The sequence below is a fragment of the Erpetoichthys calabaricus genome, chromosome 5, assembly GCF_900747795.2.
Source record: "Erpetoichthys calabaricus chromosome 5, fErpCal1.3, whole genome shotgun sequence".
In the NCBI taxonomy this organism is placed as follows: Eukaryota; Metazoa; Chordata; class Cladistia; order Polypteriformes; family Polypteridae; genus Erpetoichthys; species Erpetoichthys calabaricus.
The window spans coordinates 33,748,893-33,820,981 of record NC_041398.2 but is presented as its reverse complement, the minus strand read 5'-3'; the positions used below and the strand labels follow the sequence as shown (position 1 = coordinate 33,820,981).

At 39.0% G+C, this 72,089-nt stretch overlaps 1 protein-coding gene across 1 annotated transcript; it reads right to left on the bottom strand.

Moving 5' to 3' along the window:
• Nucleotides 1-51,742: 51,742 nt before the first annotated feature.
• On the bottom strand, nt 51,743-58,769 carry LOC127527753 (uncharacterized). Its single transcript, XM_051927568.1, has 2 exons — nt 58,739-58,769; nt 51,743-53,220 (listed from the first exon to the last, which is right to left on the bottom strand). Exon 2 carries the CDS (start codon nt 53,218-53,220, stop codon nt 51,949-51,951), a length of 1,272 nt encoding a protein of 423 aa, XP_051783528.1. The 5' UTR covers nt 58,739-58,769; the 3' UTR covers nt 51,743-51,948.
• Nucleotides 58,770-72,089: the final 13,320 nt, after the last annotated feature.

The following is a 72,089-nucleotide window of genomic DNA, read 5'->3' as shown; positions in this document are numbered from 1 at the left end:
GTGAAGACTTTGGTTATACACACCGATTCCGTCAGACAAACGTAATCTCAGCACGTTGGAGTGTGCTGTCCTAAACCTGATAGGTGGCTTGCTCAATGAAGGACGTATTTTGTATATGGACAACTACTACAACAGTTCAAAACTGGCACAAATGTTGTATGAGCAGAAAACTCATGTTGTTGGTACACTCAGAATGAATCGTGTTGGTGTTCCCAAGGACTTGACCAAACTCAAATTGAAACCTGGCAAAGTAATGTACCGTACATGCTACCCCATAACAATATTTGTCTGACACTACAAACATGATGTAAATGTTATAAAAATGTTACATGACGCATCAACAGAAGTGGTTCCAGGAAAAACAAACCGTGAAACAGGGCAGCTAATCAGAAAACCAATATCAGTTCTGAACTACAGTACAATAAGCTCATGGGATCTGTGGACAAGTCAAATCAGATGGCTCTTGTCAACAGTTCCATCCAAAAAACTCTCATATGGATGAAAAAATGATTCTTTCACTTATTGGATCTGTCTGCAACAAATGCATATTTACTGCACTGCAAGCAGGTGAAGAAAATAAAACATACAGAGTTTGTGAAGCAGGTTATCGAACACCTGGGGCCTCATGTATAAATGGTGCGTACGCACAAATATGTTGCGTACGAACATTTCCACGTTCAAATCATGATGTATAAAACCTAAACTTGGCGTAAAGCCACGCACATTTTCACAGTAGCTCCAACCCTGGCATTTGTAAGTTCTCGGCTTGGTTTTGCAAACTGGCAGCACCCAGCATCAAAGCAGTGCTACTGTTCCACTGTGGTTTCCGTCCTCGCCAACTGAAATCGACGTAACATCAACCCCACGTTGATGCCACTCAAGTAAGCTTCACCCCGCGGCCTCGTAGGAGCAACGACGACACCGACGAGAACCTCGGCGTGTTTCAGCTATGCAGGTGGGGGTTCAAGGCTAGAACACCTCCATCGGCACAGATGAGCATCTCGACCCAGAACCGGTTCGACCCTCTCCACATCCCCAGTTTGCCTTCAACCCCAGGTGATGTAATAGTGGTAGGTGATTCGATTGTTAGAAACCTCAATATTGCATGCCCTAATTGGAAATCTTTTGTTTCTTATTTTCCCGGTGCTCGTGTCTGAGATGTGATAAGACATGTGCCGACAATCTACGAGAAGCAAAAGAAGAGGGCAGTTTGATCCGTTATATTACACTGCGGCGTGAACGATGTAAGGCACCGACAGTCGGAAATTCTCAAGGCTGACTTCGCAGCACTAATTAAAGACACGAAGGAGAGGACCCCATCGACAAAGATCTTCATTTCGGGTCCACTACGTCTCGTCAGACGATCAAATGAGTACTACAGTCGTCTGCTAGGATTAAACAACTGGCTGAAAGGCTTCTGCAAGAACCAAGACATTGGGTTCATTGACAACTGGGACCTCTTTTGGGAAAGGCCACGTTTCTTCAAGCGGGATGGCCTGCATCCGAATAGATTTGGTGCCGGGTCCTCTCCGAAAACATCGCTAAGGTAATTATCTTGACTATCTATTTCTACTCCTAACCCCTTCTGTAATGCTGTTGCTGTGCTAGGACATGATAATTGTTTAACAAAATCTTCCGTAAAGTGAACAACATTAATACTCTAGTAACCAGTCTCAATGCATGTAGAAAATCTAGGCAATATGGCATAAACACCAATAATTTAATTACAATTACCGCTTTAGAAGAACAATAATAATAAATAATAATAATAATTCATTACATTTATATAGCGCTTTTCTCAGTACTCAAAGCGCTATCCGCACAGGGAGGAACCGGGAAGCGAACCCACAATTTTCCATAGTCTCCTTACAGCAGCACTACCACTGCGCCACCTGTGAGAACAATATATTAAAACTATAAAAACAGACCATAGATTAAATCAAAAATACACACAGAGCGGCGCTAGCAAAAATAACTTAGTTCCTGTTCCAAATATCAGTAACGCACATAGTATTCATCTCTGCCCCTCCAAAACATTAAATATGGTACTATTAAATGTTAGAGCTTTAATTAACAAGACGTTTTTTATCAACGATCTTATTAGTGACAGAAAAATTGATTTTATTGCACTAAGTGGCTTGGCTCTGATGGAGCGGCAGTTTTAATCAAATCTGTGCCTCCGGATTACAGTTTTACTCATGCGGATCGCCAAGAAAAAAGAGGCGGCGGCTTGGCAAAAATTTACTTCAGCCGGTTAAAGTGTAAAGATGTCAGTTTTGGTAAATTCAAGTCCTTTGAGTATCTCGCCATTGTTTTTCATGGAGATTCTCACGTTCTAGTGTTATCCGTGTATAGACCTCCTAAATTTAATGCGTCTTTCTTTGATGAATTCTCTGACTTAATGTCAATTTTAATTACGAACTATGACACACTCTTAATAGTCGGTGACTTTAACTTTCATATAGATAATCAGTGTGACCAAAAAGTAAAAGAATTCATGAACCTCCTGGACTCTTTTGATTTGAGACAGCTCGTTAATCAGCCTACACATAAAGCTGGTCATACATTAGACTTAGTAATTACTAAAGGACTAAAAGTTGATGTAAGGCAGGTCAATGGTATTGGTCTATCAGACCATTTTCTTCTACTATTTAATGTAGAAATATTGATAGAAAACATTCATGAGAAGGACATTGTTGAAAAACGCTTCTTTGACTCATCAGCAGCTTTAAAAATTACAAACATTCTAAGCAATCAGTCTGTTTATAGTGCCAACTATAATAGCGAGGATAATGTAAATAGTAATGTGGAAAGATTTAATACTAAAGTGAGAGCTGCTGTTCACATAGTTGCACCTGTAAAGACAGTTAAAAATCTTCTAGCATTGTTGTACCATGGAAGACCCAAAGAGTGTCTTATCTAAAGAGAACATGCCATAGAGCTTAGCGTAAATGGAGGAAAACTAAACTAACTATCCACTATGAAATATTAAAAGTTAAAATAACAGAATACAATAACACAGTCTGTCTTGAGAGGCGCTGCTATTTCTATAAGATTATAAATAACAATGCTAGTAATCCCAGAGTCTTATTCTCGACGATTGATCGTCTGCTAAACCCAGGTAACTCAAAGGAATGCCTCCAAAGTACTTCCAGTAAAACCTGTGAGGCTATTGCTGTATTTTTCAATCAAAAAATTAATGATATTAGAAATAACATAGTATATCTCCCCAACACTGAGGGTCCTCCTAAACCCCAGTACTCCATTACAAACAAATTAAACTTTCACCAGGATAGATTTACCTGATTTACATAAAATAATTTCTCAACTGAAACCCTCCACCTGCGTCCTTGACCCAATACCAACAAGTTTTTTCAAAGAAGTATCGGGCGTGCTAATTGATAATATTCTTGACATAGTAAATTCGTCATTTGATACGGGGGTCTTCCCAGACCGTTTTAAGACTGCTGTAGTTAAACCCCTACTTAAGAAAAATAATCTTGACCCCTCTGCTCTTGAAAATTTTAGACACATCTCTAACCTGCCTTTCTTAAGTAAAATTCTAGAGAAGGCAGTCATTATGCAGTTAAATGACCACCTCAATTAACCTGCTATTCTTGATAAATTTCAGTCAGGTTTTAGAATAAATCACAGCACAGAAACTGCACTCGTTAAAGTAGTAAATGACTTGTTGGTAAATGCAGACAGAGACCATTTATCTGTTCTCATCCTCCTAGATCTGAGTGCCGCATTTGACACCATTGATCACAATATTCTTAGAAATCGTCTTAGTCAATGGGTGGGCCTCTCTGGCAGTATCTTAAATTGGTTTGAATCCTACCTGGCAGGGAGAAAATTCTTTGTTAGTTGTGGTAATTACAACTCAAAGACACATGATATCCTATATGGTGTTCCACAAGGCTCTATCCTGGGTCCGCTGCTCTTCTCAATCTACATGCTTCCATTAGGTCAGATTATCTCAGGGCACAACGTGAGCTACCACAGCTATGCTGATGACACACAGCTGTATTTATCAATAGCACCTGATGACCCCGATTCTCTTGATTCACTAACACAATGTCTTACTTGTATTTCTGAATGGATGAATAGTAATTTTATAAAGCTAAATAAAGAGAAAACTGAAATTTTAGTGAATGGCAATAATGGATACAATGAGGCTATTAGAAACAACTTGGATGCATTAGGATTAAAAGTCAAGACGGTGGTAAAAAGCTTAGGGGTAACTGTTGACTGTAATCTGAATTTTAAATCGCATATTCATCAGACCACTAGGACAGCATTTTTTCACTTAAGAAACATAGCAAAAGTTAGACCTCTTATATCATTGAAAGATGCTGAGAAATTAGTTCACGCGTTTGTTTTCAGTCGACTAGATTACTGTAATGCACTCCTCTCAGGACTACCCAAAAAAGACATTAATAGTTTGCAACTAGTGCAGAATGCAGCTGCTAGAATCCTAACTAGGAAAAGAAAATCCAAGCACATTTCTCCAGTTTTGATGTCACTACACTAGTTACCTGTGTAATTCAGGATTGACTTTAAAATTCTGCTTATGGTTTATAAAGCCTTAAATAATCTCACTCCTTCTTGTATTTCAGAATGTCTGACATCTTATATTCCAAATCGTTACCTCAAATCCTCAAATGAGTGTCTCCTTAGAATTCCAAGAGCAAAACTTAAAAGAAGTGGTGAGGCGGCCTTCTGCTGTTATGCACCTAAAATCTGGAATAGCCTGCCAATAGGATTTTGCCAGGCTAATACAGTGGAGCATTTTAAAAAACTGCTAAAAACACATTATTTTAACATGGCTTTCTCATAACTTCCCTTTAATTTAATCCTGATACTCTGTATATCCAATGCATTATAATAACTATTCATGGTGGCTCTAAAATCCGTACTAACCCCTACTCTCTCTTCTGTTTCTTTTTCCGGTTTCTTTGTGGTGGCGGCTTGCGCCACCATCTACTCAAAGCACTGTGATGTTCCAACATTGATGGATTAAAAGCCAGAAGTCTGCATGACCATTATCATCAAGTCCTTCCGTGAGAACCTTAAATACAAAGAGGACTATTTCATTTTTGTTAGGTAGAATGCCCAGAGGGGTCTAGGCGATTTCGTGTCCTGGAACCCCTGCAAATTTTATTTTTTTCTCCAGATGTCTGGAGTTTTTTTTTTGTTTTTTCTGTCCTCCCTGGCCATCGGACCTTACTCTTATTCTATGTTACCTAATGTTGTCGTATTTTAATTTCTTACTTTGTCTTTTATTTTTCTTTTCTTCATTATGTAAAGCAGTTTGGGCTATTTTTTTGTATGAAAATGTGCTATATAAATAAATGTTAATGTTGTTGTTCTTCTTCTTTTTTAGATCCACATCCCTGACGCGACTTTATAAATACACTGAAATTAACCGCATACTGTTTATTAGTTTAATGCATCTGATTGTAATTAACCTGTAACAATATAATGCTCCACAGAATGGTCAAACTTTTCTAAATACAATAGCTGCTTTAGCGTTGTTACTCCCCTTGCACATTTTTCTTTTTTTTTCAGCTGCAACCGTTAGGGTTTGCCACAGCGGATCATCTTTTTCTATATAACTCTCACTGCACCACTCAGAGTATTTATATCACTGTATCTGAGTGTGGAATCTATACTGTACAGCAGCTGACTGGAAAAAGAATTATCGGTATACAGCATCAAGCACATGCTGCCTCAGCCATGCTGTCTATTGAACTGCTCCCACACGGCAAACGCTTCAGAGCCTTTACTGTACTGACCTCGCGGTTCAGAAACAGTTTCATCCCAAGTACTATAAACACACTCAATCAGTCCATCAAGTACTCCTTTTAGAACTGTTTGTGCTTATAAGTATAATTGCCTCACTGTAAACTTGCGATACAGTTATAATAATGCACAACCTGAGCCACTTTATAAATCGTGTATTTACATATGATGACGATATCATTTTTAAGATGAAATGCAGCAAAATATTTCATTATATTATACAGATAAAACTTTAACTTCATTTAAATAATCTATATTGTTAATAATTAAACATGTGAGGACACAGAGCTGCAGTGCTGGTCGAGGAGCTGGTTCACAGATTGTTCCTGCCTCGTGCTGTATTCTTGCTGGGGCAGGCGCGACAAGGGAAGGATAGATGGATGGAATAATTAAACATGTACTACGAAGATATTTCAATGTTCCTTAAAAGTTTAGAAGAATCACCGTTCTAAACGTCTATTAATGTCTATTACAGAGCTGATTGTGTGGTGATTGGTTACTTGGAGAAAGAAAAGTAAGGACAGGAATTGGAGGTTAGTACGTTTGAAAGAGACAGTACTGCAGCAATAAATTATTTCATCGAAGGTCACGCATGGCAGAGCAAGCATCTTGCGTGAGGCAGGAATAATCACCGTGTTCCCATGTTTAATAACATGCTTTAAATCCTATCATCGTGAAAATAATATCAAGTGTATATCTCAGTATTTAAATTAATCAGAGAGCTGTAATATTACGAATGTAATGGATTCTGTGTCCTGTCGGAGGAAGAGAAAGCCTGTTTAAGAAGCACATAGTGATTCCCACACATAGAGCACATGGAAGATCAAATACAAAACAAAGCATTTAACATGCTACTTTAGTTATGATGGGATTTGAGAAACTAGTAAATTAAAATGACAAGAGACAGTACTGCTGTAATAAAGTATTTAATTGAAGGTCGCGCATGGCGCAGCAAGCCTGTTGCGTGAGATATGAACAATCACTGCGCCACCGTGTTCCCATGTTTAATAACATGCTTTCATTCCTATCATCATGAAAAAGATATCACGTATACATCTCAGTATTTTAATTATTCAGAGAGCTGTAATATCACGAATGTAATGGATTCTGTGTCCTGTTGGAGAAATAGAAAGAACAGAAGCACGTAGTGATTCACATACATAGAGCACATAGAAGATCAAACACAGAACAAAGCATTTAATGTCCTACTTTAGTTACAATGGGATTTGAGAAACTAGTAAAATAAACGACTTTAAGATGAAGGTTTATGATGTTCTACTTTAATGAGAAAATAAACTACGTGATTAAAGTTGCCATCCGCTCATATCACGAGCCCCTCTCTCCTAGCTGCAGGTGGAAGCTCCTGTCACAGTTTATGCAACTATAAATAAGTACTATTTTCCTAATAAAGTACATGTGCAATGCCATTCCAGTACATGTGCAATGCTACTCCTTATTCAGGAAAAGATCCCAGTCATCCCCCGGAAGAAAGACTTTTCCGAGACTAAGTTCATAAACCTTATGAAACCATTTCTGGGCAAAGGCAGAACTATAACAACAGGAGCCTCCACCTGCAGCTAAAGTCACTTCAGTACACATGTACTTTGTGAGCTTGCCCGTGTCGATCAAACACAGGAAGCTCTGCAGTCTACTTGTGACTTTATGCTGTAGGAAGATAAGTAAATAAATCAAGGTAAATAACATTCGATCTGGAACATTGAAATATCTCCATAGGTCTTTATATAAAGACCATCACAATACATAATCACAAACAGGACTTTGCATGATACCTTGGCAAGCTCTATAAGCCATGGTTTTTCTTTGAAGGACATATGTGGGACAGACTGACTGGCAGGATCATGCCTGACCTGTTGCTGCATTCAAATAGTGCCATCTTTTGCCTTTATACCTAGTGCAGCTGCGTTGTTCTTATGTGCATGGACGTTTCTTGTGGGGAGGTCTTCTGTTCTCTTTCTCCGATGTAGTACCCTCATCCTCATCTGATTTCACCTCTGTTATAGCACGTTTTATTTGAAAACAAGCAGTGTCATATCGGGAGGAGCGTGACCGTGAGTGAAAGAATAAAACTGAATAAAAAAAAAAAAACTTTTACAAGTAAATTTACACCGGCTGCTACAGACTCAAATCAAATGTATGTTTTTATTCTATAATAGTATGAATAAGAGCAGCTCACTACTCATAACGGAGGCACCCAGGATCAAAGCGAGAACGTTTTGATTACGAGTCAGCAGTTCTTACTGCTGCACCACCCAAGTGGTCGTATTAAGGGCGTGTCTATGTTGTACCCTAACACGAGTTCTTTTTCTGCAGTTATATTCTTGAATAAAAGCGCACTTGTTTTGTTATACTTTTACCTTTTGTGAAAATGTTTGTTTGATATTGGGACTTCAGTCTTCACACATTATACACTTCATGTCTACATTTTGTCAGTTATTACTAAAATATGAAAAATGTTTCCTTTTTAGTTATGTTTTCAATATTTCTTGCATTTCTCACATTTCCTGTCATCCTAAATTTACATAGATTGTCGTAGACACGGAACACACATGAAATGTATGTGTTTTAAATAACAATATATTATTTACCCTATACAGCTCCAGGTACTTCACTCCCAGATAAACAAGACTTAAGCTAGAAGAGCTTTTTGCCCTTTCTACGGCGAAGGATGGGGGGATGGGATAGCAGACATGCTTGTTGCTTGTGCTGATCAACACATTTACAACACAAAAGATGCTGACGGAGTGGTGCGAAGCAATTTAAGGTGGGCCGGAATTATGAGTTTTTTCATAGGCTTTAGTAATTCTACTGTTAAAGCCACCATCTTTGCTACATGTTGTCAGTTCTGTCTTGGACTTTGAACCTAACACAACTCATCAAAATTTAACCCTTTTGCAGCCACGGCATAATATATGGGTGGCTAGCCCAAACCTTTTTATGTCTCCTGTCCAGGCCTGTGACAGTGGCGTAGTCAGCAGTATGAAAGGATCCCAAAGGAGAAGGGGACAGGACCTGAAATATAACCAGGTGGGAAAGTACCATGGCCAAGTTTCCGAGTGGGTGGTTCGCCCCAGTGTTCAGAAAGACCAGGTACAGGCTCCGCTCCCAAAACACATAATCAGGCAAACTAAGAAGCATGGCGAGTGTATGAGATGGGCTTACAGGATTGGGCTAGTCCCTATAGAGGAAGTGAAGGGGGCTTATTATGCTCTCTCAAAGGACACAACTATTCCTCCCATGAGGCCAAGGCCTTAATTAAATATGGGGCATCCCCAGAACAGCAGGTAGTTAAGGTGGAGCACTGGCATTTTAACCCAGAGCGGTCGACCCATTCACAAGCTTTTGACTTGTCGAACGAAGTAGGGCTGTGGCTAAGGCTGTTTCAAAATACTTCATTTTACTCACCAGACTCTCAAAAAATTTCACCCAGCTGGTCTGGGGGCATTTAAAGATATTAATCAACACATAAAGCTCATTAAAACAACTAGGACAACCACACAGTCTGGGAGGGCAGAACAGCTCTTTAGCGGACACCAGAGGGAATATGTCCCAAAATCTTTTTCTCTCTTTTACAAGCCCGGAGCCTGTTCCGAAGTCCCTTTACTTGTGGGTATGCTGCTTACTCGGGAATGAGGTGAAATGTAGGTGAAGAGAGGGGAGGTTTGAGTGCAATTATTAATTCCTTGATGAGTCCTCATATGGGAGTGGTAGTGTTAAATGGTTTTAAAACAGAGGCCCTCTTTGATTCCGGCAGCAACATTTCCATTGTTGATCGACAATATGTACTACCACAACAATGGATAAAGGCTAAGACCAGTCTAACTTGTATCCACGGTGAAACCCATAGGTATAGGACCACCATGTTTCATCAGTCACAGAGGATCGCTAAAAAAATTAGCAATAACGGTCCTCCCGAATCCACCTTTTTCAGTGATACTGGGGCAGGACTGGTCTAAAAGTAATTGCAGTTTAGTACTGACTGCTCCTGAGGAGAATTTGGGCCTAATTATAGACGAGGAAAATACGTCTCAAATGCCTCCATGCCATGCAATCAGGCAGCGGAGAGAGATACGGAAGACTACGAAAGGGATGGGGTGGATCCTGAACCATAAACATCATCAACTAGTGCCACAATGGAACAGGGTAAAACCCTGGCCCTTGAGGTCAGACTGGACACTCTCTCCGAATTATAATTTCAATTTAAAGAAACTCCAGCTTCTTTTAAAGGGAGCAATGGAATGATGACTCCCTAAAATTTGTAAAATTCGTAAAAAATGCAGTTGTACTTGTCAATGGCAACGCACTCATCAGCCCATGCCACAGGCTCCTCACTTTGTGTTAGAGAATGACCTATCGTATCGGGTAGCGGAGCATGATGGGGAGGTGCGGAAGCTGCTGCTAATAACTCAAACCTACCGGCGGCAGGTCTGTGAATTAGCGCACGCCCATGTCCCAGGAGGCTATTTAGGCACCAAAAAAATTTTAGAGTGTATTAAGCTCCGATTTTATTGGCCAGGGATTAATGAAGAGGTTTGCTGCTTTTGCACATCTTCTCTGAAGTGTCAATTGCGGCATAATTCCTAGGAAGGACAGAGATCCTCTCATTCCACTTCCCCTAATTGATGTCCTATTTGAAAGAATTGGGGTCGATATAGTAGGACCCCTTGAGCCCTCAGCCCGAGGATATAAATATATATTAGTTCTCATGGATTATGCTACCCGATATCCCGAAGCTGTTCCATTGCACTCAGCCACATTGAAAGCTAATGCACAGGAATTGGTAGGGGTATTTGTGCGAGCTGGCATCCCTAAAGAAGTCCTTACGGACCAAGGGATGCCTTTTATCTCGGAGACGTTCAAGGAAACTGACAAGTTAGTTAAAATAAAGCACTTAAAGTCCGCTGTGTATCATCCTTAAACCAATGGTCTAGTAGAGAGGTTTAATTAAACTCCCAAACAGATGCTTTACAATGTGGTCAACGGGGAGGGGAAGAACTGGGATCAGCTCCTCTCCTTCGTCCTTTTTGCTTATAGGGAAGTCCCTCAAGCCTCTACGGGGTTCTCACCCTTTGAATTATTATATGGACGACAGCACCGGAGCATATTGGATATTTTGAAAGAAGGCTGGGAGGAAGAGGCTCTTCCCTCCACAAATATATTAGAATATATCACGGAATTACACAATTCATTTGGAAAAATTCGACCCAATCTTGGAGGAGGAGGCGCGAACAGCACAGGCCCGATTTATGATCGTGGTACATCTCTCTGAGAATTTCAACTGGGAGATCATGTCATGGTCCTAGTTCCTACATCCCATTTAAAATTACTAGCCCATTGGCAAGGTCCATAAAAAGTTAAGGAGAGGAAAGGACTCGTCGACTATTTGGTGAAACAATCCAATCGTAGACTGGAGTGAGCAGATATATCACGAAAATCTGCTGAAACCGTGAAAGGAAAGGGATCCTGAACTCTTTTCTGTTCAGACCCGCTCATTCTATGCTCATTTAAATGTCCTTAACTTTGGTCCTGAATTAAACTCCAAACAGAAACTTGAACTCAAAGAAGTTATCCTGTCTTTTCCAGAGGTAGTGAGCGAAAAACCTGGAAGGACCTCCCTGATTGCGCACAATATTGTGACTAAGTCTGGGGTTATATTCTGCAAATACCCTTACTGACTCCCTGAAGCAAAAAGAGCAAAGTGGAGCTTGAAATCAAGCATATGCTGGAACTAGGAGTGATAGAGGAAAGTTTTAGTCCCTGGTCCAGTCCAATAGTCTTTTGCAATGACTTCCGTCGACTTAATCAAGTCTCCCAATTCAAATCCTATCCGATGCCAAGAGTGGATGACCTCCATGAGCGGCTAGGACAGGCAAAATACTTGACCACACTTGACATGACAAAGGGGTACTGGCAGGTTCCTTTAACGGAGTCCGCTAAGACTGCATTTAGCACCCCTAGTGGCCACTGCCAGTATCGTGTACTTCCATTCAGGTTACACCGGGCACCTATGATATTCCAACGTCTTGTGGATAAAGTGCTCTGTCCTCATAACAGTGCTGCATACCTGGATGATGTAGTTATCTATTCCAGTACATGGAAGGAACACATACAGCAGGTTCAAACGGTATTGAGGACACTGGGTGAGGCTGGGCTTCAAATCAATACAAAAAAAATGTTTCTTTGGGATGAAAGAAGCGAAATATTTAGGCTACCTGGTGGGTCGGGATATCATGAAGCCACAGTGGTCTAAGGTAGACGCCATATTGAAATGGCACATTTTCATGGTAGATCAAACCCTGGTGTACGCATGTTCTCCACTTGGTTTTGCAAACTGGCGGCACCCAGCGTCAAAGCAGTGCTTTTGTTCCAGTGTGGTTTCCCTTTCTTTTTTAGATCCACGTCCCTGACGCGGCTTTATCAAATACACCGAAATTAACCGCATATTGTTTATTAGTTTAAGGAATCTGATTGTAATTAACCTGTAACAATATAATGGTCCACGGAATAGCCAAACTATTCCAAATACCATAGCTACTTTAGTGCTGTTACTCTCACTGTACCTTCTTCTTCTTCTTCTTTCAGCTGCTCCCGTTAGGGTTTGCCACAGCAGATCATCTTTTTCCATATTACTCTCACTGCACCACTTGGAGTACTTATATCACTGTATCTGAGTGTGGAATCACAGCTCTACAGCAGCTGACTGGAAAGAGAATTATCAAGCACACACTGCCTCAGCCATGTTGCCTATTTGAGCTGTTCTCATGTGACAAACGCTTCAGAGCCTTTCCTGTAAGGACCTCGTGGTTCAGAAACAGTTTCATCCCAAGAACTATAAATGCACTGAATCAGTCCATCAAGTGCTCCTTGTAGAACTGTTTGTACTTATAAGTACAATTACCTCACTGTAAACTTGCGATACAGTCATAATATTGCACAACGTGAGCCACTTTATAAAGCGCGTATTTACATATGATGATGATATCATTTTTAAGATGAAATGCAGCAAAATATGTTTATTATATTATACAGATAAAACTTTAACTTCATTTAAATAATCCATATCTTTAATAATTTAACATGTGAGGACACGGAGCTGCAGCACTAGCGAGGAGCTTGCGCTTCGTTCACGGATTGTTTCTGCCTTGGGCTGTATTCTTGCTGGGGATGGCACGACACTGGAAGGATAGATGGATAGAATAATTAAGCATGTACTACGAAGATATTTCAATGTTCCTTAAAAGTTTTGAAGAATCAGCGTTCTCAGCTTACAGATGGCTTAACGTCTATTACAGAGCTGATTGTGTGGTGATTGGATATTTGGAGAAAGAAAAGGAAGGACAGGAATTAGGGGTTAGTACGTTTGAAAGAGACTTCTGCAATAAATTATTGCATCAAAGGTCGTGCACGGTGCAGCAAGCATATATGCGTGAGGCATGAACAATCTCTTTGCCACCGTGTTTCCATGTTTAATACATGCTTTAATTCCTATCATCATGAAATCTCAGTATCTAAATGAACTGCGTAAAACGTAAGTTCCATCTGTTCTCTGCCCGTCGAGGGCACGTTTATATGTTGTGTGTCATGCTGCATGTACAGTGCAGGTTTTCTGGCCAACAATGTAGACAGCTTCACCTGCCAAAAGAGTTTAGTTAATTTATAGTTTCTCAGGAAAATGCGCAAATTGGAGGACCGCGTTAGGATCCTGATAGCAATTAGGCAAACCGAAAATTGGATTGACCCGGTTTGTTTAGACAATTCATCTATTTCTGATTCGGCTTCAGTCTCTCCAGGTCCCACTGTAGTCAGTGCGTGGATGAAATCAGCACTACTAATTCAGCCATAGGGCGAGTAGGTAACAGCAAGACAGGGGTCTAAGAAACAAAAATTTAGTCCCTTGGCACCCAAGTCACCAATTTGGACCCAGAACAGATTCTCAGCACTCTGTAGCACGCCTGTGGACCCTGAGAACAAGAAAGTGCTCACAATTGGCAATTACATAGTGCAGAATGTTAGAATTCCAAAATATATTAAACCAGCAGTTAAAATTAAATGCCTTCCAGGGGTGAGGATTTCTGACATAGAGGCCCAAATTGGATCATATCACCGACGAAGAAGTATCTACTTTATTGCTGCATGTTGGAACTAACAATATTTATTTACAGCAATCTGAGGTATTAAAGGGGAACTTCATTTCTCTATGCACCAAAGCTAAAAGAAAATGTAGGAATTTAGTTGTATCTGGCCCCTTACCAAGATTATATAGAGGGGATGTGATTTATAGCAGATTGTGTTCCCTTCACTGTTGGCTAGAAACCTGGTGTGCCAATAAAAGCATAGCCTTTGTGAACAATTGGGATGATTTTTGGGAAAGGCCTTAATTTTCAAAAGAGATGGTCTTCATCCTAACTAGAGGGGATTATCCCAAAATATGGCAGCAAAACTGTCTGGCTGGCTGATTCGAGCACCATCCAGGCCACAGTCATGTGATCTTAAATTACAGGTTGTTGTTTATCCCACCTGTTACTTTCCTGAAGCTGTTACCCAAAATATGTTGTGGGGCATCCAATAACTTAATAACCAAAAAAAAAGGTGTATTATTAGATCAAGAGGTAAAACCGGACCCTCCACCAGGGGCATCTGTAATAGTAACTTAGTCCACATTAAAAGCACTAGTTTAGAATGAAGTATGCAGTTTTAAATGCTGCTCATTGAACATTCACTTTCTTGGAAGTAAAGCTGTTTTGGTAAATGATATTAAATTAAGTATAAAATCTAATCTGTGTCTTCTCACTGAAACCTGGCTTTGTAAATCTGATACTGTTCCACTAGCTAAGGCGTGACCAGATGGATACTCGTTCCTTCATCAGTCTAGAGATTCTGGTTGAGGAGGAGACATTGGAATAATTCATTGTAACAAAATGCAAATTACTTCTAAAAATTAAGGCGACGTCACATTCTTTGAGGCATTCATTTTAAATATTAAAACAGATTACAACACAATTATAGTGCTAGTCTACAGACCACCAGGGCCATATTCATTGTTCATGACTGAATTTGGAAACCTCTTGTGTGTCATTTGGCTGATTATGATCACATATGTTGATGGGGGATTTTAATGTACACAATGATGTGGAAACTGACACTTTTAGCAAATGTTTTATTTATTTGTTAAATTCAGCAGGATTTTGTCAGAATTTCAAAGGTCCATCTCATAATCATAACCACACATTAGATTTAATTATAACTTACAGAGTTGAAATTCTAAATTTAAATGTTACTCCGTTAAATAAAGTTATTTTCAATCACTATTAATTACATTTGATTTGGATCTACCCTCAACAATACACTAACAGATTAAAACAAAGACAGTGCGATATCTAGATTGTAATTCTGCTTCTAAATTTATAGACACTTTGAGTAAGCCAAGTGTTATTGTGGAAAACCATTTAGATCAGTTAACATCAAATGCAAACATGGAAAACAATTGAGAACAACGAACATCACATTATATGACCTTGAGAGATGCTATGGATGCAGTGGCTCCCCTTAAAATAAAGTGATCAAAGCACAAAGAAACTCTCCATGGTTTAATGAAAACAGTCGAGCTCTTAAATTAGAGTGTCAAAAACTAGAGTGCAGATGAAGAACAACATAGCTGTAGGTCTTTCAAACTGCATGGACACAGAGTGTTAAAAAATATTAAAATATCTCTCTTTAAAGCTCACTCAGACTACTATTTTAAAATAATCGATAGCAATAATAATAATTCACATGTACTGTTTAGAACAGTGGATAATTTAACAAACGGGAATTCAGATCTACAGTGCAAGATACTAACAGAGAGTATCAGTACAGGTTTTATGAACTTCTTTAATGAGAAAATTAAAAATATAAGATCCCAGATCTCAGTGCAAACCATAGTACAGAAATTGCACTAACGTGTGTTGTAAATGACATTCTGATACCCTCTGATGAAGGGAACTCCACTGTAATTATGTTGTTAGACTTAAGTGCAGCGTTTGATACCATTGACCATTGTAATTTACTATACAGGCTGAGAAAATGACATTGGGCCTACAGCCAGTGTTCTTGCCTGGTTTAGGTCTCATTTATCAAATCAATTCCAGTATGTACAGAAATGTGCTGACAGTACTCCATCATTATACACTGAAGTTAAATATGTTTTCCCGCAGGGTTCAGTACTGGGACCTTTACTGTTTTCACTTTACATGCTTCCACTGATATCTATCATTAGAAAACATAATGTTAATTTTCACTCATAAGCAGATGACACCCAGTTATACCTTTCTTTTAGACCAAATGAAGTTTCGCCAATGTTGTTTTTAATTAATTGTGAAGAGTGGATGGATGAGAACTACTTGTCTTTGAACACCGATAAAACAGAGATGCTAATTATTGGAGGGAGTGATGCTGATCACAACAATATTTTGTCATCATTTAACTCAGTTGGAATCACCATTAATTTTACTGAATCAATCTAGGAGTTATCTTTGACTCTAGCATATCATTTAAAGCACACATTACAAAATTGTCTAAATCATGTTTCTTCCATTTTCAAAATATTGAGAAATTAAGGCATTTTCTAAATAAGCGGGGTTCTGCAAAATTAATTCATGTATTTATTTCTAGTAGGATTGGCTACTGCAATGCGGTGTTTACTGGATGTTCAAATGGTTTCTTATACAGCTTCCAGTTAATCCAAAATGATGCTGCAAGAATTATTACAAGAACAAGAAAATACGAACACATAACTCCTGTTCTTAAATCCTTACACTGGCTCCCGGTTTAGTTTAGGGCAGATTTCAAAATCCTCCTTTAAACATATAAAGCCTTAAATGGTCGAGGTCTGGCTTACTTGTTTGGACTTATCATGACTTACAAACCAGAGCGTACATTAAGATCTCAAGATGCCAGTCTGCTTATTAAGCCAAGGATTAATAAAATAACACTGAGAGGTCATGCTTTTAGTTACAGGGCCCCTAAACTGTTGAATGGTCTGCCTGCTACTTTAAGATGCCCCTTCGGTCTCACCTTTTAAATCCCGGCTGAAGACGCACTACTAGTTTATCATACCCAGACTACAGCTGCTGATTTGCTGTGCATACTGCATCTCTATTGTTAGTCATTAGCACTTAAACAGTACTCAAACATTGACAATGAAAACTGGAAACACTCCCACTTGGGCCAAGAGCCTATCCATCCTTCCAGGAGAGGTCTCATGGCAGCGTATTAGGCCAAAAGGTACCAAAGTCCAATATCGAATTGAAAATCACATTAACAAATACTTTTGCAGTCTTAAAAATTAAAGTGATATTAAACATCCTAATACACTGTAAAATAGGCAATGTATTTAGAAACTTTGTTGTCAGATATTGGGATCCACCATGTCATGATCAGCCATTAAAAATACATGAAAGGGCAATGCACATGATAAACAAAAATAACAAAAGAAAAGTAATATAGTTAATATTACATTAAATGTTGAAATGGATTCTATATTTTCAAAAACACACAAATCATTCATAATAATACCTTTTGTCCAGTATTGCAGGGATAGGGCAGGCTCCCTGTGATGCTATAATGTAATAATCATAGTCAAACAATGAATGGATTGGTGTGATCTCATGATTTCTAGGAAAAATTCTAACTCCTAAAACACATAAAATTATATCCAGAAAGTTCAGGAAGTTGATGAATGGACAGAACTTTAAACCTCAATATGTATTGGCTATACTTTTCTTTCAAACTGTTTATTTTCTTACTTTGAATATTATTTTTATCCAATGTGACTACTTTATGTAGGCATAAAGAGATTTATTCAAATCAAAGAGTTTTAGTTAAAGTGACTTTAGCTTTAAGTCTGAGAATGCAGCAGTTACACAGGAAGTTCCATAGGGCACTGTTTTGGGGCTGCTTCTCTTTCTAATCTACATCTTCCCAATAGGCAATATCTTTTGACATCATGGCCTCCAATTTCACTGTTATGTTGATGACTCACAGCTTTATTCACTTACTAAAGCTACCTCTATTTTCCATCGAAATATTCTCCAAGACATAAAGTCATGGGTGACTCCTAATTTTCTCCAACAAAACAGCAATAAAACTTAGGTGCTCCTCATTGGTTCTAAATCTACACTTGCTAAGTTTAACAGTTCTTCCATTTTAATTAATAACACTGTTACACACATTTCTTCCCAGGTTAAGAGCCTGGGTGTCATTCTAGACAGTATTCCCTGTTTTTCATCTCACATAAGTAATGTTTTTCACACTGCCTTTTTTCATCTCTAAAGCATTTCTAGACTCCGTCCTTCTCTTACACAACCCAGTATTGAAGTATTGGTTAAAGACTTAGTCACTTCATGCCTAGATTACCACAATGCCCATTCTATCTGGTATCCCCCCAAAAAAATTATCCATTGCTTACAACTCATACAAAACTCCACTGCTGGGATAATTACCTGTTCTCAGTCCACTGAACATATTACACCTATTCTCTCCCAACTTCATTGGCTCCCTGTCTACTACTAAATACAATTTAAATACTGCTCTTAACAGTTTAAAGTTCTCAACAATCTTGTTCCTCCCTACCTCACTAATCTTCTTCAGATCCTGCAGCTCTACTTTCTGTACCACACATCAAACTCTGTTCTATGGGAGGAAGAGCATTCTCTCATAATGCTCCTCAGCTCTGGAATTCTCGTCCCCTTCATATTCGTCAACTGGACTCAATAACATAATTTAAAACTTCTCTAAAGTCTTATCTTTTCAAACTTGCATATCAACACTATCATTACCTTTTATGTTTGTTACTACTTTTTATCTTTTTTATCTGATTTTACCATTCTATTTGTTTGTATTTCTATTACTTTTGTTTCGTTCTTTGTAAGGTGACCTTGTGTGCTAAGAAAGGTTCCTGTGAAATAAAAATTAATAATATTATTATTATTAAGGCAAGTGAATTTAGTTTTTCATACTTATCAATGCATCAAATATATACAATCGAGGTCCCACAAAATAAACTGTAAACATCAATATGTGTCACTGTAGTTTAAGTAAAACTTGAATAGAGAAAGAAGCAAAAGATAAGGAATATGAAAACGTAAGAAATGTATGTTTCAACAGTTGTTTCTGCATTGTGTTACTACAATCCTAACTCTAGTTTGCCGAACAAGGCTCTCAGTAAATGCTCTGCGGAAATATCTCTCAGGAATATCTTGTGATACAGGAATTAGAATCTGGGAAATGCTGGTGCTTTCTCCACGGTTCCGTTGACGATTAACTTGAATTTGGAGATTGTAGTAACGCACTCCTCCACTGACTGGAAGGTTTTGAAGATCAATACGTAGGTTATCTTCAGTGATTAAATTAGAGCGGGGTTGATTTGTCAAGAGATCATTTCTCCACTGAGCAATCAGATCGGTAGCAGTGTTCAGGTAGGGCGAACCATCTAACAAATCACTTGTAGCCTGCATCTCAAATCTAGTCAACCTCCTGTTCCCCGAATCATTAATTGTACAGATCAGTTCAGGTGCCACAAGAGATCGTTTTTGTGTGTTCTGTACAGTATGGGCACACTCCCCCTCTGCTATAGGCCCACACATGTCCCAACCCTTCTCAGTCCAGCACCAATTGTAGCTCTTACCATTCAGTCCACATTTGTGATCTGACCTACATTGCTCTTTTTTGTAGGTTACATCTGGAAGTGGAGAGCAGTAGTCCCATCCTTTCAAAGTGTTGCACCAAAAAAAATCATAACCATATGTTGAGCATTCATCCTGACAGACAAGGTTGTATGTGGAGCTGACAAATAATACATCTCTCTCATGCACTTTTCCACATTTTCCCCATCCACCTTTTTCTAAATTACACCAAGTGTATCCAGTGGATCCATCATGATAGCCACAGGGATGGTCTGGTTTGCATTTGTTTCCGTATATGTCCAAACCTTGTTTAGGTGAGCAGTAGTCCCACCTTTTCCTTGTTTTACACCAGTAATAAGTTGCTGATCCTTGTTGATCACATCGATTTTTGCAAGGAATATGGTAAGTTGCAGTCAGATGCTCCAAGTACTCTATCACTAATCCACAATAACCCCAATCCTTCCAGAAGCTTTCTACATTACACCAGTAATAATTGTAGCCATATTTATTGCATGGTTTATCCTGCTTACATTTTCTTCCTTGAAAGTCAAACCCTTCTTCAGGAGAACAATACATGGAAGCATAATGGCCATTATCCTGAACACCTGTGCACATGTACTGATTATTTGTTTTCTCACAATCAGTAATACAAGGAGTTCCCAGGTGAGTGTAATGGGACTTAGTCAGAACAATAGGCAGTTGAGTGATGAGAAGGAAACCGATGGCCAATCTGTGCCACATTGTGAGGCCACCGATGTTACTCTGAAATGAAAGCAAAGGGGAATGTTACTTTACATAGATTTAAAACCCACCTTTTTGAGAGGACTAAGATTTAATTGTGTTAAATATTGTTTTCTAAATGAGGAACTACATCTAATGTCAGTCAGTCAGTTATTGTCCAACCCGCTATATCCTAACACAGGGGCACGGAGGTCTGCTTGAGCCAATCCCAGACAACACAGGACGAAAAGCAGGAACAAATCCCGGGCAGGGCGCCAACCCACCGCAGGACACACACACACACCCACACACCAGGAACACACTAGGGACAATTTAGGATTGCCAAATGTTGAAGTGTAATTAAACTGTAAATGATTTATTTTTATTGCCTCCTAATCGTAGGTCTAAGATGATAACAAAAAGGTGCCAATCACTTACCTTATCTTTGCACTCAAATATTTCAAAATGTGGCATATGAATATATTTAAGCAAATCTGTGAGGCAAGGTCTTCTCCTGTCATAATGAAACAGATTAAAGGAATTCAGTTGTTTGTCCTGCCATACTGCTTCTGGAACACTGCAGTTAGTTTATATGATTTTTTCAGAATAATTAAAAACAATGTATATTGCAAGACACAAACTATTTGTTTATTGACTACTAAGTAAACTACTTTATTAATCTTTGTACTTTACTGCATTGTCATAACAAAGTAAGCAACATTTAATTTGGAATACTGAAGATCATACATCTAAGACATTAATACAAATAGACAACATAAGGACAAGCAGTAAGACTGTTTCTCCAACAGTCCACAAACAATCAGCTTCATTAAAATTCTTAAGATATTCTTTCCATTACAGTAAATGACTGGTCAAGTTGGTACAGCAATGCTCCTTGTAGATTAGAGGTTATAATAAAAAAAACAATATTATGGTTCTTGACATGCCTACCAGAGAGAAGAAGACTTATCACCATGATGAGTTACAAAAAATCTTTGAAGCTTTATGTTTCAGTCTAAACAAGTTGAGTGAATCCACATGGAGAGAAGCTGACTTGTTAGTCAGCCTTACTTAGTGTCTGAGTGATATTGAGTTCAAAACTCAGACAACAACACCAACAACATTTATTTCTATAGCACATTTTCATACACAGGATGTAGCTCAAAGTGCTTTACAAGAAGCCAAAGAAAAAAATAACAAGAAAAGAAAAACAAATTAGAAATAGATCAAAATAACAATGAATAAATGGCATACCAAAATATTAGATAAGAATAAATCAGTACCCACTTACATAACCTAGATATACAAGTATAAAAAATTAGAGCTGTTATATATGGATTTAATTTTAAAATTTATGTCTGGTGGTGGAGTTAATTCACCAGGGAGGACAGAAAAAAATAGGGGCTTTATTCTTAAAAAAAAACAAAACAAAAAAAACCAAAATCAGTAGGGGCTCCAAAGCCAAAGGACCTCCTAGTCCCCACTGCTCATACTACCTAACAAAATTGTCTTAAATCACTTCTTACTGTTTATAAGCTTCGTCTTAAAGGATTCAGTGCATTGAGGATTGAATATGTACTTTCATTCAAACATCACAGTTGGCTACACAGGACTTTCATCAAGTGGAAATGGAAAAGAAAGCAGAGAAAAGTAGAAATTACTATCTATCTATTATCCAACCCGCTGAATCCAAACACAGGGGTCTGCCGGAGCCAATCCCAGCCAACACAGGGCAGGAACCAGTCCCGGGCAGGGTGCCAACCCACTGCAGGACACTAGGGCCAATTTAGAATCACCAGTCCACCTAACCTGCATGTCTTTGGACTGTGGGAGGAAACCCACGCAGACACGGGGAGAACATGCAAACTCCACGCAGGGAGGACCCGGGAATTGAACCCAGGTCTCCTAACTGCGAGGCAGCAGCACTACCCACTGTGCCACCGTGCTGCCAGTAGAAATTACTAATTGTCAAAAATCCATAAAGATATTTCTGTGCATATATCATCTATTAGAAGCAGAAGTTAAATATACAGTATATGGAACAAGATGATCTGCTGTGGTAACCCCTAACGGGAATAGCCGAAAGAAGAAGAAGAAACAGAAGTTAAATATGGCTATGAAAAAAGCTAAATTTAAAAACTAGGTCTTTGAAAGTTTTTTTTAAATGTTCCACGGTGCCAGCCTGGTATATATCTATTGGTAACACATTCCAAAGTTTTGGTGCATAACAGCAAAAGCTCACTTCTTTTATTCTTAGCTCTTGGGATAATAAACAGACCACCATTGGAAGATCTAATATTATGACTGGGAATATTGAGGGACAGGCACTACAAAATATAAGAAGAAGCAAGATTATTTACAGCTTTATATACCAGCAATAGTATTATAAAATTAATTTTAAAGGATACAGGTAACCAGTGTAATGATAAGATGGGTGAGATGTGCTTAAATTTTCTTTTTCTGGTCAAGATTCTTGCTGCTGCATTTTGCACTAATTGCAACTGATTGATGTCTTTATTAGATGGTCCTGTTAGGAGTGCATTACAGTAATATACTTGAATTAAAACAAAAGTGTTAACTATTTTTTTTAGCATCTTGTAATGTTATAAGAGGTCTAACTTTTGCAAGAATAGAATGTGTATTCAAGTAACCATCTAATTGGTGAACTACTTTTTCTAGAATTTCACTAAAAAAGGCAGGTTAGAAATAGGTTTAAAGTTGTCAAAGACATAGGAGTCTAGATTATTTTTCTTGAGCAGGGATTTAACTATTTATTTTTAACTATTTTAACTATCTTTAGACAATCTGGGAAGACTCTCAGATCTAATGAGGAGTTGACTATGCCAAGTACAATAACAATAAGCACTTTGGAGGCTTGTTTGAAAAACCCTGTTCAGACTGAGTCAAGGACACAAGTGGAGGGTTTTACTTGAGTAATTATTTAAAGATGTTCAGGTAAACCTTCATGAGTGAAACAATTTCATTTACTGAAACGAGCATTCTGAGGTTCAACAAGATTAACTTTGAAGAAATGTATTATATTACACCAAATAGTGTTTATTTTGTGTTTAAAAATGTTTCCTTTAAAATTTCAGGAGGTATTCCATTGAGGAAGCTGGGTTTTCAAGATGATCAATAGTTGAAATTAATACTTGGATTTCCTGCATTAAAAATTAAGACTGCCTCTCAAAACAGAATGCTTGTTATATTCAGTTATACAGTGCCTTGTAAAAGTATTCATCCCCCTTATTGTTTGTGCTGTTTGGTCACATTATAATCTTGAATTCAAATATATAATTGGGGGGTAGCACCATTTGATTTACACAGCATGCCTACCGCTGTGAAGGTGCAACATGTTTTTTATTGTGACATAAACATTATTCTCATAATGTACTTTCGCATGGCACTGGACACCAAATAGTCAACCAGCTCCTTCCTCCTCTGTCACCTTGAAGGTCCTTTTCCAGTGCACGAGGAAACTGGAGTGAGATGTGGGGACAAGGGCCATGCTGCGATCCCCTGGACAAAACTCGCATAGATGGGAGCCATGATTATAAAGCTAAGTCTGAGTATGCTGCCCACCCTCGAGGTGATCCTTCACAAGGGATTGGAGTTGTTTGGCGTGGTTGAGAAATTCAGCAACATTGTTGATGATGTTTCAGATGAAGGGCTCTGCTTTCTTCTAACAGCCCTCCCTGATTAAACTGAGCAATCCCCAGGGCTGTCTCCTGTGCAGCACTTCAAAGGGAGAAAACCACACTGAGGCTTTGGGTACCTCCTATAAGGCAAACAGGACAAATGGTAGGAGGTCCCAGTTATTCATTTTCTGCACTCACCACCCTCTTCAAAATCTGTTTGAGCATTTGGTTGAAGCCCTCAACCAGGGCATCTGTCCAGCTAGAGGTCTAAAGCTGGGAGATGTGGAGCAGTTTAGCTATTTCTTTGAAGGTACTTAATGTGAAGGGCATCTCCCGGTTGGTGAGGACCTCCTTAGGGATACTAACACACGAAAAAACCCCAACAAGTTTGTGGACAATAATCTTTGTGTTAGCCACCTGCTGTTGTATACCTTCTGGACATCGGGTGGCATAGTCCAAGAGGATGAGAATATACTTCTTGCAGAAGGTTTGAACGGACTAACAATGTTAATGTCGACCCACTCGAAAGGGTTGTTAATAATGGGCAAGAGCACCAGAGGTACATGGTCTCGCCAGGGTATTCGAGTTAATTGACATTTTGGACAAGACCTGCAAAAGTGGCGGCCCTCCGCCAGACCAATAAAAGCCTGCTGTGATGCTCTCCAGCATTTTCTCTACCCCGAGAAGCGTTTTTAAAATATAAGCATGTGCAAGGCCATGAATCTTGTGGCAGTAGGACCACAGGATGAAGAGTTGGCTTTGTGTTTCATCTTGGGCTGTCACCACCTGATATGACAGATCACTGGGGATTACAGTGTGGCCTGGATTGCACAGAATCAATGGTGGGGGTATCTACTAAGGTAACCGCGTTCTTTACAAACTTCAAGGACTCATCATTCCACTGCCTTTACAGGAGATGGGCATGGAGCAAAACTGAAGCTGCAGGGAGGCCAAGGGGGTTAGGTGTGGTTTCTGCTGACAGTGAGGGTTCAGGAGTCACAGGGGCCAGTTGTCCTGATGAGGTGTCACAGCTAGCGTATCAAAGATCTGCCTCGTCATACTGGGTAGGCACACCTTTACCTGCTCATTTGCATTACAGGGTATCATCCTTAAGATTGCACTGGTCAGGTACGGATGTTCATGGTTGAGTTTGCTCTGTGGTCAGACTTATCTGAGGATCAGTGCGTAAGGCAGCCTTGGGAGCACCACTACACACTGTCGATTCAACTGCCCTCTGACCAGGATCCAACACACAGTGGGATATACCCGACCATGCCATGCACACAGGTTAGACCACCCCTTTTTCCATCATAATGTTTGAACTGGATGTAATGGCGGGCAACAATGGCTATGTTGCGGCAAGAGTCAAACAGGCTGAGAACTGGGTATCTGTTCAGTCATTTCAGGAAAAGGTAAGGGTGAGAGGGTTAGACGTGGACACCTTTATCCCTTCACCCAGCCACATTCCATAATATCCTCTGTGCAGGGACAATTGGTGACAGTGTCCAGGTTCACCACACCAGTAGCAGCAGAGATGTTAAGTGGGTGTAATCGTGACTCTGGGGGTTATGCTTTGTCCTTTCTAGGACCTCAGGATGCCAGGCTGTGGTAGTTTGTTCCCCACCTTTGTTCTTTTGGACATTCCATCTGACTGGTGGTGCAGTGGTGCTCAACAATCTTGGTTTTAATTCAGGACACTCGCAAGACCAGACACTCAGACTACTCGTTCAGTCTCTAAAGATCTCCGATCAGAGTCAAGATCAGTGAATCTTTCTTCACTAGCAGATGCCCCACAGCTGCTGGACCCCACAACCTTGCCCATCACCCAGACCATGCAAGCACTGAATAGAGTAGGAGCAAGAACACAGTCCTTATAAACCTCAGAATCAACTGGGAAAAACACAGAGGTTCTGTTTCCACTGGCACCTGTACACTGGTACTGTGAGTGCTGTGCAGACTGGAGGCAGAACCTCAGATATAGATGATGCTACACACAAAAAAAAAGATGTTTACATGATAAAAATGGCTACCTTTGAAGGTAGCAGTTTAAGGGAAACAACTGAAAAAATTATTTTTGTCCATCAATCATACAAATAAATGAGCAAAGTTTCACATTTTTAAAAAATCTTGCAGAACACCACCTAGGTAAGCCTCAATGGAATGACCCAAAAATCACTGAAGTATCAAGTCATGTAAAAAAATAGCAAAAGCAGTTAAAAACTTAAAAAACAATCTTTTCTTAAATAAATCTTTTTTGTTTGTATTTGCAAAAAGTAGAACAATACAATGGCATGCTTCTCAATGAACCCAGTAATAATAGCATAACAGATACAGCAATTTACATTAAAATCAACACAATGAAAGCAAGAAAAAAAAAAAAAAAAAAAAAAAATATATATATATATATATATATATATATATATATATATGTATATATACAGTATATATATATATATATATGTATATATATATATATATATATATATATATATATATATATATATATATATATATATATATGACAAAAAAGCAGAACAATAGCAAATGCCTTATGCCAAACACCAGGACATCCTTGATCTCTGTAACCCTGATTTGGATCAAATGGCTTTGAAAATGTATGCTTCTTATTTCTCCACTACCAATGCCAGTGATTTTCAAAACATTTTAGTTAACTTAATCTATAATCAATACATTATTTACTGGTCACACACACACACACACATAAATATATATATATATATATATATATATATATATATATATATATATATATATATATATATACTTCATGAACATAGCATAAAGCATGTTTACCTGAATGCTGTTGTGTTGCTGCTAATATGACGAAGAAGAATATAATAGCATGACCTTCAGCCTCCTTCTTAGAGCTGTAAGGCCCAGATGTTGTAAAGCTTTCTACCTAATTTATTCATTCTATCTTTTCCTGAGTCATTTCAGTTTTTCCCCCACCTAAAATCGCCACGTCATATTCATAGTTACCCTTTGGTCAAACAAAGATAGGTCGCTGAGGTTGTGCAATGTATTTTGAGATACTGTAATCAAGATATATGTCATTTGGTGATAAACCAAAAAAAGAGTATATTCCACTAAAGGTGTTAATGTTGATTTTCTATTACAGTTTTAAAACCTCTAAACACACCAGATTGTTTTTTCTACAGGTCACAACTAGTGTGACGGACGACTGGCTATGGACTCCGGTCGTCACCCCCAGGCCGCTAGGAGGAGCCCTCCGGACAGCATATTGGTGCCCCGAGTTCCAGCAGGGCCTCATGGACTTTGTAGTTTCTATACACAGCCCTGCTGGATACCTTGGGGGCCGACAGGAGTCGCTGTGAAGGGGCTAGTGGACTCTTGTATTCCCTATAACCCGGGAGTGCATGTCAGTCACGTGACTCAAGGAAGTGACGTGCTCCCGGGATGAAGAGGAGGACTGTTTGCCCTGACCCGGAAGGAAATGGACTTGTGGGTTTGGTTTGGAACCACTTCCGGGTCAGGGGCTATAAAAGGACTATGGGTAAGCCCAGACATTTGAGCTGAGCTGGGTGGAAGGGTGGTAATGCGTCTGGGAGTGTGGAGGATTATTGTTTATTGTTGTTATTATTATTGACTATTGTGGAGAGGAGGGTGCTTTGTGCACTATTATTATTATTTCTAATAATAAACCATTATTGGACTTTTACCTGATGTCTGACGTGTAGTCTGAGGGTTCAAGGGGTCACGGAGACCTCTAATCTATCACACTAGGTAGTAAAGGCTTAAACACCTAAAGAGTTGCAACAAAATGACAAATGCACAGGTCAGGTCAGGTCAGGGAGCATGCACTGGTACAGCACGCTACCACACCCATCACATGACGAAACAACTTGGGATCCTGTTTGGCAACCCCCCAGGGCAGGCATACGGCCCAGTCCCACCCTCTGGAAATGACCATCTATCTACCGCAGCCAGGTGTTACGTGGGCGTCACCTTGGCCTGGTCCAGCCACTCGGGTCCTCAACAATGAGGATCCTGCAAACCGGATCATCCTCTGGGAATCACACCACATGGCCGTGGTGGTGTAACTGACACTCCCTCAGAATGCAGGTAATGTGCCTCATTTGGGACTCCGTGAGCAACCATGGGAATCTATTGCTCCAGACTTCCCACAATCCCTCAGGGCAGGTTATGTTTCCCTCTTTGTGAAACAGCAGGGCGTAGTCCTCATTTTTCAAGTTTGCACCATCCCCATATATCTCAGGGATGTGTTTCAGCCACAGACGGGTGTCTGTGCATTCCCAATCTAGGAGGTACTTGTACAGCAAACAAGAAAAACACTCCTAGAGCATATCGTCCCTGGACCCGGCACATACCTTCACTTGGACCCCATCTGGTGCTCTTTTCTCCCAGACTGCCTTGTCACTCCCTGCACCAGCTCCCTTGCAAATGACAATGGTGTTCACCTAGCTCCTCACTGTTTTCCCGATTTGCCTTCCCAGAGTGGGCAGGATGGGACATTTCTTCAATGAGGTCTCTCATGCACTGTTGTGCTAGTGTGTTTAGCAACAAGACTTTTCCAAAACAAGTTCCTGGCAGCAGACAGCCAGGAATCCTGCTGAGTACACCATTTGTGGACCTGTATGGGGTACTCCAGTTCCCCAACACCCGCGACACAATTGCTCAGACTCAAGTATAAAATGAATAAAACTGTTTTATTTGTGAGAAACGTCTTGCTAATTGTTTCCCAAACCACAATCACAGTCTAAAGCAGCACACAGCAATAGTCTGTCTCTCAATTTTCGTCACTGTCTCCTCCATTTCCCCCAGCAAGCTTCGCCCTCCTTCCTCCTGACTATGGCTCTCCGAGTTGTGGTAAGCAGCTCCTTTTAAGTAATCCCTGGAAGTACTTCCAGTGTTCCAAAGACTTGGCCCAGGAGCCTTCCAGGCAAGGTGGGACCCCACGATGTCGGGTTTACTGGACCACACAACACCCTCTGTCAGTGTCCACAGACCCAAAAATGAGTCAAAGAACTGCAGTTCCCATACTGTCTTGTGGGAATTCAAAGTGCTGCTGCAGTCCAGGGGGAGCTGTCACCTGGCGTTCTGTTCTTTCACTATGAGTTCATCCCAGGTTGGAAAAGGTTTGTGGCTGTTCCTCACAATATATGAACTCATTGTAAGCTTGAAAGCACTCATCTGGGAAGAGAGGAGAAGGGAAATGTCATATTGTTTGAGCTGTAGAGTGTAGAGTGTGTTAAGGTATTTGTAGCAATAAATCTATTTATTGGCATCTGGAACTGTTTCTGTGCCATTGTGTCCGAGGTTTGGGGTGCTGCAACACCCCCTAGTGGTTCACAATATGTATATAGGATGAATTTCAATTGCATAAAAATAAAACAAAATTTATTCTGCATCTGCATGTTTTAGATGTTATCTCATATTGAATCTATACACGTCTAAATTGTCAACCACAGTTTTTTACATTAAAACAAGAAAGTGGAATATTTCATTGTGTGCCCTGAATTTCATTAATACTCTAAAATGGCTTTCATCAGAATAAAGTTGCACACAGAAATTACATTTTTTTTTATCTAACTTTGACTTTCCTTGGATGTATCGCAAAAGGCCTATTCACTAAATGCCCTAAATTCTCTTAAAGAGTCACACTTAGTACTACTTGTCATGAATAAGGACAAAGCTCCTGGCATTGATGGTAATTATAGTAGCTATTTCAGAGCAGTTACCAGTATTTTAATTCAAATGCTTCACTCATTCATTTCTAGCTGTCTCTTCCATCCTACTGAGAATCGCAGTGATTACTCCACTACTAAAACACACCAAGTACTCCATGTCAGAATAATAGACCCCTCTCTCTCATGAATTAGTGTATTATCGTAGTATTTCCCTCTACTTACCCTTTACCTGTTTTCTCAATGGTAAATGTTCTCGTCAAGTTCGTTATCGGGTTGGTCTACTGTTGCACTTTAAAATGAACACACACACACACATAGATAAACACACACACACAGACCCTAACCACAAAAGTGCCCCATGAATGACACACACACGCTGATTAACACTTAGCACTTTAAACCACACATCAGCCTGTCACTCAGCACTTCAAGAGACTTACTTATTATCGGCACGAACAACATACGATGTTTTAGTGATATCTCAGACCTAAATATTACTTTTGGTCTACAAGAATACATTTAAACATACAAAGATTCAGCACTCTTAAGTATAGGCCATTTATCAGCCAAGAATACCTTCTTTTTATTGTACTTTCCCTTCTATTGAGTGGCGCCCTCACTCTCAGCCTTATAAACCTCACAGCACAGAAATAATGCCAAAAAATCTGGCTACACCAGGTGCTCAAAGAAATCTAACTTATTAATTCAATCACTCTAGACATTAAGACAAAGCATAGAAAGTTAAAAGCAGCATGGTATTTATTACAAGAATAATAATAATACCACTGGAACAAAGAATAACAGAAAATAGGTACTGATTGTAAAGTCTGAATGTATATAGTCTTTAGGAATAGCTTACGAAAAAGTTACAGATGACAAGGAGGAATGTCCCAGGGAGGCGTTCGATTTAGCAATCGATGTTCATGATGCCTTTCTGACGACCAGTGACGTCTTCGTCTGTTCCTCTTCTTCTCCTTCTTCTCTTTCTTCTTTTCCTCCTTCTGCTCCTCACTTCTTCCTCTTTCAAACCAAGGCATATTTATTATGAAATGTCATGCCTTGGTTTCACAGCACATGCACCTGATTGGCTGGCTGTCAATGTGATTGATGAATTTTGCTCAAAATCTTTCCCAGATAATAACGTTCTTTGATATTGCCTCAGTCTCCCTTTTCCAGGCCATAAACCCAATTGTTGTCTCAGATGTCAATCCATAAAGTAATCAATAGCCTGAGGTATCAGCTCAGCATCCTTTCCCAGGCTGTAAAATAATTGAGCCATCAGAATGTCTTCCTTTCAATGTTGGAAACAGATGTTTTAAAAGTGAGGTGTAAGAAAACCTGCTTTTATCTTGACCAAAATATAATGAAAAATTAAACCAAAATGTACAGATTTTATACACCATAACAATTAGACCTTAAGTTTTTTGCAACAGTTTTAGTGCTTTATTGTAACAAGGTTATTCATAGAGCTGTCAAACAAGATCATTACACTGCAAAAGATGCATATGGAAAAACTAGACAAGAAATCTTTAAATGGGAGTTGTTTTACTTTTATTTAGAAAAAAATAAAGGAAGCTAAATGATCGCAAATACAAATTTTTGGTAAGTCAATTTTTCTTACAATAAGGAAAAAAATATTTAATGTCATGATATAAATACTTCTCACTTGCTTCGTTTTTATTTTTTGCAGTGGTTCTAGCATATCCTCACAGAATTTATATAGATCATCATTGGTCTTTGCCTTTTTAGTCTCTTCCTGTTCAAATTACAACCATCAAAATGAATGTTTTTCCCCACTTGTGCCTCTCCCCAATCATATTTCTGATGTAATGTCAAGGGCCAACTCTTTAAATTAACTTACAATGGTAGGAAACCACAGTTAAAAAGTTTGTTGACACCTGACCACATTGTTGTACCTCAAATTGCAGAAGTATGAGCATTAAAATATAGTTATTCAAGGCTATAACAGCCTTCAGTCTTCTGGGAAGGCTTACCACAAAGTTTGTGAAAGTGTATATAGGTATTTGTACTCATTTATCCAAAAGAGCTTTTTTAACACTCAGTAATGATGTTAGAAGAAAATACCTGGCTTGCAATCGGCATTCCAAATGTGTTCAATAGATTAGAATAGAATATCTTTGACTCTAGCATGTCATTTAAAGCGCATATTACAAACTTGTCCAAATCATGTTTCTTCCATCTTACAAATGTTGGGAAATTAAGGCGCTTTCTAAATAAACAGGATTCTGAGAAATTAATTCATGCATTTATTTCTAGGAGGATTGACTACTGCAATGCGGTGTTCACTGGATGTTCAAATTGTTCTTTATACAGCTTCCAGTTAGTCCAAAATGTTGCTGCAAGAATTATTACAAGAACAAGAAAATACGAACACATAACTCCAGTTCTTAAATCCTTACACTGGCTCCCGGTTAAGTTTAGGGCAGATTTCAAAATCCTCTTCTTAACATATAAAGTATTAAATGGTCAAGGTCCAGCTTACTTGTCTGAACTTATCATAACTTACAAACCAGAGCGCACATTAAGATCTCAAAATGCCGGTCTGCTTTTGATTCCAAGGATTAATAAAATAACAGTGGGAGGTCAAGCTTTTAGTTACAGGGCCCCGCAACTGTGGAATGGTCTGCCTGCTACTATAAGAGATGCTCCTTCGGTCTCAGCTTTTAAATCCTGGCTGAGTACTCACTACTTCAGTTCAGCAAATCCTGACTAGAGCTGATGATTAACTGTACAGACTGCATCTCTGTTGTTAGTCATTAGCACTAAAACATAAGTAACATGATAGTTATAATTTGTTACTAACCCTCACCTATTCTGTTTCTCTTCTCGGTACTCAAATGTGGCACTTGGTGCAGAGGCCCACCTGCCAAGTTGTTTTGCCTGCCTAAGGTAAAGTCATCCCTGATGGAGGATCACAGGAATCATCAGGTAGAGGGGTCATTTTATCAGATTGGCTGACCCAGTGCTGACTCAACTGTGGAATGGCCAAATGGGGGAGGCAGCTTGATGGCTGAGGTCTCCAGAACTCTAAACAAATCCAAATCATATTATGTGATATCATCTACTGTTAAATTTTGCTCCGTACTTGTAAAATTTTTATTTTTATACTGTATTGAGGATTTGCTCTGTTTCATGTATTGTATTCTATTGATACCCTTCTTTTTGACACCCACTGCATGCACAACCTACCTGGAAAGATGTCTCTCTTTGAACTGCCATTCCCAAGGTTACTCCCATTGTTCCCTACAAGGGTTTTTTTTGGGGGGGAGTTTTTCCTTGTCGTCTTAGAGGCTGGGGGGCTGTCAAGAGGCAGGGCCTGTTAAAGCCCATTGCGGCACTTCTTGTGTGATTTTGGGCTATACAAAAATAAATTGTATTGTATTGTGTTGTATTTGGGGTCAGGGCTCTGTGTAGGCCACTCAAGTTCCTCTATGTCTTTATGGACCTAACAGAGTCATGCTGGATCAGAAAAGGGTCTTCCACAAACTTTTCCTAGAAAATTGTAAGTGAACAATTATCTTTAATGTCTTTGTATGCTGTAATATTAACAGTACTCTTCACTGGAACATAAAAGCCTAGCCCAAACACTTAAAAGCAACACCACATTAGAACATTAGAACACTCTAGACAAGAACAGGCTTTTCAGCCCAACAAAGCTTGCCAGTCCTATCCACTTATTTCTTACAAAAAAAAAGTTTTGAAAGTTCCCAACGTCTTACTGTCTACCACACTACTTGGTAGCTTATTCCAAGTGTCTATCGTTCTTTGTGTAAAGAAAAACTTCCTAATGTTTGTCGAAATTTACCCTTAACTAGTTTCCAACTGTGTCCCCGTGTTCTTGATTAACTCATTTTAAAATAACAGTCTCGATCCACTGTACTAATTCCCTTCATAATTTTATACACTTCAATCATGTCACCTCTTAATCTTCTTTTTCTTAAACTGTATAGGCTCAGCTCTTTTAATCTTTTCTCATAATTCAACCCCTGTAGCCCTGGAATCAGCCTAGTCGCTCTTCTCTGGACCTTTTCTAGGGCTGCTATGTCCTTTCTGTAGCCTGGAGACCAAAACTGCACACAGTACTCAAGATGAGGCCTCACCAGTGTGTTATAAAGGTTGAGCTAACATCCTTGAAATGGTACTCCACACAGCGTACTATATAACCTAACATTCTGTTAGCCTTCTTAATGGTTTCTGAACACTGTCTGGAAGTCGATAGTTTAGAGTCCATTATGACTCCTAAATTCTTCTCATAAGGTGTACTTTCGATTTTCAAGCTGCCCATTGTGTATTCAAACCTAACATGTATATTTCCTATGTGTAATACTTTACATTTACTGACATTAAATTTCATCTGCCACAAATCTGTCCAAGCCTGTATGCTGTCCAAGTCCTTCTGTAATGATATAATAGATTCCAAATTATCTGCTAATCCACCTATCTTGGTATCATCTGCAAATTTAACCAGCTTGTTACTTATATTTCTATCTAAATCATTCATATACTGTATATTAAAAATAGCAGCAGCCCTAGAACTGACCCCTGTGGAACACCACTCTTACATCAGCCAATTCTGATTTGTTTCCTCACACCATCACCCTCTGCCTCCTGTGTCTGAACCAATTCTGCACCCATCTAAAAACATCACCCTGAACTCCCACTTCTTTAATTTGCCTCTCATGTGGCACCTTATCAAATGCTTTCTGAAAGTCCAGATATATAATATCATATGCTTCACTTTGATCATATCCTTTTGTTGCCTCCTCATAGAATTCCAGCATGTTAGTAAAACACGACCTCCTTCTTCTGAACCCATGCTGACTGTTCCTAATAAGTCCTGTCCTTGCCAGGTGTTGCTCAATCATATCCTTAATAATTCCTTCCATTAATTTTCCTGTGATGCATGTTAAGCTTACTGGTCTATAGTTGCTTGGATCTGCCCTGTCACCCTTTTTATATAATGGGATGATATTTGCCATTTTCCAGTCCTTTGGAATCTCTCCAGTACGCAGTGACTTCCTAAAAATATGTGTCAAGGGTTTATATATGTACTCACTAGCCTCCTTAAGAACTCGAGGGTAAATATTATCTGGTTCTGGTGATTTGTTTGATTTCAGCTTAATTAATCTGAGCAGCACTTCTCCCTCTACAATTTCCAAATCCCTCAGTACCTTCTTCATAGTCCCGTTTACCTCTGGGAGGTTATCCACTTGCTCACTTGTAAACACCTCAGAAAAATGTAAGTTTAGGGCATCCGCTATTTCACTGTCTGTATCTTTTAATTCCCCTCTACTATTTCTGATGCACTTGACCTCTTCCTTGACTGTTCTTTTACTGCTAAAATACTGAAAGATTCTCTTAGGGTCGTCTTTTGCCTTATCTGCTATATTCCTCTCCAACTGTCTTTTAGCCTTCCTGATATCCTTCTTAATGGTTGCCCTCATGTTCTCATACGCTCTACGATTCACTTTGCAGTCATTAGTCTTATATGCCTTATAAAGCAGTTTTTTCCTTTGCAACTTCTTTTTTAAATCTTTATTAATCCACTGTGGAGTTTTTTTCAGTTTTCTATTAATTCCAAATTTAGGTATGTATCTGTCCTGCATTACATGTAAAACATTTTTAAACCTGTTCCACTGCTCCTCAACTGTCTCCACACTTAAAAGCTTATCCCAGTGTATCCTACTTAGACTTTGTCACATCTGGTCAAAATTAGCCCTACCAAATTTCAACTTAACAATTTTAGTCTTTGCATCTGTACTCTTACAAAATACTGAGAATTGTATTACATTATGGTCACTTGACCCTAGTGGTTCAATCACCTCTACACCCTCAATTCTATCCTGATTATTCCAAAATACTAAATCCAGACAGGCTTCACTCCGTGTTGGTTCTTTAACATGCTGTGTTAGACTCCATCTGCAAAGATTATCCCAGTTAATATTTGGATAATTAAAGTCCCCCGTGACTATAATATCTCCCTGTAAACTTGCCTTTTTGATATTACTAAAAAGATGTGTGTTGAAATTACTGTCTGAATTGGGTGGTCTATAACACACTCCTAAAATAAGACCTCTTTTCCTAATATTTTCCAGGCGCAACCACATGTCCTCACTAAAATGGGGCTCATCATCCAACTGAAGAAGACTTACATTTAAATCCTGTTTGGCATAAACAGCAACCCCACCTCCTTTTCTGTTCTATCTACCCTTCCTAAAAAACGTGTATCCCTCTATGTTACATTCATCCCCATCTTTGTTATTTAGCCATGTTTCCGTTATTGCTATAATATCATAATTATGCTCTGCTATATACAACTCCAACTCACTTACCTTATTTTTGATACTTCTAGCATTAAGGCAAGCTATTTTTAATGTGTTACTCCTTCTACATTTAAATGTTTGCTTATAATTTACATTACAATGCATTTTTATTTCTACACCATTGTTTGTTCTTCCATGTATAGATCTAAACCTGGCCTGTCCTAAACTCCCTGCTCCCCCCATTCCCTAGTTTAAACATTCCTCGACTAGCTTACACATACGCCTCCCCAATACATCGATGCTCCTCCAGTTCAGATGTAACCCGTCACAGCGGAACACGTCCCATCTGTTCCAAAAAGAGTCCTAATGCCCCATAAACCTTTACCTTTCTACCCTGCACCAAGATTTGAGCCACGCGTTAAGCCTTCAAATCTCCTCAATCTTACCTGGACTGGGGCGTGGCACAGGCAGAACTTCGGAGAAGACTACCTTGTCAGTTCTGCTCCTCAGCTTGGCACCTAACTCCTTGAATTTGGATCTCAGAACTGACAGATTCCCCTTATGTATTGTTATAGATAGGTGCGCTCTCGCTCCCTTGAACCCTTGGACACCACGACAGACACCAGGTAAAAGTCCAAAATGACTTTATTAATAATAATAAATGTGCACAAAGCACCCTCCACTCCACAATACTCAATAATAATAAACAATACAATAATCCTCCACTCTCCCAGACTCGTTGCCACCCTTTCACCCAGCTCAGCTCAACCCTGGGATCTCCCACAGTCCTTTATATAGTCCCATGTTGCAGGGATAGCTCCATCTGGCGGCTTGGGGGTGTTGGCTGGGATATACGGCCGGCAATCCCTCACAGTTCCCTCCCCTCAGTGAAGCCCAGTGCGGCGGAGCGTCCAGCCCCGCGAGGGATGTCATCTTCCAGGAGGAGTCTCTGGTTGTGGCCGGACCTTGGCTATATTGGGGAAAATACCTCTTAGAGAACCTAGGGGGAACACCACATAAATAAAACATTTTTTCCCTGGTTCTCTGTGGACAAGTTCGCCAAATATGGCCCGGCCATCGGCATCCGTAGCACTGCCTCTGTCCTCCCGGAATTCTCCCTCTGCGATGTTGGAAACAGTCGGCGAATTCAGGGCCTGTCCCTTTTCTCGCTGAGGAGGGTTCCACAGCCACCTCTGTCTTTTAACGCACTTTTCCACTTTATCAGGAGACCCCCGTTTCTCTTTTGGGATCTCCTTTTTAATCTGGGGCTTGTTCACAGTTCCGGTCTCTCTATTAGTTAAAGAGAGCCCTTTTACTGTCTGAACGCCCTTTGATTTATTTATAATACGGGTCAGGGTCTTCAGGATCGCATCGCTCCGTGAGACAGCACCATCCAGCTGTCCCGGCTCGATCGACTCTTCCCCCAACCGCTCTGTCATCGTCCCACTCTCTTTTGTAGGGCTTGCAGTGCTTTGGCACCCGCTACTTATTAAATGCGGGCCCGGATCACACTGCGTCCCTATATGCTGTACGGTACCGTCATTACCTACCTGTACTGCCAAATTATATAAGACGGGAGGCTCTCATCCGACTTGCAGCAGGTATTCCTCTACCTTCTTTATCGTCGCTTCGGCCACCGCTTCCAAATCTCTGACGATCTTCTTTATCGCCGTCAGCACCTGAAAAACACTTCGTACGGGCTCGATTAACTTTTCGAGTTCCCGCATGTTGAAACAGTTAATTAATTTGGCTGGAGGCAGGCTCACTTCCTCATTCTCCTTACCTACCGGACGGGAGCCAATGAGCACGTCCACTATTGGCACTTGCTCTGACGGGTCTCGCGGAGGGTTCTGGGAATTGGAGTTCTTATTGTCTGAGGACCGGGTTGCCTTCTTCGGCGGACTGCGGTCTGTCTTTATTAATTTGTCGGCAGACCAACCAGCCATTTCCTGGCCCTCCTTACCTTCTTGCGGTGTGTGCGGTGCTTCGCTCATCTTCCCCTTCCCCTTTGGAAAAACCAAGTCCATCTTCGTGTGGGCGAAGTCGAAAGTAGCAGGACGAGGACGTTCTCCTCCCCCCAAACCATCAGGGTAGATCACGTGGTCCTCGCCAACACCCAACATGCAGAAGTCCCTTTTGCTCGTAGGCTCGAACAGGAGCGCACCCCCGTCTTTGGAAATTTCTTCTGCATCCCGCAGAGCCTCCGGATGAATTTCTTTGAGGTATGTGCACAGCACCAAATGAGTTATTTTAAATACATTTTCAATGGAGTCACCGGCACATACCTCGTGGTAGTCGTTTTCCTCCGTAGACTTTTCCCGATCTGTGTGGCCGCTCTGTGACTCATCCTGAGCGTCAGCCCTGATGAGCATGGACCTTCCGCTGGCGCTGTTTCTCTGCCTTGCCTTCTTCTTCCCCATGCCGGTCTTTAGAAAAGAGGGTTTGTGGTGATATTTTTTTTCTCTGCGTGTCCTGACGTTGCCTTCTTAGGCTTCTGTCCACAGTAAATTTTTAAATACAGGTCCTCTGCCAAACTGACGGCCAGAGAATCCTGCTGGCTACACCAACTATGACAGATAGGGGCGCTCTTGCTCCCTTGAACCCTTGGACACCACGCCAGACACTACGTAAAAGTCCAAAATGACTTCATTAATAATAATAAATGTGCACAAAGCACCCTCCACTCCACCATACTCAATAATAATAAACAATACAATAATCCTCCACTCTCCCAGACGCGTTGCCACCCTTCCACCTAGCTCAGCTCAACCCTGGGATCTCCCACAGTCCTTTATAAAACCTGTGACCCAGAAGTGCTCCTGAACCCTTGTCCATGTGACTTCTTAGCACTTCCAGGTCAGATCCAAAAGTCTTCTTTTCATCCCGGAAGTACATCATTCCTCCTGTCGCTGTGACTAAGACGTACTTCCGGGTTATAGGGCACGTAAGAGTCTCTGGGCCTCCCTGCAGCATCCTCTGTTGACCCCCAAGGTATCCAGCAGGGCTGTGAAGGAAAACTTCAATATCCATGATGCCCTGCTGGAATTCGGGGCCCTTCCATGTTGCAGGGATGGCTCCATCTGGGGGTGTTGGCTGGGATATATGGCCAGCAATCCCTCACAGTATGTAATTTGTTCCAACATGGACAATGACAACTGGATCCACCCCCGCTCTGGCTAAGAGCCTATCCACCTTCCCGAGGAGGTCTCCCACCTGTGCTCCAGGAAGGCAACACACCGTGTGAGACTCTCTCTCTCTCTGGAGCACACCTTCGCTTCAATTCCCCTAATGATTGAGTCTCCAACTATCACTACCTCTCTCTTTTTGGGAACTGGTTTTGAGGTGGCCCGTTGGGGCTCCTCATCCCTGCCTACCACCTCAGAATTATCAGAGACACCGTCCAGCTCCGCAAGGACATGATAACGGTTTGACACTTCTAATTCTAGGGTAGATGTCCCCGGACAGTGTGCACCCGTTACCTTATGCCTTGTGACCGTGACCCTCCTATTTCTACCTGTCTGGTCTGGAATCTCCTCCCACGCCACCTTGGGGGATGCACACTATCTCTCTAAAGGACACCTGGGCCAAGTCTGCCAGTTCTCTATTACAAAGCAGGTCAGCCAACTCCTTCTCCAGTTCAGCGACCCTGAGCTCGAGGTGCTGGATTAGCTGGCATCTCTTGCAGATGTAGCCCTCATAGACAACTGGTTCTTCCAAACCATCATCTAAAAAGTCCAACATCCAACAGGACTTGCATTGCACTCCAGCTGTCACTTGGCATTGCTCATGGTGATGTTAGGCTTGTGGCTGCTTGGCCATTGAAACACATTTTATTAAGCTCCTGACACACAACTCTAGTGCTGATGTTGTTTCCAGAGGTAGTTTGGAGCTCTGCTGTTAGTGTTGCAGTGGGGGATAGGTAATTTTTACGAGCTATGAACTTAAGCACTCTGTGGCCCAACTCTCTGACTTTGCGTGGTCTACCACTTCATGGCTGAGCTATTGTTGCTCATCAATGTTTGCACATCTCAATTATAGCACTTACAGTTAACTGGGGCAGATGTAGCACAGCAGAAATTTCCGGTACTAACTTGAGACATACGTTCCACCCTAATGACAGTGCAATGTTTAACGTCACTGAACTCTTCAGTATGACCCATTCTACTGCCAATGTTTGTCAACAGAGATTACATGGCTATGTGATAATTTGATGCACCTGTTAATAATAAGTGTGTCTGAAACACCTGAAAACAGTTATTTGGAAGGGTTCACATACTTTAGGTCATAGAGTGTATACTGCTCTTGCAAAATATGCAAAATATTGCTAACTTCTCTTCACCCAACTTGCAATTATATCATTGGGGTTTGGCTATTTGTCCTCTGTTAGCTGTTATAAATTTGGGTGTTAGATCATACTGTTTTTTTCTTATTGTAAATCATTTTAATCATGTTACTATTTCATGTTGTCATCTTTATGGCATTTCCACATTTTGTATCACTATTATTTTGTGTGTTTATGCATGGTCACAGCATATTGTTTAGAATTGCTGTGCCCTTTGCCCTCTGGTCACTCTCTTTCTATACAGGATGGCAGTTTGATGTTTTCTTTATCCAGCTTTCTGGGTTATAAAAACAAGGAAGCAAATTTTTACACAAAGAAACTTCTGAGACATGGAGTTGAAAGCAGAAACCTTGACAATTTTTAAAAGGTGTCTAGATGAGATATTAGGAAAGTTTAGCTATTATCTATACAAACAAGCGATAAATGGACTGAATGGTCTCCTTTCATTTGTCAAATTTCTAAAGAAGTTTTCTGAAGAAAATCCTGATGCATTCCGCAAGAAACCTGTGCCTTGTGAGAAGATTTGTTTTCCAGGAAGATTACGACTCCAAACATAAAGTCAATGCTACACAGGAAAGGCTTAAAAACAACAAAGTTAATGTCCTGGAATGACTAAGTCAGAGTCCAGGGGCCTCATGTATAAAAAATGTTGTATAAGCCCATTTCCATGTTAAAATTGCGATGTATAAAACCTAAACTTGGCGTAAAGCCACACACATTTCCACGGTAGCTCATACCCTGGCGTATGCAAGTTCTCCGCTCTGTTTTGCAGACTGGCGGCACCCAGCGTCAAAGCAGTGCTACTGTTCCTGTGTGGTTTCCCTTTTTTTTTTTTAGATCCACATCCCTGATGCAGCTTTATAAATACACTGAAATTAACCGCATATTGTTTATTAGTTTAATGCATCTGATTGTAATTAACCTGTAACAATATAATGGTCCACGGAATGGTCAAACTATTCTAAATACAATAGCTGCTATAGTGTTGTTACTCTCACTGCACCTTCTTCTTTTTCTTTCAGCTGCTCCTATTAGGGGTTGCCACAGCGGATCATCTTTTTCCATATTACTTTCACTGCACCACTCGGAGTATTTATATCACTGTATCTGAGTGGGGAATCACAGCTGTACAGCAGCTGATTGGATTATCGGTATACAGCATCAGGCACACGCTGCCTAAGCCATGCTGTCTATTGAACAGCTCTCATACGGCAAACGCTTCAGAGCCTTTCCTCGCAGTTCAGAAACAGTTTCATCCCAAGAACTATAAACGCACTCAATCAGTCCAGCAAGTGCTCCTTGTAGAACTGTTTGTACTTATAAGTACAATTACCTCACTGTAAACTTGCGATACAGTTATAATATTGCACAACCTGAGCCACTTTATAAAACATGTATTTACATATGATGACAATATAATTTTTAAGATGAAATGCAGCAAAATTTGTTTATTACATTATACAGATAAAATGTTAACATCATTTAAATAATCTATATTGATAAAAATTTACATGTGAGGACACAGTGTCACAGTGCTAGCAAGGAGCTGGTGGTTCAGGGATTGTTCTTGCCTCGTGCTGTATTCTTGCTGGGGCTTTCACAACACTGGAATGATAGAGGGATAGAATAATTAAGTATGTACTACGAAGATATTTCAATGTTCCTTAAACGATTGTCAACGTACAGTCTGCTGGTGCCAGTGGCAGAGGACCTCGTCTGTGCACCTAATATTTTCACTATGTGGCTATCTGTGCAATGGACGTGGTTGAAACATGAACAAATCTCTCGAAATGTGTGTTTGTTTAAAGCTTAACAGCAACGTGCTTGCATAGACTGGTTTCTTGAGTTGAAACATTTGATCTTGCTGACTGTACTCATTAGGCCATGTATTCCGTTTGATCATTGATAGTCAAGCTGTGTTTAACGGCATTATGAACTGTGAGTGTATTTTGTTGACTGAAACATAACTTGCATTGAAATATGTGTAGGCCAGCATTTGTGGTCTTGCAACAAAGAAAAACTAAAATTGTACTAACATTATGTAAAAAAACACAGAACTAAATAAAAATAAAAATTGTTCACTCCACTGAAAACTAGAATGAAATAAAACTAAAAATTAATTTTATAAAATAAAATAAAAAATAAAACTACAATTAATATCAGAACTGAAATATCACTGTATGATGCAGCCTGACAGAGCTTGAGCAGTTTTACAAGGAAGAATGCAGAAAAGTTACAATGTGCCGATGTGCAAAGCTGATAGAAACCTGAGTGCACATAATCAACTCTAAAAAGTGAAATTCCACATAGAACAAATTAAGTTTCATCATGTTTGTGGAGGTTTGTAATTTAAGTTTTAAGGGGCCCACGTCACTGATGGTCTCACATAGTCCTTCAGTACCATATTAAATTAGCTGAGCAGCATATTCATTTTTTCAGAAGGCTGTTAAAAATCAGTCTGTCTCCCTGCATCCTTACCTACAGATGCACAGTGGAAAGCCTACAGGTATGGAATAAGTATGGCCCAGCAAAGTCATAACATGGCATGGTAGCCGCACTGTGGTAATCCACAATGTGCTACAGCAGGTGGATACAGTGGCCTACATCATCTCAGGAGCCAAAGTGCCTTACATATTGACATTGTTAGGGTTAGGGTAACATTCAATACAACCAGACTTTCAGATAGTTTATACACCCAGAACAATAAAATATTCAATTCTATTCAATGATCACCATTTTGAGAGTTTTATTGTTAGCAACGGAGATCCATTACTACCACATAACCTCTGGAAGTTGCATCATTGGCACATCACCTTCTGGAGTGCACTTAAGATGGAGGATTAGCTTTTGGCTTTGGTTTACTTTAACTATAGGTTCCTATTAACAGTTTGCTTTTTAATGTTTTCAGACTTTCTGTTTTTGACCGTGGCCTGTTTAAGATTTTACTATTTCATTGCTTCTTTTGATTTTAGTTCCTGGGCCTCCTTCCTAAAATTATCTTTCAGGATGAGATACAATACATCAGATCACAATATGCATATTTTTCTCAACTGGAATATCCTTCATATGTTTCCATTTTCCTTCTTCGGATATTCCTATTTTCCTCTCATATCCCCAAAGTGTGGATTAGATTATTGCTGATTCCCAGTTGGCCCTGTGTGAATGACAATGCTTGTTTGTTTGTTTGAGTGGGTCCTGTGATGAACTGGCTTTCAGGTTTCTTTTCTTCCTTTCACCCAGTTTTTCAAGGAAAGGCTCAGGCCACCTTGAACTGGGACTGGTTTAAGCAGGCTTGTGAATATTGATGATGGGTTTAAAAGTTTGTATGGTCATATACTCATGTGTACATTGTACATTGAAATTCCTAAGCTAATCAACATGTAATGTGGCATGTCTCTCCATTGCTAATGTTTAATTTAATTTGGTCTATGCAAATAGCAAAAGTTTGTTGAAAAATAGCTTTATATTTACTTGTGATGTTGATCCCTAGGTATTTAAACTGATCTGCAATGATAAAATGGAAGGTGTCCAATCTAATGTTGTTTGCTAGAGAATTCACTGGACAAAGCACTCTTTTATTTCAATTAATCTTGAGACCAGATATCTTTTGAAATTCTGCTAGTACATTTATGGCTGTAGACACAGTGGTTTGTGCATTTGATATATACAATACCATATCAAATGCATATAGTGATATTTTCTGTTCAAATCCTTCTCTGAAAATCTCCTTTATCGCTGATGCATTTCAAAAGTGAACAGCCAATGGCTGAATGGTGATTTCAAATATATAGCACTGATGACAAGAGGCAACCTTGTCTATTACCACGTTCTAGTTTGAAGTAGTCTGAAATAATGTTGTTAATTCAAACTGAAGCTTCTGGATTGGTATACAGTAGTTTGATCCATGCACATATGTTTGGGTCGAATCCAAATTTACCATATCAACCATATCAAATGTTTTTTCTGCATCCAAACATAATATGATCTCTGGAGTTAGACTTTATGGGTGATTATATTACATTAAATAGGTGTCAAAGATTGGAAGCCAAATGTCTCACTTTAAATCTGGTTTGGTCTTGTGATATTACTAGATGAAGCACTTTCTCAATCCTTGTAATTAGGGCTCGCGAGAGTATCTTAACATCATTATTCAGAAGTGAGATTGGTCTGTATGATGCACATTGTAATAAATCTTTATTTTTCTTAGGAAAAGTGGTAGTTAATGCGTGGCGAAAAATTTGAGGTAGAATTTTTTTGTCTCTTCTTCTTTAAACATTGCTAATAAGAGGGGAGCTAACTTAACTGAATTTTTTTTATAAAATTAAGCAGGGAAGCCATCAGGGCCTGGTGCTTTCCCACTCTGAAGTGAGTTTATAGTATCTAGTAATTCTGATAGTGTCAGGGGTTTATCCAGTTCCTCTGCACTTAGAGTATACAGCTGTGGTATCTGTAATGTATCAAAAAAATTTGTATCTCGTGTTCTTTAAACTGAGTAGAATATAAGGACTTATAGTAGTCTCTAAATGGGTGCATTATATTTTTATGGCCAAACTCTGTCTGTGTTGGTGATTACCGATACTGTATTGCAAACTACCTGCTTATGGATTTGTTTTTGCTAAGATCTTGGTAGACTTCTCTCCATGTTCATAGTAATGATGTTGCAGTTTAAAGATGAGTTGTTCTGCTTATTTTGTTGTTTTTTCATATTAAATTTTTTCTTTGTCCTGTCAAAAGCAAATAATCAACCAAAGGGATAAATAGAAAATTGACCTTAAAATCTTACATTTTTTGTGACCGCAGAGCCCAAAGAAGATGCATTTGTGTTTGTGGGTTAAACAATTCAAAGAACACAAGTCTCCTTTCCAAGCCATCCATCCATCCATCCATTTTTAAGCCTGATTCAAGGTGAGGTTCTAGGTTATGGTTAGCCAGTGCCTATCCCAGGCAGCATTTAGTGCTAGTTGTGGACCAGACCAAACAATGTTTCTTTAATGGTTTTCTTAATTAATTGTAGTAGTGAGTTAAAAGAGTGGATGGATGAGAACAACTTACCATCAAATAAAGAAAAAACAGAAATCTTATTTATTGGGGGCAATGATGTAGACCACAACTGTATTATGTCACTTGTTAACTCAGTGTACATCACCATTACTTTTACTGAATCGGCGCACACATTACACATTATCTTTGACTCTAGCATGTTACTTAAAAAGCACATTACAAAACTATCCAAAACATGTTTTTTCCATCTTAAACCTGTTGGAAAATTAAGGCATTTTCTAAATATACAGCATACTGAGAAATTAATTCATGCATTTATTTTTATTAGGATTGACTACTACAATGCGGTATTCACTGGCTCAAATCATTCTTTATACAGCTTTCAGTCTATTCAAAATGCTGCTGCAAGATTCATTACAAGAACAAGATAAATAAAACCATATGCTGTAACTACTGTAACTAAGTCTTTATTGTGGCTTCTAGTTAACCTTAGAGCTGAGTTTAGTTCATTCAAAATGCTGCTGCAAGAATCATCACAAGATGGTCCGATGGACTTGAGTCCATCTTTGGGCTGATTTCAAAATCCTGCTTTTAATTGTTAAAGCTTTAAATGGACAAGATCCTGCTTACTTTTCTGAACTTGTGTTTAACAGTAGACCCTCAATTTAACAGACTAATTGGAGGAATGTATGTCTGTCATTGCCAAAAGTAAATCAAATTGAATGTGTTTTAATCATATTAATAATTAAATTAAATATACAGGATGTATATGTAAGTATGAATAATATATTACTGTAAGGTAAAGTTAGTATTGTATACCTGCTGTCACACTTGTGCACCTTGGGGATAGCTTAAAGTTTTTGGTGGTCCATCAGGTGGCACTGTATTCTAATGTCTCTTCTCTTCCTCCCTCTACAAACTGAATGATTGACAATCTAACCACCACTGATGTCATGGCCGGTATCATTCCCACTTCTTCCTGCTTGGATGGCATTTAGCCCGAAGTGTTGCCATGTCAGACTCGTGTCCTTAGGGACATTCTTTTGCTGAAATGCCTCATTTATTTTGTCGTCTTTACATTATATGGGGTCACAGTGTCACCTTAAATCTTTCTTTATTTTGTCCTCTTTTACATTGTCATCTGGCATGCTTTTCAATGGGACAGAAACAGGAGCACACAAGCAAAATGCTGACTTTGTCAAAAAATACATCTTTCTTTTAAAATTTCTTTTCAGGTATATAGTTTTATTCAAATATAATTTTTACAATCAGCTGCAATATTTCACAATTAAGTACAATTTTTGTGCTGCACTCAAATTTTATTCCTTTATCCCCCGAGTCCTTAAGGATCAACAAGTATCAAGTATTAATTGGTAAAATAAAAGTCCCAATTATGTAAAAGACTCAAACAACCAAAACATAAATAATTAAATGGAACAAACTACAAAGACAGTCTGATATTGATGGTACTTGCCACTAATCACTCCCTGTCCATTACAGCTCCCCACCTCAATAATTTAGCACCCTGAGCTCAACACCAAATGGAGTGCATAGCTTAGCTGGAAAAAGCTTATTTATTTCTTTATTATTTTCACATACTCTATTCACAGTGGAAAATGTTTCATTCAGGTCAGAAATTTTTTGTCCTTTAAATTCTAACTCTATTAAATTGGAGTCAGTTAAATCAAGGGTCTTCTGTACTTGTAAGCCAGAGCATGCATTATGCCCCCAAGATGCCAGCCTGCTTAAGATTCCAAGAATTAGTAACAGTAGGAAGTCAGGTTTTTAGTTACAGGACACCAAAGTTGTGGAACATTCTGGCTGAAGAATCACTACTTTAGTCTGGCATACCTTGACTAGAGCTGCTGATTAGCTGTGCATACTGCATCTCTGTTTGTTTCCACTTGTAAAAAAACATAAGCATTAATGAACCATCACTAACCTTCCTCTATTCTATTTCTCTTCTTGATATGGTGTGTCACTTGGTGCCATTGCTCTACTGACAAGCTTTTTTACTGCCCATGAAAAGTCACCTGAGATACTGAGAGCCTTAAAATCACAGGAGACAAAGATTCTGCCATCAGAGTGAATGGCCCAGCACAGAGTCTATTATAGAATGCCCAGGAGAACTCTGAGCCTGTCTGACTTTGTTTTTGAGTTTCTCTTTTACAGTTGACAGTGAATCCCCCAGAGTTTTATTTTCTCCAGGGATACTGCTTACTGGAGTTTATGCTTTCCATTCCTTCATTGTCAACTGGTTTTGTTAATTAGTTTCAAACTAATTTCAAATTCAAATAAAATCAAAATTTATTTATAAAGCACAATTTTAAAACACCAGGGGCCTCATGTATAAACGGTGCGTACGCACAGAAATGTTGCGTACGAACCTTTCCACGCTCAAATTGCGATGTATAAAACCTAAACTTGGCGTAAAGCCACGCACATTTCCACGGTAACTCATACCTCGGCGTACGCAATTTCTCCGCTCGGTTTTGCAGACTGGCGGCACCCGGCGTCAAAGCAGTGCTACTGTTCCTGTGTGGTTACTCTTTCTTAGATCCACACCCACGGCGGCGGCTTCATCAAATACACTGAAATTAACCGCATATCGTTCATAAATTTAATGCATCTGATTGTAATTAACCTGTAACAATATAATGGTCCACAGAATGCTCAAACTACTGTTCCTGTGTGCTCATCCTTTCTTTCTTAGCTCCACATTCCTGACGCGGCTTTATAAATACACTGAAATTAACTGAATATTGTTTATTAGTGTAATGCATCTGATTGTAATTAACCTGTAGCAATATAATGGGCCAGGGAATAGCCATAGTATTCCAAATACCATAACTGCTTTAGCGTTGTTACGCTCACTGCATCTTGTTCTTCTTTTTGCTGCTCCCGTTAAGGGTTGCCACTGCGGATCATCTTTTTCCATATTACTCTCACTGCACCACTCGGAGTATTTATATCACTGTATCTGAGTGTGAATCACAGCAGCAGATGATCGGAAAGAGAATTATCAGGTATACAGTTTCAAGTACACACTACCTCAGCCACGGCAAAAAGCGTCAAAGCCTTTCCTGTACGGACCTCGCGTTTCAGAAACAGTTTCATCCCAAGAACTATAAACGCACTCAATCAGTCCATCAAGTGCTCCTTGTAGAACTGTTTGTACTTATAAGTACAATCACCTCACTGTAAACTTACACTACAGTTATAATATTGCACAACCTGCGCTACTTTATAAAGCGCGTATGATGACAATATCATTTTTAAGATGAAATGCAGCAAAATATGTTGCTTATAGTATACAGATAAAACTTTAACTTCATTTAAATAATCTGTATTGTTAATAATTAAACATGTGAGGACACGGTGCCGCAGCGTATAGCTAGTTCAAGGATAGCTCCTGCCTTGCGCTGTATTCTTGCTGGTGCTGACGCAACACTGGAAGGATAGACGAATAGAATAATTAAACATGTACTACGAAGATATTTCAATGTTCCTTAAAAGTTTTGTAGAATCGGCGTTCTAAGCTTACAAATGGCTTAACGTCTATTACAGAGCTGATTGTGTGGCGATTGGAGAAAGAAAAGTATGGACAGGAATTGGAGGTTAGTACGTTTGAAAGAGACAGTACTTCTGTGATAAATTACTTCATCGAAGGTCGCACATGGCGCAGCAAGCCTCTTGCGTGAGATATGAACAATCACTGCGCCACCGTGTTCCCATGTTTAATAACATGCTTTCATTCCTATCATCGTGAAAATGATATCACGTATACATCTCAGTATTTTAATTATTCAGAGAGCTGTAATATCTCGAATGTAATGGATTCTGTGTCCTGTCGGAGAAAGAGAAAGGACGGAAGCACGTAGTGATTCACACACAGAACACACAGAAGATCAAACACAGAACAAAGCATTTAACATGCTACTTGAGAAACTAGTAAATTAAACGATTTTAAGATGAAGTTTATGATGTTCTACTTTAATGGCAAAATAAACTACGTGATTAAAGTGGAAATTTCGAGATTAAAGTTGACATTTCGTGCTTTTTTTCCACTGTGTGCCTATGTTTTTTGTTTGTACCCTAATACGCTTTCATATGACACTCAGACGGTGGGCTACGACTTGCCTTTTCACGCCGACTTTGATATGTGACAACTTCTTTTTTATTTCGGGCACTGTGCGACTTTGTGAATTTGATCTTTCGAGTTTTTCCGACACTCTGTCACTCGATCAACTTTCTTTTGTTGATTATACCACTGTTTAAACCAACAAATAGTACGTTTTTCCTTTGCCTCCACTTGGTATTCGCTGAAATTCTTATATTTTCCCCTGTGCTTTTCCCATTGTCTTTTCACAGAAGGCTATTTGTATTGATTTGCATATTCAAAGAGGCGTAATTCTGGGAGGAGTTGGGGCAGGACAGAAGGCGCGTGCACGTGTGTTACTTTTTCACGCTGATCGGGATTTATGTAGCGGAAGAACGTGAAAGTATGCGTGCGCACAGATTCCTGCATCTGGATTTTTCTGTGCGTACGCACAATCCCGCTTTTGTGCTTACGCCATGTTATAGTGTGAGTTCTACGCACGGCGTTATACATGAGGCCCCAGAAGTGTAAACCAATGTGCTGTACAATAAAATAAAAAAATATCAATAATAAATCAGTAAACAAAGGACAAAAATGATATAAATACTAAAACAAATAAGTTAAAGGAACCGATTAGAGGATAAACAATTTACAGAAAAACAATGGATATGAAAAAATTAATAAATTATTAATAAAATTGATACCAGATTTACTTATATACAGTTAAAAGAAATTGAAAACAACTGTGTTTTAAGGCAGGCTCTATTGTTGGCATGGAGCTGGACAGTTTAACATCTGTGGCAGAGCGAAGGGCACTCAGCAGGCTCCTATCAATTATGGAGAATCCACTGCATCCACTAAATAATGTCATCTCCAGACAGAAGAGCAGCTTCAGCGACAGACTGCTGTCACTGTCCTGCTCCACAGACAGATTGAGGAGATCGTTCCTCCCCCAAACTATGCGACTCTTTAATTCCACCAGGGGGGGTAAACGTTAATATTTAACATTAAACATAGTTATTGTCTGTTTTTTTCACCTGTATTATTATCATTCTTTAATTTTATATTATTTATTGTATCAGTATGCTGCTGCTGAAGAATGTGAATTTCCCATTGGGATTAATAAAGTATCTATCTATCTATCTATCTATCTATCTATCTATCTATCTATCTATCTATCTATCTATCTATCTATCTATCTATCTATCTATCTATCTATCTGTAAGATGGCTTATGATACTCACAAGTTGGACCTTCCACATACAGTCAGGAATATTAAAACAACAGGAATATTAAAACAACAATCAATTGAATCTCCAGACAGATTGTCTCTATTGAACTAATAATGGAACTTCTAAAACCAATTGGCTACACTAATGGAGAATTTCATGTGTCCTATTAAAGGGGATGATCAGATATAAAGTATTTTATATTTGTAATTCATTTAGATCACTTTGCAGAGGTCTGATTTCACTTTGACATTTAACAGTCATTTTTGGTTGTTCAATGTCAAAATAAGCCAAATTAAATCTGAGGTGCTTCAATGTTTTATAACAATAAAACATGAATAATTAATGTTAACATAAAAGACGGGATGCAAGACAGAATGAACAAATACATAGGCTGCCCTTTGTTTAGAAGGTTTATCAAATTTCTCAGCTTTTTAATTTGTAGTTTTAGAAAGATATTTCTTTCAGCTTGTCCTTGTTATATTATAGGACAACACCCAATGTTATAGTGACCTGTGTGGCATGCTCCAAGATCACGTGAAGACATTTATGATGGAATACACTCTGCCTTTGCCTTGTAGTTCTTTGTCTGTGTTTGCAATGTGGAGTTGTCTTTCTCAGCTTAATTTGGATGTTGGACTTTTTGTTGATTCCCCTGCAATTTCATAGGGAAATGCACAATGCTTTCTGGCTAAAAATGTTGAGTGTTGACATTCCCTGCTTGATATAAGGCTTCTTCCCAAAGATTGTGTACACTCTTTGGCCCAGAGTGTGGACTTGGTTGATATTAGAGATAGTAACCCCACTCCATGATGTTCTTGGACATTTTTAAATGTCTAACTTTCGGAGCTCTAAGGGGAGTCGAATCCAGGTGCATAGACAATGCCTTGGATTTCTAAAGAAGAGATACCTGCAACTAGTTTATATTTATCCCTGTCAGAGTAAATGTGTGCCTTGAAATTTACTGGTGTCTGGAGTAGAGTTTGATCTTGATGGGAATGTTGTTGGCCCTCGTGACTCTCCAATGGATATGGATGCACTTTTATAGTTACCATTCTGAGCAGCATCTCCTACCACCACCCAAAGAGCGTTGTCCAGAGAATTCAGTAAGTGAATGGATGAACAGAAGATAAAAGCTCAATATGTGATGGAAGGAGGTAGGAACATTACACATATCTTTCAAGTTTAATATTCTTTAAAGTCCATTTGCTATAAATATTTTATCAAGTATGATCATTTCATGTAGACATAAAGAAGCTTTATTATAATGAAAATGCAGGTGCAGTACAAAAAAGGTAAAAGTAACTTTTCAGTACCATTACAATGCAGTGCCATATGATTACAACTAATTTCTCGCAATACAGAACTGTAAGAATGAACACACATTGATACATTTCAAGCATAATTTGAACAGAGAAGCTAAAAAATGATAAAGAATATGTAAGAGTAAACTTCCATGATTCAGCTGATAACATTGTTTACCTCCATTAGTTTAACTGGGGCTTGCCTAAGAAGGCTTTCAGAAAATGCTCTGCGGAAATACTTCTCAGGAATATTTTTGCCTATAGGAATTAGAATGTCGGAAATGATAGTGCCGTGTTTAGGAACTCTTTTAAAATTGACTCGAATCTGGAGGTTGTAGTAATGCACTTCCTCACTGACAGCAAGTACATGAAGATCAATGCTCAGGTTGTCTTCTGTGATTAGGTTAGTCTGTTTTTGACTTTGTAAGAGACCGTTATGCCAACGAGCAATCAAATTGATAGCGGTTTCCAGGTAGGGTGTGCCATCTAATAATTCAGTAGCAGCCTGCATCTCAAATCTAATATGTCTTGTGTTCAAACCATTACCAGTTGTACAGATAAGTTCTGTGTTCAATAAAAATTGACTTGTTGTATTATAAGCACACTCCCCCTCTACTATCAGCCCACAAGTGTTCCAACTTGTCTCAGTCCTGCACCAGTAGTAGTTCTCACCATTCAGTCCACATTTGTGATCTTCTCTGCATTGTTTTTTTCTGAAGGTGACATCTGGAGTTGGAGAGCAGTAGTCCCACCCTTTCAAAGTGTGACACCAATAATAACCACTATGATATGTAGAACATTCATCCTGACATACAAGATTGTAGGAAGAGCCTACATATACTAAATCTCTTTCATGCACCTTTCCACAAATCTCCCATTTACCATTTTCTAAATAGCACCCAGTGTATTTGTTAGATTTGTCACTGTAGTCACAGGGATGTCCATAGTAACATTTGTTTCCATAAATGCTCAGACCTGGTTTAGGTGAGCAGTAGTCCCAACCTTTCCTTGTGTTACACCAATAATAAGATGTTGATTCATGTTTATCACATTTATTCTGACAGGGAATATGGTACGTTGCAGTCAAATGTTCCAAATACTCTTTCACTTTTCCGCAATAACCCCATTCAGTCCATGAACCTTCGACATAACACCAGTAGTAATCTTTGTCATACTTATCACATGGTTTGTCCTGCCTGCATTTCCTTCCTTGATAGTCAACTCCTTCCTGAGGAGAGCAGTACATGGAAGCATGACCATCTTTCTGAACACCTGTGCAAACGTAATGAGTGTTGTTTGATTTACAAGCAGTAACACAACGGGATCCCAGAGAAGTATAATGAGACTTAGTCAGAACATTGTGCAGTTGAACAATCAGAAGGAAACTGATGGCCAGTACATGCCACATCGTGAGGCAGCTGTTGTTCATCTGAAATGAAAGCAAAAGGGAAATGTTACTTTATACAGGGTTCCACAAAACCTATTCTGAGAAGACTAATCATTATTATGTTAAAGAGCATTTTTAGTGAAATTTTGTCTTCTCAAAGAGGAATTCAATGCAATGTAGATGTGTCTTTAAAGTGTTAATGGCTTATTTTCACTGCTTTCTTAAATATGAGCTGTAATTGTAAAGTCATGCAAAGCCAGTCCCTTACCTTTTCATTCAAATGCACCAAAATCATGGTGGTTGGTAAGTTCTAAAACTTTCTCAAAATATATGTAAGTAACATTTACAAACAAGTCATTTGACTGGTATGTTTATAGTTGAACAGGTTAGAAATAGAGAATTTGTCTTTCCTATCATCCAATTTCTGATTTGTAGAAATAAACTGATCACTTATTGAAAACTAATTAAATAATGTACATACCATTTCTTTAATGATTGTTACATAATTATTTTTGTAGACCATTCTACTTCATAATTAGACCACCACAACTAGGGAATTTTGTTTGATTAGAGGAAACTGATCACCATGGTGGGTCAGATGAGATATTTAATGCTATTAGTCTGAAAGAATGAATCAACCGGGCGAAACCGAATGCTGTGATCTGGCTTATAGGATTAGGCGTATGATTCTTATTTTGGGTACAAGAGTTCCTGTGTTCAAATCCTGACATCTTTTGGTAGCCCTGTACAACCCCAGCATTTTGGATTTGAATCCTGCGCCCTGTTGTTGCTCATGTTTTGTTTGCATTGGTGCTCCACGTTCTGAAGCACATGCTAGTGAGACATGAGTGGAAACTCCAAACTGAACCTGAGTTTTGCTGGTGGTGCATGAGTGTATGGTGAGATTGACTAGGGTCTAGTTAAAGGCTGTTTCCTGCCTTGTATCTGGTGCTTCTGGAATAGGCCACCATAACCCTGAGGCAGATGTCTATTTTTAAAATGTTATGTTATATTTCAGCACTGTTTTATCTTCTTCTTTTCCCTTGAAAAGAAATTGCTCCATTATTTCCAGGAAAAGAGCTGTAATTGCAACTAAAATAATGTGTCATTAGCCTCATTGGCATTAACCCTGAGCGTTTTTCAGGTTATACTGTTATGGTTCAATGTAAAGTGCTGAATAATGCTTGTGACGCTATTGCCATCTAGTGGTTAAAATAACATCATGCTGCAAAAAACATCAGGGATATTTCTATGTGTTGTTCTACTTCATGGTAACTCAACAATATTCATGAGTGGGGCAGAGCCTTCGGCCAAAAAACAGAATGGTGTGTAAGCAAGAACCTGTTATGCCAGTTTTATAAGAGACTGTTAACTGAACCATTTGTTGAATCGAGTGATAGTGATGACAATGTGAACTGGTCATTCATCAGATGTTGATAGTGGAACTGATGCATATGACACTGTACGACTGAATCACTGCAATCCTCCAGGTGACTTCAGTTGTGCAGAGCTGCAGTATGGTGCTGTATCTTGTGTCAAAAAGGCAGAATGATTATGTTTAAGTGCAAGGACTAGAAAGAGATTTTGGCTAGCAGGTGGCACTTACCCTGTCGTCTGACTGTGGACCCCAGTGCAGTGACAGGGACACTGTGCTGTAAAAATGGTGCCATCCTTTTGATTGAGATGTAAACTGAGATCCTGACCCTCTGTGGTCATAAAAGATCCCTGAGCAACTTTTGTAAAAAGTAGTGTTTTCCCCAATGTATAAGCCAAATTGTCCACCATTGGCTGGTCATCCTGACCCCCTAATCATCCCCAGTGCCTAAATGTGAGCTATTGCTCTCACTACCTAACGGCTAATGTGTGGTGAATGTACTGGCATAATGGCTGCCATCATATCATCCAGTTGGATGGTGCACATTGATGGTATTTGAAGTGCTATATAAATTTAATGGCATGTTCTTCTTGTATAGTTGATAGTAGCAAAGAATTCTCACTACATCTATTCCAGTGTGAGACCTGGTGGTAAGAACTGTAGAAAACCTCTACCATTTTATTCACTTAGATCAAATGGGAACTCCTTTCTAGCCTTTAAATGGAGGCACCATGCACTGTACCACCTAAGCACCTAATATGTACACATAGACACTGATATCAGGCTTCCTGACATAAATAATTTACTACAGAGCACTTTATAGTTTCATTAGTGTAAATTTTAAATGCTAAACTGCCAATGGCACTATTCAATAAAAAATAACAATTTTTTGCTAACATTTTTTTAAAATGTAAAGATGGGCGGTGCAGTGTCAAGGTGTTAGTGGTGCAGCCTCACCGTAAGGAGACCAGGGTTTGCACCCCAGGTTCTTCCTGGTTGAAGTTTATATGTTCTCTCCAAGTCTATGAAGGTTTCCTCCAGGTGCTACAGTTCCTTCCTGCAGTTCCATAGGTTAGGAGGAACTTCTAGTGGGAGTGTGGTGTGAGTGTGAGTGTTTTCACCCTGTGATGGGCTGATGCCCTGTCCAGGAATCATTTTTGCCTTGCAGCCTGTGCTTGCTGGGATAGACTCCGTGACCCAGCTCAGGATTAAGTGGGCTTAAAAATGGTATGGAATATTTAAAGGCACTATATACATCCCAAACCAGGGCCTCATGTATGAACGGTTTGTACACACAAAAATGTTACGTATGCCTGTTTCCATGCTTTCATCGCGATGTATTAAAACTAAACTTGGCGTAGGGCCACGCACATTCTCACGCCAGCTGAAACCATTGCATACGCAAGTTTTCAGCTCTGTTTTGCAAACTAGCGGCACCCAGCATCAAAGCAGTGCTACTGTTCCTGTATGATTTCCCTTTATTTTTTTTAGACTCACATCCCTGACTCTGCTTTATCAAATACACTGAAATTAACCACATATAGTTTGTTAGTTTAAGGCATCTGAATGAAATCATCCTCTAACAATACAATGGTCCATGAAATGGCCAGACTATTCCAAATACCATAGCTGCTTTAGCATTGTTACTCTCAGTGCACCCACTGTATCTGAATGTGGAATCACAGCTGTACAGCAGCTGATCAGAAAGAGGATTATCGGGATACAGCATCTAGAACACGCTGCCTCAGCCATGCACACAGTCTTTTTGAACTGTTCCCATATGGTAAATGTTTCAGAGCCTTTCCTGATGGGACCTTGCGGTTCAGAAGCAGTTTCATCACAAGAGCTCTAAACATACTCAATCAGTCCATCAAGTGCTCCTGGTAGAACTCTTTTTACTAATAAGTACAATTACCTCACTGCAAACTTACACTACAGTTGTAGTATTGCACAACCTAAGCCACTTCATGAACCATTTCACTATCTGCACTATATGTACATGTACTGTATATTTTACTTATGCTTTCATATTGTATAATTTTCATTTTTTATCATATTATTATTATTATTACTGTCATTTTATCATTTTATAGGAAAATATGTTTATGGAGGATTTCCATATAGAATCTCATTGTACCATACAATAACAATAAAGGAATTCAATTCAACAGAAGAGAGTGAGTATTTACAGATGATGACGACAGGCTTCTAAGTCAATTTAGATTTCCTAACACTATCTTCTTGGAGCTCTTGATATCATTTTAAGATGAAATGCTGTAAAGTATGTATATTACATTATACAGGTACATTTTTAACTTCATTTAAATAATGTATACTGTTTATAACTAAATGTCAGTGTATAGTGGCACAACAGTACAGATGAGCTGGTGCAACGTTCAGGGATTGTTCCTGCCTCACTCTGTATGCTTGCTGGGGCTGGTGTGACCCTGAATGAAGAGATTGATGGAATAATTAAACATGTACCACGAAGATATTGCAATATTCCTTAAAAGTTTTCAAGAAATGGTGTACTAAGCTTACAGATGGTTTGACATTTATTACAGAGCTTTTGTGGCAATTGGTTACTTGGAGAAAGAAAAGGAAGGACTGTAATTGGGGGTTAGTACGTTCGAAAGAGACAATACTGCTGCAATAAATTATTTCATTGAAGGTCGTGGAGCAAGCATGCTGTGGGAGGAAGGAAAAATCTCTGAACAGGGCGCCAGCACGTTGCCACCACTTTGCCACTGTGCCCCCATGTTTAATACATGCTTTAATTCCTATCATCATGAAAATGATATCAAGTATCTATCTATCTATCTAGTATTTAAATTGTTCAGAGAGCTGTAATATCACGAATGTAATGGATTTTGTGTCCTGTCGGAGGAAGAGAAAGCCCATTTAAGAAGCATGTAGTGATTCACAAACAGTACATAGAAGCACACATAGAATACAAAGCATTTAACGTACTACTTTAATTACGATGAGATTTCAAAAACTAGTACATTAAACGATTTTAAGGTGACGTTTATGGCATTCTACTTTAATGAAAAAATAAACCATGTGATTAAAGTGGTAATTTCAAGATTAAAGTTAACATTTTGACTTTTATTTCCACTGTGTCCCCATTTTTTTTTTCTTTTCTCTGTACACTAATATGCTTCCACGTGACACTCAGACAGTGGGCTATGACTTACCTTTTCACAACGACTTTGATATCTGACCACTTTCTGCCACTCGATCACCTTCCTTTTGTTGTTTGTACCACTGCTTAAGCCAACAAATAGTATGTTTTTCCTTGTCTCCACTTTGTATTCGCTGAAATTCTTCTTTTTTTCCCCATGATTTTGACATTGTCTTTTCACAGAATGCAAAACATAAGGGGCTATTTATATTGATTTGCATATTTAAAGAGGTATAATTCTGGAAGGAGTCGGCGTGGGACAGCAGGCGCGTGTACGTGCATTACATTTCACACTGACCGGGATTTATGGAGCAGAAGAACGTGGAAGTTTGCAAACGCACAGATTTATGCTTGTGGATTTTTTTGTGCGTACGCACATTTCTGTTTTTGCCCATACGCCATGTTTTAGTGTGAATTCTACGCACTGCATTATACATGAGGCCCCAGGTGTTTACATATGGAGTATACTTTCAGTTTCATTTTAAAATCCTAGATACAATGTGTGTATTTGTGTCTTCTACATTTTAATCAAGTATGTGAGTTCCATCACTGCTTTTGGTTCAGATAGATAGATAGATAGATAGATAGATAGATAGATAGATAGATAGATAGATAGATAGATAGATAGATAGATAGATAGATACTTTATTAATCCCAAGGGTTCAACAAACATTAATCAGTTCACCTGATGAATCAATTATAATATTTACCAGCTCTATTAATCTATGATAATTACAATTATAATTATTATAATTAAATGATTACTAATGTTATAGCACTAAAATAATGACAAATGTGATAAATATTTAAAATCTATGTGATCATTTATGCTGTTGCTCTACTTTTAATGCTGATGACTAAAGAGATTACAAAATTACTACCGGTAATAAGAAATCTATAGAAAATAAACAGAATATTGCCTGCATCACGCTTTTTTCTGATATGCCTAATTTCATATTTGTATACGGATGTATTTATATATTGAGAATAAGCATCTTTACCTGAATGCCGTCCTGTTATTGATAGAGTTATGAAGATGGATATCAAAGCACCAACTGCCTTCTTCATTGTCCTATTTATAGCTGCAAGTTGCAAATGTCACAACACTTTCCGGCTATTTTACTCATCCTAATTTTTTCTGAGTCATTTCATTTTGGGTTCCCCACCTAAAATCTACACATCATCTTGAAAGCTACCCTTTTGGTGAAACAAGGGTAGATCATTTGAGTTATGAAATTTAGAAGAATTATTTTGAGAGAGTAATCAATATACATGGACCAAGGTATCAAAACAAAATTGTCCTTTTTAACATTCAATAGCCACATATAAAACTAAAAGATAAAATGCATGCTCTTGCCAAAATGTTTCAAGGGAACGATACACTGCTCCCCACATGACAGAAAAGTATCTGCATAACATTTAAACTACTTATTACTTTCTCTGTAAAAGTCATGCAAGCAGACTACTTTATCTGGGGTGTTGTAATCATGTTGAAATTCAGAACTCGGGAGGTGACTAAATGAATCTGATTTTTACTAAGGGAGCTAACTTTGTAAGTGGCCAAAATTTACCTGCTCTTCTTGTTAAAATATGTGAATATTCTATACAAGTTTCTAGGATTTGTGGTGTATAGTGTAGTAGTATTTGTAATAGCAGTAGCATTATCACATGAGAAACATAGAGAGAAACACATAGAGAGTACGGTGAAATTCTTACTTGTACTAACAACCTGCAAGGCATCGTAACTCTTCAGCATCATGATATCAAGACGGTATTAAAATACAGAACTCAATCTAAGATATAGCAGGTTACAAACAAATCTAGTGATGTTTTATGGTCTGTGCCTATCTTCAAAACTGGGAAATGTTACTTTTAAGCCAACATTTTTCCCCCTGACTTATATTTGCATTCTTTTTTCTACATCTTTTCTGTTTAAAGTATTTGTCATGTGTTTATTTAACTTTTGTTAATATTTTATGTTTCTGTTTTATTTAGTATGTATGTGTATTGTATTGTATTCTGAAGATCCTTGTGCTTTGTAGGTGGAACCCCAAAGAACAGGGATAACCTTGCATTGCTGCTGAGGGAGCACCATGAGCCTATCTATTCAGGCTGAGAGGTGAGCTCCGAGTTTGTGGCTGTTCCTTATTTGACGACTTTTCTGGTTACTTGATTTTCACTGTTAATCTCTTTTTCCCCAATTATGATTTAGATTACCATTTTATTTCCTTTCTCTGAGGCCAAGCTAATTTGTGAAGTTTGGAGAGTTGTGTTCTTTTACAATTATAGCCATACCTACAATAATTATGCATATCCATAGTAACAACAGTGAACATCCATCCATCCATCCATTTTCCAACCCGCTGAATCCGAACACAGGGTCACGGGGGTCTGCTGGAGCCAATCCCAGCCAACACAGGGCGCAAGGCAGGGAACCAATCCCAGGCAGGGCGCCAACCCACCGCAGGACACACACACACACCCACACACCAAGCACCTGCATGTCTTTGGACTGTGGGAAGAAACTGGAGCACCCGGAGGAAACCCCACGCAGATACGGGGAGAACATGCAAACTCCACGCAGGGAGGACCCGGGAAGCGAACCCGGGTCTCCTTACTGCGAGGCAGCAGTGCTACCACTGCGCCACCGTGCTGCCCCAACAGTGAACATTCCATGACAAAGGAATGTTATACTAAAGAAGTTCAAGTTCAAGCACTTTATTGTCATTGTGTAACACAACAAAAATACTTTTTGTGACAGCCCCAAGGTGCATTTAAAGAAAAGTCAAATAACTCCAAATATGTTGTATACAGTGTTATGTGATCAAGAAACCAGAGCAAATTATTATTGCTCAAAGTACAGCAGCATAAAGTGTTATTGCACCTGTTAATGAATAGTACATTACATATTATATATTGTATTACACTAGTATATTGCACATTACCAATATAGCCTATTGCACATGTTCAATTAACAAATGATCTCAGCCTGAGGAGATTCAGAGTTCAGAAAGTTTATGGCAGATGGGAAAAAGCTATTTTTTAGTCTGTTTGTGCATACACTGATTGACCTAAAGCGTCAGCCTGACGGGAGGAGCTCAAAGAATTTCCAAGATGAGTTTTGTCCTTGAGAATGTTTTTGGCCCTTCTCACACAGCGAGTCTTATACAAGAGTTCAAGTGATGGCAGTTCAGTCCCAATAATGGCCTCTGCTGTTTTTACGACCCGCTGAAGGGCTTCTTTAGCAGCCTTGGTGCAGCTGTTGTACCAGGCCATCATGTAGTTAGTTAAGATGTTTTCTATTGTGCATCTATAGAAATTAACCAGCAGCCACTGGTGGAGGTCAGCTCTCCTTAGCTTCCTGAGAAAATAGAGGCATTGTTGTGCTTTGCCTTTTATAGCCAAGTTGTTGCCAGCCCAGGACAGGTCCTCTGAGATGGTGACTCCTAGAAATTTAAAGCTGGAAACTCTCTCCACAGCATCTGCATTGATTGTTATCGGACTGTGGTTGGTCTTTTTAGTGGTCCTAAAGTCCAGAATAACTTCTTTGGTATTTTTGGTATTTAAGACCAGGTTGTTGGTGTTGCACCATGCTGTCAGATTCTGAACCTCTTCCCTATATGCAGCTTTATTGTTGTCTGTTACAAGCCCAACGACAGTCATATCATCTGCAAATTTAACAATAATGTTTAATTGGTGGATGGGTTGACAGTCATGGGTGAAGAGTGCATAGAGAAGGGGACTTAGTACACATCCTTGCGGCACACCAGTGCTCAGGGTAAGAGTGGAGGATATGTGTTTGTCCATCCTGACAGACTGGGGGCGGTTGGTGAGAAAATCCAATAGCCAGTTGCATAATGACCGAGCAAGTCCTAGTGCATAGAGTTTTTTGATCAGCTGATTAGGTATGAGTCCTGCAGTGGGTTGGCACCCTACCCAGGATTGGTTCCTGCCTTGTGCCCTGTGTTGGCTGGGATTGGCTCCAGCAGACCCCCGTGACCCTGTGTTCGGATTCAGCGGGTTGGAAAATGGGTGGATGGATGGTTAGGTATGATGGTATCAAATGCAGAGCTGTAGTCAATGAAGAGCATCCTAACATAGGTGTTGGGCTTTTCTAGGTTGTGAGAGGGCAGCATGTAGAGCCACACAGATGGCGTCCTCAATTGATCTGTTTGACTGATAGGCAAACTGGTGTTGGTCTAGATCAGCTGGGATGGATTGGCTTTGATGTGGGTGATTACCAGTCATTCAAAGATGACAGGGGTGAGAGCGACTGGTCGATAGTCATTAAGACAGGTTATCCTCAGTTTTTTGGGAACAGCTACAATGGTTGTGGATTTCAGGCACAAGGGGACTATACCTGATTAGAGAGAGAGTTGAATATGTGTGTAAATACCTGCGCTAATTGGTCAACGCAGGCCTGGAGCACACGTCCTTGCACATTATCAGGACCTGCTGCCTTCCTTGTATTGCTGTTTTTGAGTGCTCTCTATTTAAGTTGTTTTTATATGCAGCTTTTTCACCTGTAAACAAACAGCTGAACTTAGTCTTACAATGTTTTCTGTGTTCAGAATCAGGGCAACACAAATGCTGAAAACCTCATAATGACAATCCTGAAATTCAGAGTCAAGATGTGGGATGTAGAATTCAATGTGCAAACTCAGAGATAATTGGCTAACCATGTTGATGATAAACATTTCTGCTCAAATGCTTTTACCATGAAAATAAACTGTCCTCCACAATGTTTGGAACAAAGACATATTTTTCCTTAATTTACCTTCTGCTGCAAACTTTAATTAATTACAAATCAAACAATTCTGGCATGATTAAAGTGCACATAGCAGGCTTTCATTTAAGGGGATTACCATACTTTTCTGTTGCACCATGTAGAAATGACAACATTTTTTATACATGGTTCCCCTATTTCAGGGTCACATAATGTTTGGTACAATTGTCATCACGGGTGTTTGTGATTCTTCAGGTTTGTTTCATTACATAATAAGTTACGTTGGCTTGCTTCTGCACTTTGGGGTCTGTAGTTGCCATTTTCCAACATGAGGACAAGAGTTGTGCCAATGAAAGTCAAAGAAGCCAATATGAGGCTATAAAACAAGAATAAAACCATTAGAGACATCAGTAAAACCTCAGGATTACCTAAACCAACTGTCTGGAATTTCACTAAGAAGAAATAACACACTAATGAGCTCAGTTATCACAAAAGGACTGGTAGGCCAAGGAAGCTTTCCACTGATTATGACAGAAGAATCCTCCCTATGGGAAAAAAAAGAGCTCCAAACGCCAGTCAGACAGATCAGAAGCAGTCTTTGGGAGCCAGATGTGGATATGTCAGAGATGACTTCATGAAAAGAAATACAGAGACCATACTGCAAATGCAAACCACTAGTTAGCCACAAAAACAGGATGGCCAGTTTGAGAAAAAGTACTTTAAAGAGCCTGCAAAATTCTGAAAAAGGTCTTTGGACAGACAAGACAAATATGAACCTGTATCAGAGTAATGGCAATAGCAAAGTGTGGAGAAAGGAACTGCCCAAGATCCAAAGCATGCCACATTATCCGTTAACCATAGTGCTTGCGGTTTTATGGCTTGGCAATGTATGGTTGTCTTCATTATATTTAAAGACCCAGGAACCATTTAGGAAAGTTTTAGTGCACAGACTCCATTATAAAAAACCCAGGCGTGTGTAGGCGGCCAGTTGGCCATAGTCTCCAGGACTGTGACTTTATTTTAGACTTTCTCTTATATAATTTTAATCTCCACCATTATGAACTGGCCATAGTTCATCAATTAATTAATTTACTGTGCAACACAAGTACGCCTTGGTGGCAGCGTAAAGGCTCTGGTGGTGGTAATTCCTCGCCGATCCAGAAGATGGAGCTGTTTACTTCTCTTCCCCCTCCACAGACTGGATGACTCACAGCCCTAACACCTCTGGCATCAAATCCAGTGTCCATCCCCCTAGACAATGCCTGTTTGTTCTCAATTTTACAGGGTTTTTCTTCGATTGCTCCAACTCTTAATGCTTGTTTGTGTTTTTCATTATGATCGATATTGTTGGTTTTGATTTACGTGTAATCATTTTCTACCTTATCTACGATGTACTTTAACAAATCTTCATTTATATGGGTACCAGTTCTGTATTTAGTAATTAGTATATGTATACTTGTACTTTAATAATTCTTTGCATTTATATAGTTTTATATATAGTTTTTTATATATAGTTTTTATTAATTTATATAGTGCACTCACTACTCAAAGCACTTAGCAATTGCAGATTAAGGGCCTTGCTCAAGGGCACCAACAGAGCAGAGTCCCTTTTGGCATTTTACGGAAATCAAACCAGCAACCTTCCGATTGCCAGTGCAGATCCCTAGCCTCAGAGCCACCGCTCCGTCTGTAACTGTTTAATAAGAAGGAGTTTGTCATGAGAGTATTTTAGCATGATAGTGAGTGATACTTAACTGATAGCAGTGGAGAAGCAGCACAGCACAGCAGAGCCAGTAGGACAGGCGGGTGCTGTAGTGTAGATGAGCGGTGATAGCAAAGCAGCAGAAAGCATAGCAGAATTTGGAAGTTCCAGCATACAGCCATAAACAGTAATGTTGGGTATTACAGGCGTGATCACCCCGGAGCCAGTGGCCAGGTGGGTATGAACATCAGATCAGTTCTTAGTTGAACAGTACTGTAAAATGAATCAGGAGCAGACCAGAATAGCAATATAATCAAGGAGACAAAATATCCCGAGGTCCTAGATCGCCAGGTACAAAGAAATGTTTGTAGGTCTCATAACCGTGATCCACAAGTTCAGTTGTTCCCAGTCAAAGTAGAGTCCATAAAATCTGAAAATATTAACCAAATCCATATAATTCGAGTCAGCTGCATCCACGAACTATATGTACAATAAAGGAAATAAAACAAGCGTAAGAAAGTGTAGAATTATAGCGAGTTTTACGAAAAGTGTTGTTAGCAGGGAGGAATGGCTACAGCATGCGTGCGCCAGCGTCCCCTCCCAGGAATTGCCCACAGTGTTCTGCACCCTGCACTCTGTGAAGAAAAATAAGTTGTATTGCATTGTATTTAGCAAAAGTAAAAATGAGAGTCAAATAATAACAGCAGACACAGGTAGAAGGTGGACACTGCACACAGAAGAAGGCAATAGTCATAACTACTGGGCCAGTTAAACAATGTGATTATCATATTTTGATAAAATGCATAATAACAGCCATGGTATTTCTTAGAGGTTTTGCATTTATAATGTGTTTTAAGAATTATTATAATGTTAAATAGTTCATGTATAGTTAAGTAGTAAGTATTCGATTTGTATTTTGTATTTATTTGCACTTTCATTAATACTTTCTTCAAGTTTTCTAAACCAGATGTCATGAATGAATCATATGCATTTCCTAAAAATGAATGCATAAAGTAAAAACTTAATTTGGATTACATAAATTGTATTCTTTTAATCTTTCTTGTTATATTCATTTTTTTTCTCCTCTTTGCACTTATACTCATAATTTTATGAACAAGGCAACATGCTGACTATTTCAGGGGTCTTTGTGAACCCCTTCTGTAGGCCTCCTCGTTGGAGTTTTTCAACATTTGTTGGACAAACCTTATCAGTGAAGTTGAAGTCAAGTGAACTCCTCCGTCACTTTGGCGGTTGGGTGTTGAGGTTTTTAGTTTTTTTTTTATTCCTGTAACTGGCAAATTGGGTAATAACATTTTGGGCAGAGCCCTTAATTTACATTATATACACTATACACTTTTCTTTTAATTGAAGAAAGAGACAACTTTAATTAAAAAGGCACCAGCATTTCTAATTCACTGGTAGGCCTTCTTCTAAAATGAATAACTTGGGACAAAAAGCATTGGTGAGAGTATAATAAAAATCACAATAGCAGTGTTAAAATAAAACAGAAAATAAATAAATTTAAAAGTGGTTGACCCACATATCACATTCTATAGATAGGACGGACGAACAAACTTTGTCCCCAAGGGAAAATTTGGGTTTTTACAGACACTCTTCAAACAAATAAATATGTAAATAGGCAGATAAGTAAGTAAATAAATAAATGTACAAACAGTGCATAAGCATTCACCCCCTTCAAGTCAGTATTTAACAGATGGAAGCTGTGACAGTCTTGAGTCTCTGTCAGCTTTGCACATCTCAACACTGCTATTTTTCCACATTCTTTTTTGCAAAACTGCTGAAGCTTTGTCAGGTCACATGGTGATCAACCACAAATTCTCTATTGGATTGAGATCTGGACTCTAACCTGGCTATTCCAGGACATTAACATTGTTGTTTTTAAGCCTTTTCTGTATTGTTAATGGCTTTGAGCTTGGTTTCGTTGTCTTTATGAAAAACTCACCTTCTCCCAAAGTTCAGGTTCCTTGCAGACTACATCAGATTTTCCACCTTTTTTCTCAGTATTTTGCTTCCTTCATTTAACTCTTACGAGCCTTCCAGGACCTGCTGCAGAGAAGCATCCCCTCAGTGTGATGCTGCTGCCACTTAGCTTCACAGTGATGATTGTGTACTTTGATAATGTGCAATGTTTGGCTTATGCCAGAAATAGGATTTAGTCTTATGGTCAAAAAGTTCAGTTTTGGACACATCAGATAATGCAGTCATTTTCTAGCTGATTTCAGAGTTTCCTTTGTGCATTCTGGTGAGATATCCTAATGCATTGTTTGCTCTTTGCCACTCTCTATATGGCTGTGATTGGTGAACCACCCAAACAACAGTTGTTTTCTGCACCGTCTCTCCAATTTCAGTTACTGTAGCTTGTAACTCTTTTTCAGCTTTTGTGAATCGTCTACTCTAGCAGATTTCCAGCTGTGCCATACTCTTTCCATTTCTTAATGACTGATTTAACTGGATATTCAATGAATTTGATATTTTCTTATCTCCTTCCTTTAACTTGTACTTTTTATGGAGTTTCTTGGAGTTCTTTGGTCTTCTTTGTGTAGGTTAGGCCACTGTATTGATTCACCACAAGTTGCACCTTCCATGTACAAAAGTATTCATTCCACAATTGATTGAGATGTTCAGTGCTAGTGATCTTGTAAGTAGCCAAAGAATAGCTCCTTTGTACCAAAATATGTGAATTGCCAAGTTTTTGCATGAACAAGTCAACATGAAAGCTCAAACGTGGAAAATCAAGCATTCTTATGTCATTATTAAAGAATTAATGCTATTATTTCAAAGGGTAATGATAAAGTTGGCTTTGTATGTCCTTCATTTATTCTCACTAAGTTCTGTGGATGAAAAGTAGCTTTGTTTACATCTCACATTTCCTTCCCATTTGACCTTACATTTTTCTCGAAACTTCACTGATTTGCTGTAGTTCTCCGATTATCATCTGGATGCAAATGCTGTTATGAATTGTGTGCTCTGAATTTCATTAATATTACTCTCAAATTACTTTCAGCATAATAAACTTGCACACAGAATTTACATTTTTTTAATCTAACTTTGACCTTCCTTTGATGTATATTAAAAGGCCTATTCACTAGATGTCCTAAATTCTTTTAAAAAGTCACATTTAGCACTCTTTATCATCAATAAGAGCAAAGATCCTGGCATTGATGGACATTATTTTAGCTATTTTAGAGCAGTTACCAGTACCTTTAATTCAAATGCTTCAGTAATTCATTTATAGCTGTCTGTTCCATCTTACTCCGAGTATCACAGTTAATACTCCACTACTGAAACACACCCTGTACCCATGTTGTGTCAGAATTATAGACCCCTCTCTCTCATGAATACAGACCTTAAGTTTTTATAACAGTTTTAGTGCTTCATCTTCACAAGGTTATTTATACAACTGTCAGCACAGATCAAAATGGCATTATTACACTGCAAAAAATATATATGCAACAAAAAATTGTAACTGGGAGTTGTTTTTCTTTCATTTAGCTAAAATAAAATAAGCTAAATAATCAAAAATACAAATAAGGAAAAGAAGATTTAATGTCATGATATAAATCCTTTTCACTTGCTTAGTTATTATTTTTGCAGTGGTTCTAGCATATCCTTAAAGGATTTATACGGATCCCCATTGGTCCTTGCCATTTTTGTCTCTTCCTATTCAAATTACATCAAAATTAATGTTTTACCCCACTTGAGCCTCTCTCCAATCATATTACTGATGTAATGTCAAGGCCCAACTCTTTAAATTATCTGGGAGTGGTAGGCAACCACAAACATTTTTGGACACCTGACCACATGAGTTTGTTGGACAACCAATTATAGAAGTATGAGCATTGAAATTGAGCATTGAGCATTATTTGAGGCTATAACAGCCTTCAGTCTTTTGGGAAGACTTTCCACAATGTTTTGGAAAGTATATATAAGTATTTGTTCTCATTTATCCAAAACAACATTTTTGACACTCGGTACAGATGTTGGAAGAAAAGACCAGGGGCCTCATGTATAAACGGTGCGTACGCACAAAAATGTTGTGTACTCCCGTTTCCATGCTCAAATCATGATGTATAAAATCTAAACATGGTGTAAAGCCACGAACATTTTCACGCTAGCTCAAACCCTGGTGTATGCAAATTCTCCGCTCAGTTTTGCAAACTGGCAGCACCAAGCATCAAAACAGTAATTTTGTTCCAGTGTGGTTTCCCTTTCTTTTTTTGATCCACATCCCTGACGCAACTTTATCATATACACTGAAATTAACCGCAAATTATTTATTAGTTTAAGGCATCTGATTGTAATTAACTGTAACAATATAATGGCCCACAGAATGGCCAAACTATTCCAAATACCATAGTTGCTTTAGTGTTGTTACTCTCACTGCACCCTTTTCTTCTTCTTTCAGCTGCTCCCATTAGGGGTTGCCACAGCGGATCAACTTTTTCCATATTACTCTCACTGCACCACTCAGAATATTTATATCACTGTATCTGAGTGGGTAATTACAGCTCTACAGCAGCTGATTGGAAAGAGAATTATCGGTATACAGCATTAAGCACAAGCTGCCTCAGCCATGCTCTCTATTGAACTGCTCTCATATGGCAAACGCTTCAGAGCCTTTCTTGTAGTGACCTCGCGGTTCAAAAACAGTTTCATCCCAAGAGCTCTAAATGCAATCAACCAGTCCATCATGTTCTGCTTGTAGAACTGTTTGTACTTATTAGTACAATTACCTCACTGTAAACTTGCGATACAGTTATAATATTGCACAACCTGAGTCACTTTATAAAGCGCGTATTTACATATAATGACAATCTCATTTTTAAGTTGAAATGCAGCAAAATATGTTTATTACATTAAACAGATAAAATGTTAACATCATTTAAATAATCTATATTTTTAATAATTAAACATGTGAGGACACGGTGTCGCAGCGCTATGTGATGATGCATGTTCCACTCCATGCTTTCATCTTCCTTCTGGGAGCTCTGAACCCGACACTGTCGGTAGTGGCCTTTTTGACATGAGCTGTGGACCCACTACACCACACGCTAGCATGGAGCTGACACCTCATTCAGGGACTGTTCCTGCCTCGCGCTGTATTCTTGGTGGGGCTGGCGAGACACTGGAAGGACAGATGAATAGAATAATTAAACATGTACTACGAAGATATTTCAATGCTCCTTAAAGGTTTTGAAGAATCGGAGTTCTAAGCTTACAGATGGCTTAACGTCTATTGCTGTGCTGATTGTGTGGTGATTGGGTATTTGGAGAAAGAAAAGGAAGGACAGGAATTGGGGGATAGTACGTTTGAAAGAGACAGTACTGCTGCAATAAATTATTTCATTGAAGGTCGCGCACGGCACAGCAAGCATCTTGCAGGAGGCAGGAACAATCTCTGGATGAGGTGCCAGTTCGTCACTATCACTGCGCCACTATGTTCCCATGTTTAATACATGCTTTAATTGATATGATATGAATACTGAAATGATATCAATTATACAGTACATCTCAGTATTTTAATGATTCAGAGAGCTGTAATATCACAAATGTAATGGATTCTGTGTCCTGTTGGAGAAAGAGAAAGCCCATTTAAGCAGCACGTAGTGATTCACATACATAGAGCACATAGAAGAACAAATACAAAACAAAGCATTTAACGTGTTACTTTAGCTACGATGGGATTTGAGAAACTAGTAAATTAAATGATTTTAAGATGAAGTTTATGATGTTCTACTTTAATGACAAAATGAACTACGTGATTAAAGTGGAAATTTAGAGATTAATGGTGACATTTTGAGCTTTTTTCCCCACTGTGTCCCTATTTTTTTCTTTTCTCTGTACCCTAATAAACTTTCATATGACACTCAGACGGTGGGATTCGACTCGCCTTTTCACGGCAATTTTTTTATTTCGGGCACTGTACGACTTTGTCAACTTGAGCTTTCAAGTTTCTCCGACACTCTATGTTACTCGATCAACTTCCTTTTGTTGTTTATACCACTGTTTAAACCAACAAATAGTAAGTTTTTCCTTGCCTCCACTTGGTATTCGCTGAAATTCTTTTATTTTCCCCCGTGCTTTTGCCATTGCCTTTTCACAGAATGCTGAGCTTAAGGGCTAGTTATATTAATTTGCATATTTAAGGAGATGTAATTCTGGGAGGAGTTGGGGAGTGGCAGCAGGCGCGTGCACGTGCATTACTTTTCATGCTGACTAGGATTTATGGAGCGGAAGAATGTGGAAGTTGGCGTTCGCACAGATTTATGCATCTGAATTTTTTTGTGCGTATGAACATTTTCGCTTTTGTCCGTACGCCATGTTATAGTCTGAATTGTACACAAAGCGTTATGCATGATGCCCCAGGCTTACAATAGGCATTCCAATTCATCCCAAATATGTTGAATAGATTTGGGATCAGAGTTCTGTGCAGGTCAGTCGAGTTCCTCTATGTCTTTATGGACCTGACAGAGTCATGCTGGAACAGAAAAGAGCCATCCACAAAATGTTACCACAACATTTTATGTACATAATCAACCTTAATGTCTATTTATGCTGATTTTGTTTCCAGAGGTAGTATTGTGGCAGTCTGTTGTGAGTATGGCAACAGAGAATAGGTGATTTTTAGAAGCTATGTGCTTCAGCACTCGGTGACCCAACTCTCTGAGTTTGCGTGGTCTACCACTTCATGGATGAGCTACTTGATGTTTGCACTTCTCAGTTATAGGACTTTCAGTTAACTGGGGCAGATACCGCACAGCAGAAATTTCCAGTACTGATATGAGGCAAAGGTACCATCCTAATGACAGTGCCATGTTTAAAGTCATTTTGCTCTGCAGTGCAACCCATTCTACTGCAGATGTTTATCAATAGAGACTTCATGGCTATGTGCTCATTTGACGCACCTGTTAATAATAAGTGTGGCTGAAACACCAAAACAGTTTTTTGGAAAGCCTCATATAATTTTGGTCATTTAATATATAATACTCTAGCAAAATATTGCTAACCTCTCTTCACCCAACCTGGAATTAGATCATTGGGGTTTTGCCAATTGTCCTGTGCTAGATGTTATACCTGTGCTACTATCTTTTGTGTGTTTTTGCATAGCCACAGCCATATTGTTTAGAACTGTCATGCCCTTTGCCCTCTGGTCACTCCCTACCTATACAAGATAACAGTGTACTATTTTCTTTATCCAGCTTTCTGGGTTCTAAAACCAAGGAAACACTTCTTTTTTAGAATATGAGCATTTAATGTGCTACTTTAGTTACAATGGGATTTGAGAAACTGTAGTAAATTAAACATTATTTTTAAGATGAAGTTTACAAAGTTCTACTTTAATGACAAAATAAACTGCAAGATTAATGTGTGTCGTACTAGGGTGTTGTACCGTGTTACCCATTATGAATGTAGTGAGAAGTCAAGCAAAATAACACCTTTTATTGGCTAACTAAAAAATTACAATATACAAACTTTCGAGGCAACTCGGGCCCCTTCAGGCAAGACATAATACAGAAACTAGAGTTCCCTGTGTTTATATGGACACCAGGACAGATACAACATTGGAAAACCTTTAAGTGAGACATCTTAAATGTAAAACATTAATAGACCTCTCCAGGCTAAGATTCATTTAGCAAGAGAGGAGAACAACGTATAGTCAAGATCTTTCGATAAGAACTGTCCAACAAAGTCTTTTGAAGTTTTTGATGAGTTTTTCAATACAATGTGGATTTGTAGACAGGTTGTCTGTGTCAGTCCGAGAGATGCAAACAATCCTCATATCTGGCCATAAAACTCTTGTCTCTATTCAAACCATGTTGTAATGTGTTACATTTTAGCATCAGTTTGACTTCCCATTCATTTCTCTCTTTCTGTGTTCTGAAGTTGCCCATAAGCACTGTGA

Coding starts and splice junctions, on each gene's coding strand:
- LOC127527753 (XM_051927568.1), bottom strand. CDS start 53,220: ATGAACAACAGCTGCCTCACGATGTGGCATGTACTGGCCATCAGTTTC.